This window comes from Stegostoma tigrinum, chromosome 3 (assembly GCF_030684315.1).
Source record: "Stegostoma tigrinum isolate sSteTig4 chromosome 3, sSteTig4.hap1, whole genome shotgun sequence".
NCBI lineage: Eukaryota > Metazoa > Chordata > Chondrichthyes > Orectolobiformes > Stegostomatidae > Stegostoma > Stegostoma tigrinum.
The window spans coordinates 69,082,554-69,154,642 of record NC_081356.1 but is presented as its reverse complement, the minus strand read 5'-3'; the positions used below and the strand labels follow the sequence as shown (position 1 = coordinate 69,154,642).

The 72,089-nt window shown below is 40.3% G+C and overlaps 1 protein-coding gene across 2 annotated transcripts; it reads left to right on the top strand.

Moving 5' to 3' along the window:
* The first annotated feature begins 14,852 nt into the window (after nucleotides 1–14,852).
* On the top strand, nucleotides 14,853–69,549 carry LOC125451057 (GRAM domain-containing protein 2B). Of its 2 annotated transcripts, none has more exons than XM_048527757.2 (14): nucleotides 14,853–15,261; nucleotides 30,048–30,176; nucleotides 34,649–34,730; nucleotides 41,116–41,185; nucleotides 41,881–41,984; nucleotides 42,495–42,590; nucleotides 42,736–42,807; nucleotides 47,199–47,279; nucleotides 55,672–55,777; nucleotides 57,114–57,230; nucleotides 57,637–57,730; nucleotides 59,345–59,455; nucleotides 62,501–62,594; nucleotides 68,663–69,548. In XM_048527757.2, the coding sequence occupies exons 1-14, from the start codon at nucleotides 15,170–15,172 to the stop codon at nucleotides 68,702–68,704; spliced, it is 1,290 nt and encodes a 429-aa protein (XP_048383714.1). In that variant the 5' UTR covers nucleotides 14,853–15,169; the 3' UTR covers nucleotides 68,705–69,548. The 2 variants fall into 2 exon arrangements, with proteins under 2 accessions (XP_048383714.1, XP_048383715.1); XM_048527758.2 differs by lacking the exon at nucleotides 14,853–15,261 and adding an exon at nucleotides 27,215–27,335 and having other exon boundaries at nucleotides 68,663–69,549.
* Nucleotides 69,550–72,089: the final 2,540 nt, after the last annotated feature.

Genomic DNA, 72,089 nt, shown 5'->3' with positions numbered 1-72,089 from the left:
CCTGTTATTTAAACTCTGGGGTCCATTGAGCTGGATTACCTCACTTTAGGTTTTCTGGCGATATTTAAATTGCTTCGTGGCCGAAGTTGGCTTTTTAATAACAGAATTTATATTTTGATCACATACTGTTTCAGGGCTGCTTCTATATGTGCCCGCTGGTCAGAATACATCGCAATGGACTGTATATGGGGTATAACTCTATGTGTTTATCAAGAAAGCCATCAATAAGCGCATAGAGCTAGACCCCATATATACTCCATTTTGAAGGAAAATCGAAAGTGAGGTAATCCAGCTCAACGCACTTCAGAGTTTAAATAACAGGCAGGAAAACACAACAGCACTTCATTGGTGGCCGCACTGATGATGTTACCCAGCACGCTAATGAAACGTCTGCAGAACATCAAACCTGCTCGGTGAGCCAACCACAACACCCACAAACCGAGCTACAAATCTTTTCCAAAACTTTGTGGAAGATTTGGCGATGAAAATGCTGATAAACGTTAAGGGGAGACAATCAGATCCTCTCCCATGGGAGATAATCACAGTCTGGTTGTTGCGTGGAGAGTTTTCCCCCCATTTCTGTTAACTTTCCACGCTGTCAGAATCTTAAGTTTTACAAGTTTATATGCTCTCTGCTGGCTTTTAACAGAATTCTTTTAAGGACCAACCCAGATATCAGATAAATGTCAAAGCAGAAGGATTACAATAAAAAAGAAACTTCATTTAGTTTCATGCCGGGCAAAAAACAGAAAACTCAAATCTTTCAACATTCATTAAAAATCCATAAATAGATTTTTTCTCAAGTGTTCTGTATGTTTTAACTACTGTGAAACAAAGCAACTTATGAGCCAAACAGAATGTTATCTCATTCAATCTGCAATTATGCAGCACTTTGAGCTTGGGAAACTGTCCAAAAAATGCTTGGTCAAAGCATAAATCAGAGAAAAATTGAGACAGAACTAAAAAGAGGAGAAAGGAGGTTAATACATGCTGTTATTTATTGACAACGCAGGACCCAGATGCTACATGGTTGACTCCTGTTTCTCTTTCTTCTACGGTTTGATATTTGGCGTTAAAATGTGTTTTAAAAGAGAAGCGTAACAGACGTGTAGAGACCTGGGGAGGACTGCAGAGTTTTAGACTTTGACAATGAAGATAGATAAGAAGAAGGAATGATTCCATTCTTAGCCAGGATAGCGTGTAGCTTGGAGGGGAACTTGCAGGTGATTTTGTTTCCATGTATCTGCTGCCCTTGTCCTTCTAAGTGAGCGAAGTGTTGGATTTGGAGGATGCTGTCTAAGAAGTCTTGCTGAATTGTTGAGGTGCATCTTGTAAATGGTCACTTTGTGCATCGGTGATGGAAGGAGTGAATATTAACAGTGTTAGATGGGGCACCAATTGCATTGACTTTTTCCTAGATGGAGTCAGTCTTTTTAAGTATTGATGGAACTGCACTGACCCACACAACTGGTAATTTGAAAAACAGAATGCTGCAAAATTAAACAGAGTTTAGATAGCTTAGTTTACAAAGTCAGTCATCAGGTATCACTCATGCACTGTAGTTTTCCTCTGTCTAAATAACCTGAGCTTCCATCTGTCACAGTTAAACTTGAATTGGGGGTGGAGGTGGAATTTAGGAGGCAACAGTCTTGAAGTGTGTTGGGCCAAATTAGATCTTTATCTAGGCCTGTTCACTGGTTGCATTACATGGACTCAGTTCACTGTCTCAAAAAGATGCAAGTCTGGTATGTTCATCATTTAACAAAAAAGAGAATGGTGAAATTGAATCTCAACTGGCTTTGCTTTAGTGTAATTTTTGTAACTTGCATGGACACAGTATATTTATAACTTTTTCGCTGTTTAGTTTTAAAACATACAAAAACCAAAAAAGCTGGTGGAACTCAGCAGCTGTAGCAGCATCTGTAGAGAGAGAAAAACCGAGTTCTCTTGTTTTACAAAACTAAATGCTTTGAATCCAGTATGACCCTTCACAGAACACTCACTTTTATTTATCTGAAAAAATTATTCTTTCCAAATTATTCAATTGTAAAAAAAAAGTCAAATGTGTAAAATTCTTAAAAACTGGGACGAGACTGAAAATGATGTCCTTACAGGAAATTCTCATTTATTATGTTCCCTTGAATTATATTTCACAAAGTTGATGCTTCTTTCTAAGTAAATAGAGAAATACTTAAAAAATACTATGAAACTACACTCTCAAGCTCAGTGTCCAGATAAAGAAAGACAATTTGGTGCAGGTGGGCATAAGTCACAGTCAGTTTTAAAGCAGAATGATAGAATGGGGGTTTGGTGCAAGGGGCCAGCGTAGATTAGGGTTAACAACACAGACCTCACAAATTGTCTATAATTATAGAACAACTTGCTGACTGCAAAACACAATTTTACATCATGAGTTTCAGAAACACACAACAAAAATAAATTGTGTAAAATGGCAGCACAAATTTCACAGTCTTCAAAGTCAAACAGCATTGAAGGTTGAAATATATGTTACTGCTCAACATGCTCCTGATTTCAACAAAAGGAAGTTTTTATGTCATTTGACATCAGGATAACACTTGCAATTTCTTCAAGCTGCACTGCTTGGGGATCAGAGACATTATGAAGCAAAAAAAAAAGTTAAAATCCGATGGTTAACGAGATAATTAAACCAGACGACTGGGGAAGTAGGAAATTCTGCAGACAACCCAGCGGTAACCACCATCCTTAACTCAGCCTTATGCAATAAGAATGAGATAAGTCTTCATTGCCTTATCACTTTTCAAAAAAAAATCAATTTTAAAGCAAATGTAAAGTTCAAATTCTGCTGCTTAAGAATTACATTATTAAAATTTTATAATATGATCCTTATAATATATTAATATTCGGAGTGTAGCCAAAACACATTACATTTACAGCACATAATAGATTCTTTGAGCAAGCACAGCTTTAATCCCAATACTATTAATAAATGAATTAGAGTTTTATGCCCGTGCTTAAAACTGACAGTGAAAAGTTCTTTTGACTTCATACCAGGTATTTTCTTTTACGCCACGTAATATCATGATTTTCAGCCAATGCATAGTTGCAAAATATTGACTTTCCTATATGTAAGCAGCATGCAGTGAATTGCAGTAAAATATGACAAACACAGGAAGTTATAGTTCAGTTCTTAATGTCTCCGACTGTCTTTTCTCCTAACCTTACCTCTAATGGTTGGGCCAAGGACTTGCATCAAATTGACCCACACCTACAGGCAAAATATGGCTGTAGTTTGCAAGATTGAAATCAGTTTTCACTATTTTGGAATAATTTGGCATTTAAAGTAGAATCAGCCAGATAAGGCTATGGAAAATATTTACGAAAGTGTCTTCATTTGTAGCTATCTAAGCATGTCAAGGATCAATCTTTATGGTTTTTTTGTAATGTATCAGTCTTCATCATGGTTAAAATGTTTACGACTTGATAGTGCATAGGCACACAACAAATCTTGTTCATTGGATTAATCAGACTTTAATCTCATTGTTTGGAAAAGGGAAAAAAACAGTTAAATCTAGCAATACAGGCCAGTCAATCCAACAATAGTGATGTAGAGATAGCAATTTGGCAAAATAAAGTGTTAGGGATTTTGAAAATTATGAAATTTCAAACAATATTTGACAAAGTTACATTGGCTCAGAACAATATGGAGAAATGAGAGGTAAAGGGTTGTTTTGCAGGCAGGGGCACAAGTATACATTAGTGCTCCTAAGGGATCACTACAAGAGTCAAAAGTAAAATACTGCTGACACTTCAAATTCAAAATAAGATCAGAAATGCCTTGAGAAAATCTGGCAGTATCTGTAGAAAGAGAAATAGAGTTAACATTTTGAGTACAACATGACTCTTCTTCATAACTAAAGAGGGGGGAAAGTGAAAGATTTTATAGTGTAGAAAAAGGTTGGAAGGAGCAAGAGGAACAGAGACAATGGTCAAGAAAAAGTGTCACAGCCAAAAGGCAAAGCAAGTGGTTGTAGAGCACTTTGCAGATCCAGAAAAGATGTTAACAGCAGAACACAAGTCAGTTCTGATGGGACCAAAATCAGGGCACACCGTTATGGGAAGAACCAAGATGGAGTTCAGCACGTGAAGTTGTTGATCTTACTTGAATTCAGAAGGCTGTAAGGTGCATAAGCGAAAAATGAAGTATTGTTCTTGCACCTTGCATCAGGCTTCACTGGCAGAAGTATGAGCATAGGAACAAGATGGAGTATTAAAATAGCAAGGAAATCATGGTCATGCTTACAATCAAGCGGAAGTGTTCCACAAAGTGGTCACCCTGTCTGCATGCTGTCTCCCCAGTGTAGAGGAGACCACATTATCAGCAACAAATATGGTGGACTAGACTGAAATAAGCATAAGTAAATCACTGTTCTGCTTGCTTTGAGTCCTTGGGACCGTAATCAGTGAGGAGGAAAGAAGCAAGTACACAAATGTTACAGCTCCTGAAATTGCATGGTAACAAACAGTGTAGAGGAGTAGACAAGAATTTCATGAGGTGAACATTTCTTTCAGAATGCTGGCAGGGAGCAAAAGGGAGAAGACGTGTCTGCTGGTGGCATCATGCTGGATGTGGCAGAAATGGCAGAATACATAATATCCAGTCTAGAATACCGTGTACTCCAGTTGTTTCCTCAAACTATTGATGCAGAAAGCCACCCCAAATATACTGCAGGAATATGGTATTGTTACCAATTTAGTTTTCCCAATCTACATGCAGCATAAAGCCACCCATAAATACAGATGTTCAAACTGTCTATTTATTGATTGATTACAGCCTGTCATAGTTCTAGGGTGCAGAGGAAGAGATGTGTGTAAATGTCAAGAAATAAGTTTGACATGTTTAGGGTGTGTGTGTGTGTGTGTGTGTGTGTGTGTGTGTGTGTGTGTGTGTGTGTGTGTGTGTGTGTGTGTGTGTGTGTGTGTGTATGGGTGTGTCTGTCTGTCTGTGTGTGTGTATATGGCAGTGTCATTGGAATAGATACAAAGATGGAGAAACTAGACAGAATGGATTCAGTCCTTACAGGAAGTAGGGCAAGAGAAAGTGTAGTCAAGGGTAGCTGAGAGAGTTTTGCTGGGTTTGAAAAAAAACGGATAGCCAATTTCCAAAAATGTAGAAACACCCAGGATCTATGGAAGAGAAGTGAAGACACAGAGATGGACCGTGTGAATTTGACAGAAGAGTAGAAATTGGAAGCCAGCTGGGTAATGTTTCCAGTTTGAAATGAAAGTAGAACAATGCCAATACAGCCATTGATACACTGGAGAAAGTTGGGACTGGGAACCCCCAAATTGAACTGGAACAAGGAATGTTCCATAAACTCCACAAAAAAAAACAAGCATGACAATGGCCTATACAGGGACCCATGACCGTGCCTTCGAAGGAATTGAGACACGTTAAAAGAGAAATTGCTCAATGAGAGAACAACTCAGCCCAGCAGAGGAAGGCCATGGCAGATGGGGACCATTCCAACTTCCTTTCAAAGAAGAAGGCAATGAACTCTCAGACTATTCTATGGAGCAGTGCTAGTATAGGGTGATTGGAAGTCCATTGTGAAGAGACAGATGGGGCCAGGAAACTAGAAATTATTTTAAAATCCTTTAGGATGTCAGGAGAATCATGAATTTTGGTGGGAAGAGTCTAAGCAAGGGGACAAGAAAAAAGAATCAAAATAGGAAAAAATAAGCTCAAAAGGAAGAAATACTTGCATATAAATCTTTGAAGGCAGCAGGGCAAGTAGAAAAAATACTGTTTAGAAAAATAAATTGACTCCGTGTCTTTAATAATAGAGGCAGAGAATAGGAAATTTTGCCAAACATTTATGTAACACAGGTTAGGCCTCATTTGGAATACGTTGTTAGAAAGGATGTTGAAACTATAGAGAAGGTACGGAGAGATATACTGAAATGGCAGTAGAGACAAGAGAGCTGCATTATGTTAAAACGAGTGATGGTTTAGTCAGTCAGTGCTCCCCGGAACAGAATTGGATGTGGGAGTCACAACGGGAATAGTCGCTCCAGCCAGAATGTTGATTCCTGACTCTACCTCACCTCCAACCCGGTAGCGTAGAGGCAGAACTGAGGTGCAATGGTGACTGACAAGGCTATCAGCTCATGTGTGGCAGGGTAGCTGATATAGATCATGCACAGCCACTTAAGGCTAACGAAAGCAGGATGACTAAGGTTTTTCACTTGGACTCCCAGTTCTGACAAGTGAAGAGGACCCGCTGCAGGCCAGGGTACCAGTATTTTTTCTTTTTCTTTCTATGCCTATGTGTAGGGGTCATCGCAGGCCAGCCTGTAGAGAGGTTCTCACATTTTAAGCTCAGAGTTTAAAAACATAGAACAAGGGCATTTCCATTTTGAAATGCTCTCTCCTTCTCGCTCACACACAGATATCTTTGATTACAGCTTTCTGCCGCTATCTAGCTGGAAAGCCTCCAGTTTATCCCGCAGCATTGTGACCCTGTTTGAATGGCGAATTATTGTTCTGGCCAATGAAGGGAGTTCTCTGTTAAAATAACAACAAGTGCTTGTTTCTCACTATGGCACGGGTTCAGGAGCGGGAATCAATCCTGAAATCTGTTTCTCAGCCCTGCAAGCAAAGTCCTGCCCAGGGAAAATCCTGCCCAGGGAATATAGGTTGACTCCTCAACTTAAGTAAAGGTTCAATGAGATTTCAAGTTAAAATACGCTAATCACAAACAATAACCTCAGACAAAGCCAATTACAAAAGAAATGAGCTGGACAGCTGGACAGCTGGACAGCTGGTTTGCAATGCAGACTGTTGCCAACAACATGGCCTCAGTTCCCACACCAGTTGAGATTACCACAAAGGTCTTGCATTCTCAACCTTGCTCCTCGCCTGAGGTGTAGTGACCGTCAGATTAAACTCCAGCCCTCTCGCTTTCCAGTGAGACTGCACCTCTCTGGTCCATGGACTATAGCAACGTTGGGGTGGTGGAGGTGTGGGAGTGGTCAGTTAGCTGGTTAGCAGTGCACAATTATGCCAACAGCACAAGTTCAATTCCCGCACTAGCTGAAGTGACATAGAAGTCCTACCTTCTCAACTTCCATTCCTTGCTTGAGGTGTGGTATCCGTTAGATTAAACGCACTACCAATCACATATCTCAAACAGGAGCCTATTGTCTGCTGGGACTATGTTGACTTTACCTGACCAGAAATAAGGGGTAAATTAGGAGTTAATAAGAGTAAGGAAATTAAGCTAAATTAATATTAGCAGAGAAAAGTATTGGAGAAACTCAAAGAACTAAAATACATATAACATACGTGTTATATATTATACATTTTGCACTGGTTATGATTTTCCAAAATTCTTTAGATTCCAAACTGACTGAAGTTAGCAAACATTACTTCCTCCTTTCTGAGATAGCAAACTAAATAGAGAAACAGGGAACAGTTAGCCTGACATCAATGAGAAGTGTTGGAAGCTATTAATAAGATAATCTTAACAAAACACTTACAAAAACATATCATGATTAGAACAAATCAACACAATTTTACCAAAGGGAAATTCTGTTTGATGAAGTTATTCAAGATGATTGAGGATGTAACTTTTAGGGGGAATAAAGGTACACCAGTAGATGGAGTACACTTGGATTTCTAAAAGGTATTCAAGAACTGCTACACAAAAATTTAGTACACAAGCTAATGGAGATGGTATATATTTGCATGGACAGGGATTGATTAACCAACAAGAAACAAACAGCAGGGATAATGAGATAACACGGTGTGACGCTGGATGTGAAGCACGGCGTGAAGCAGCATCAGAGAAGCGGGAAAGCTTGACGTTTCGGGTGAAGACCCTTTTTCAGAAAAATTAGCTGGGATAATAATATCTGGTATGTACTAGACAGGTGTCACATGGATCATTGCAGGCCTCAGCTACTTACAAATTAGTTTAAAATATGTAAAGTGTAGTGTAACTAAGTTTGCCGATAATACACAGCTAGCTGGAAAGGTAAGCGGTGAGTTCGATCGAGTCTGCAAAGAGATATGAACAGGTTTAATGAGTGGGAAACAAGGTGGCAGATAGAACATACTATGTGAGATTATTCACTTTGGTCATTAAAATAAAAAGCAGCTTTTTTCAAAAAGACATTACATTTACAAGTTGACATTCAGAGAAACAGAAATGTAAAGCAAGCAACTAAGAAAGCAAATGGCATGTTGAAATCCAATCCCCTATTCAGTCATTTTACATCTATAAAGAAAGACGTAATTATATTGGAGGGAGTGAAAGAAAAGCTTCACAGTAGAATGGTATATGGGATGTGGTCTCCTCGACGTTAGGGAGACAAAATGCAGACTAGGCAATGACTTTGCAGAACACCTATGTTCTGTCCTCATAAATGACCCCTAACTTTCAGTTGCCTGACATTTAAAGACACCACCATATTACCTGCCAATATTTCTATCTCAGGCCTGCTACAGTCGTCCAGCAAGGCTCAATGTAAGCTGGGAGAACCGCATTTTGTTTTCTGCTTGGGGACCCTATAGCCTTCAAGACTCAATACTGAATTCAATAATTTTAGGGCTTGAATATGTTTTTCCATGCCCCCTACACAACCCCACACACCCCTGGCCCTATCATCACACCATCTGCTTTGATGTCAGCCAGCCCATTTTCACTACTCATGGTCCCCGTTATCATTTTTTCTTTTTCCCTGGCTTAACATTATCCATCCCTTTGTTTGTCTAACTAGTGCTCTCTCTCGCTCTCTCTCTCTCTCTCTCTCTGGGATCTCTCGCCACCTTACACATCCTCCACCACTGTCTTCAGCATATATACCACCTTTTTCAAGCCACTATTAGATCTGATGAAGGGTCACTGCACCTGAACTGTTAACTCCGCTTTCTCTCCACCGATGTTGCCAGTTTCTCCCAAAATTTCTGTTTCCGTCTAGGATGAGGGGATGGTTCTACAACAGGCTGAGTAAATTGGGTTTATATTCATAGAATTTAGAAGAATGAGATGTGATCAGATTGAAACATTAAAGATAATGAAGGGGCTAAACAGGGTATATTCTAAGACATTGTTCCCTAGTCTAAGGATACAAGAAAAAGGGTACAGATTTTGGACAAATCGTCAACCACTTAGAACCAAGATGAGGAGAAACTCCTTTACTTACCTGGTTGAGAAACTTGGAATTCTCTACCCAGAAGACTGTGAATGCTCCATTATTCAATTCATTTAAGGCTTGAATGGACAGGTGTTTGCACTTTTGGAGAATAAAGTGATGAGGAAGAGAAGGTGGGAAGGTGAAATTGAAGCCAAAGATCAGTCCTAGACATACTGGCAAGTATGGCAAGTTTAACAGGCCCTTAGCAAACTATTTTGTAAATTACTGAATAGGTGTATCAACTATATTCTGAGGCTCATATTTTTAGATCATACTGTTATCTCTCCCATCTCCTATAGCTGTCGTATAATTATGAAGAGCATTTCTTCCTGTTATCAGAGTTTTGTGCAGTACCAGTCAGAGAAATGCAGACTAGGAAATAAGGTCAAAACAGAAGAAAAATGTCTTCATACACTCACTCAAAAATAAATTACTTCTGCTGGCAGAAGTGCACTTTGAAAATATTGTGATGCCTCTGTTGGTGAATGGAGCATCTTCCACTTCAGACCCTGAATATTAGCAAACATTTTAAAAATTCATTCATGCAATGTGAGCATTGCTGGTTAGGCCAGCATTTGTTGCCCATCCTTGCTTGTGCATAGGGCAGTTAAGAGTTAACCATATTGCAATGAGTTTGGAGTCACATGTAGGCCAGACCAGGTAAGGATGGCAGATTTCCTCCCCCAAAGAACATTAATGAACCAGATGTGTTTTTGTTACAATTAATGGTGATTACATGATTGCTATTAGGCCAGCTGTTCAGTCCAGAGCTTTTCATTGAGTTCAAATTTCACCATCTCCCATGGCAGAATTCTAGCTGTATGCTAAGACATTAGCCTGGGGCTCTGGTTTGTTAGTCCATTGACATAACACCACCACCACCTTTAAATGTGCAGGAAAGCTCCAATAATGTGCTGAAATATACCATTCGCATTGCTCGTGATACACTTTCCATTCCTTGTACCAGCTATCCCATAATTTCTTTATGAACATTATTAAATGCTAAACAGTAACAATACAGCAGCATATCAGCTTAGTGTGGGGCTTAAACATACAAATGTCTGATTCAGGAACAGAAACAAAGATAGACTTACTTTCCACTTATATTTCATGATCTTGGGACTCGCCGAAGCTCTTTATAGCCGATGGAGTACATTTGATACGCTGTCATTTTTGCAATGTTGGCAAGTAGCAGCTAATGTGCACATAGCCGTCCATAAATAGCAATACAAATCATCAGAGAATCTTTTGTTGTGAGATGGTTTGCGAGTTAAACATTGGTCAGGATACCAGGGACAACCCCATTGCTTTCTTCAAGGTAATATCATGAGATCTTTGACATTCTGTTGCAATAACAGACAGGTGTCAATTTAAGGTCTCCATCAAAAGGCTGCACCTTTGAAAGTGGAGCACTTCGTCAATACTACGCCAACATGCAGCCAAACTTTTATTCTGGAATCAGAGGAGTGGAGTGAGACTTTAGTTCACAATGATCTGGCTGAGAGGCGAGGATTACACAAAGCCTCACTGGAAGGGACTGGGAATGTGTCAGGTATGCTGTCGCTGTGACTCAAGGAAATACTGCTGTAATGATGTTTTTTCTAAACTGAACTGAATGCAGATATCTGCTCCAAATGCAAAGCCTTTGAAATGTAACGTCCCTCATGATAAACCTGAGATTGCAATCATGAGTCAAATCCAGGCCCACGGTATAGCACAGCTATCGTAGACACACCAACACTGGCAATAGCAATTTAATGGCAAAAATAGTCCCATTGCTGCTTCTGGATGCAGTGAAACCCATCTGAAGAAAAGAGCAATGATGCTCACTGGGGATGACCACCAAGAACAAGCACTAGTGTGCTCAGGAATATCAATTTCCCATGCAGAGGTTCTGCTATAACGTATAGTTGTGTACCCGTGCAACATCGTGTAACAGAAAAATCGCACCAATGAAATAATGAGTCCTATGGGAAAAATGGGATTGGGGCAGACAACAACAAAAAAAATCACTCAATATTTGCTCAAAAATCACTCAAAAGCCTAACACAAAGGATAACACAACTTGAATAAATGTTTAGTTCATATCTAATAGTGAAATAAAAGTAAATTTAACATGTTACCTTGAAAAAATGTCAAGTTGACTAGATGGGGACGAAGGTTGTACTGTACCTCTCACAAAAAGCACTTCACAACAAAGCCCACAAATGATCATGTGATGCTGGTGTGGAGACTCTATCGGTGCTAACATTGTTTCACAGGCTTTGTCGTGAAACAGTACAATCATGTGATGCTGACATGTGCTCCTCCACACACCAATGGAATCATGTTATAGCCAACACAAGTTGGCATTTTAAAGACAGCAGGAACTGCAGATGCTGGAGAATCTGACATAACAAGGTGTAGAGCTGGATGAACACAGCAGGCCAAGCAGCATTAGAGGAGCAGGAAAGCTGACATTTCGGGTCTGGACCCTTCTTCAGAAATGGATCTTCTGAAGAAGGGTCCGGACCCGAAACGTCAGCTTTCCTGCTTCTCTAATGTTGCTTGGCCTGCTGTGCTCATCCAGCTCTACGCCTTCTTATTTCATATTTTAGAAACAGTGTTCCCCTATTCATCAATCGCATTATCGCCAATTTGCATTGACAGAACACGCATTATAGCAGAACCAATCTGCCCCGGGTTTCACCGTCATCAAAACAGAAACCACACATCAGGAGCCACACTGTGTTCCAGCCACTAGAGGGCCCAGCAGCTCATTTTAAGCACTATAATTTAACCAATAATTCCATATGTGGCATTACAGAGAGATAGCTATTGCACATTGTGCAAAGGATATGAAGAGAGTCTGCACACACGTAGACGTGTCCACCACTTCACAATGTTTTATGCAGAGGAAGCTGTCAGCTGTTGGTTTTGTACTTTTCCAGATCGGTGGGGAGAAGAGCAAACAGCGATGGAACGAAGTCATATTTACCTTTGATTGCTTTTGAAGAAACTTCTTATTTTGTTTTGGACTTAGAATCCGTTATAGTACAGGGCAAACTTCAGTACACTGAATATTCGGCGATATTGAAGAACCTCTTTGAGCTGCATAAACGATATGACCTTCCAACTTGGCCCCAGCCTTCAATTTTATACAGATACAAACCAAACTGCACGAATGTATAGAAGATAACAAAGTGTGAAGCTGGATGAACACAGCAGGCCAAGCAGCATCTCAGGAGCACCAAAGCTGAAATTTCGGGCCTAGACTCTTCATCAGAGAGGAGGATGGGGTGAGGGTTCTGGAGTAAATAGGGAGAGAGGGGGAGGCGGACGGAAGATGGAGAGAAAACAAGCTAGGTAGAGAGGAGAGTATAGGTGGAGAGGTAGGGAGGGGATAGGTCAGTCCAGGGAAGATGGACAGGTCAAGGAGGCAGGATGAGGTGGTAGGTAGGAAATGGAGGTGCGGCATGAGGTGGGAGGAAGGGATGGGTGAGAGGAAGAACAGGTTAGGGAAGCAGAGACAGGCTGGGCTGGTTTTGGGATGCAGTGGGGGGAGGGGACAAGCTGGGCTGGTTTTGTGATGCAGTGGGGGAAGTGGGGGGGAAGAACTGGGCTGGTTTTGGGATGCAGTAGGGGAAGGGGAGATTTTGAAGCTTATGAAGTCCACGTTGATACCATTGGGCTGCAGGGTTCCCAAGCGGAATATGAGTTGCTGTTCCTGCAACCTTTGGGTGGCATCATTGTGGCACTGCAGGAGGCCCATGATGGACATGTCGTCTGAAGAATGGAAGGCGGAGTTGAAATGGTTTGCGACTGGGAGGTGCAGTTGTTTGTTGCGAAGCGAGCAGAGGTGTTCTGCAAAGCAGTCCCCAAGCCTCCGCTTGGTTTCCCCAATGTAGAGGGTGCCACACCGGGTGCAATGGATACAATATACCATATTGACAGATGTGCAGGTGAACATCTGTTTGATATGGAAGGTCATCCTGGGGCCTGGGATGGGGGTGATGGGGGATGAGGCATGAAGGTGCCGAGTGTGGTGGGGTTGGAGTGGACAAGGGAGTCGCGGAGAGAGTGGTCTCTCCAGAAGGCAGACAAGGATGGGGATGGAAAAATGTCTTGGGTGGTCGGGTCAGATTGTAGATGGCGGAAGTGTCGGAGGATGATACGTTGTATCCGGAGGTTGGTGGGGTGGTATGTGAGGACGAGGGGGATCCTCTGGGGGCGGTTGTGGCGAGGGTGAGGTGTGGGGGATGTGTTGCGGGAAATGCGGGAGACGTGGTCAAGAGCGTTCTCGACCACTGCGGGGGGAAAGTTGCGGTCCTGGAAGAATGTGGACATCTGGGATGTGCGGGAGTGGAATGCCTCATCCTGGGAGCAGATGCGGCAGAGGCAGAGGAATTGGGAATAGGGGATGGAATTTTTGCAGGAGGGTGGGTGGGAGGAGGTGTATTCTAGGTAGCTGTGGGAGTCAGTGGGCTTGAAATGGACATCAGTTTCTAGCTGGTGGCCTGAGATGGAGGCTGAGAGGTCCAGGAAGGTGAGGGATGTGTTGGAGATGGCCCAGGTGAACTTGAGGTTGGGGTGGAGGGTGTTGGTAAAGTGGATGCTTCGCATAAACAACTGCACCTCCCAGTCGCAAACCATTTCAACTCCGCCTCCCATTCTTTAGATGACATGTCCATCATGGGCCTCCTGCAGTGCCACAATGATGCCACCCGAAGGTTGCAGGAACAGCAACTCATATTCCACTTGGGAACCCTGCAGCCCAATGGTATCAACGTGGACTTCATAAGCTTCAAAATCTCCCCTTCCCCCACCGCATCCCAAAGCCAGCCCAGTTCTTCCCCCCTCCCCCCACTGCATCACAAAACCAGCCCTTTCGTTCCCTCCCCCCACTGCATCCCAAAACCAGCCCAGCCTGTCTCTGCTTCCCTAACCTGTTCTTCCTCTCACCCATCCCTTCCTCCCACCTCAAGCCGCACCTCCATTTCCTACCTACCACCTCATCACGCCTCCTGGACCTGTCCATCTTCCCTGGACTGACCTATCCCCTCCCTACCTCCCCACCTATACTCTCCTCTCCACCTATCTTCTTTTCTCTCCATCTTCGGTCCACCTCCCCCTCTCTCCCTGTTTATTCCAGTTCCCTCTCCCCATCCCCCTCTCTGATGAAGGGTCTAGGCCCGAAACGTCAGCTTTTGTGCTCCTGAGATGCTGCTTGGCCTGCTGTGTTCATCCAGCTCCACACTTTGTTATCTTGGATTCTCCAGCATCTGCAGTTCCCATTATCACTGCACAAATGTATAGCTGTTTAAAACAGTAGCAACAGCAGGGCTTAATATCCACGCACAGATAAACCCTATGCCAAATCGTAGGGGTGTCAAAACGTTCCTCTCCGTTCTACTTAATGCATCTTAGCTAAAGAGTGGAGACAGCCCTCAAAGGTTGTGAATTTGTCTGTTTCTTCACCGAGGCTCCAGCATTTTCTCCAAGTATTACCTCATACAGTGTGATCAAAATACCCGGGCACGTTGTGAAGTAATACCCTGTCTAAATAATTGACAATATGTACTTACACCATTGATAGCTGCACGAAATTGGAGGGTTGCTGTCATACACACCCTGAGTGCCTGCAGAGCTAGCAGTTTCGTTTATGATTGGTTGAAATAACAAGGAGGGGTGGATACTACACAATTGGAGGTGTTCCCTCCGGGCGATAGGTGGACTGTTCAGTAAAATCTAAAATAAAAGTTTGTACGCCTGCTTTAAGAAAGTTTGCAACCTATCTGACTAAGTTCTCCTAGTTAGATTAGCAAACAGTTTTTGTTCTCCTTTCGGCTTTCCTCAGGAAAGGCTACCCGTCCGGTGGTGCGATTTTCGAGCATACTCACGTCTGCCTGGAACAAAGAACATCCCTTCCCCCTCTTCCCTGAAGTCTGGGGGAGTGTTATACAGGGGTGAAGCCAGTTTGTAAGTCGAGTAATTCGTAAGAAAGAAGCCAATGACTGAGCAAAGCCAGAATTCTACTCCAGGGGAAGAAGTGAAGTCTACAAGATTTCTTAGTAAAAAAGACTCTAAAAACGTTTCATTTCAGTAAGTATGACGTTTTCCTCCGAAGCATTATTTTAAATTGCAATTGCTGAATATTGAGTGTTGTTTGCAAGTAAAATGTTTGAATCTTAAGCTGCTTTAGTTTAGCTTTTGTATGTTTTACCTATATGCAGACTGTTACTGCCAACTTTAGTTTCAAGTTTAGCTTACTAGGCCTCTAATGCTTGAATGCTAAGTGATTTACCTTTTACAGACAGTATTTTGCTGTCTTGTAGAACAACACATTGTTTCATCATTTGCCCAAATGAACTATTATTGAAAAGGAGTAGCAGATAATGAGTGTTATTTCACTTTTAATTTGAGTTCTGCAGGTTTGTTTACCTAGTTCCTTTTAACTCTACAATATCTAACAGCAATGTTTTGGTTAGATGAAAGCATCTGAAACAAACTATTTTAGATATAGATCTTTAGCAAGCACTTCTTGATCAGCTTTAAGAACAAGAAAATTTCAAGTTTAAGTACTTCTTCTCCAATAAAGGGAATAAACTTTGTTTTCAGTATATCAGTACAGTGCCAGGTGCTTTCAAAAATTTTCATAACTAACATAATTACTTACAGTAATGGTGCACTTAACATTGTCACCTCTGAATCCATTATTCTTCACAACAGTAGAAAGTAATTCCAATATTGCCTATTGATTTGAATCTGACCCACCACTTGGAGGCTACAATGCATCAATTGAGCTTGACATCACAAGAAATGATTGTGTGGGATGGGGGTTATGCAGAAAAGAAGACTTTGTTTGATCAGTGCACAGTTTTTCTAATCCCAAGATATCCTGAAGCACTTCCCAGTCTGTGAAATGCCATTGTAGTAAAGCTGCCAGTTGGTGGAAAGCAAAGTCCCAAGCAGCAAAATAAAATTTTATTCTATCATTGAATAGAGTAGCACAGAAGACTGTCAGCCCATTGACTAACACTATAGCTCATTTTTTAAAAAAAAACAGTTCAATTAACCTCACTTTGTTTAATTGTTGACTGAGGAATAAATATGTGCCACAACACTGGAGAGAATGTGCCTGATGCCCATCAAAATATTGATGACACCTTTCCATTTATCTGTGGAGGCAGACCAGAAGACTGTGCCTCTACCAGTGCATTAATATTCAGTGATGCATTGCTATGTCCACAAAGATTTTTGTGCTGTAATTTCTGGAGTGGACCCTGAATGCATAAACCTCTGCCTCAGTCTGTTTCCAGTAGGGTTTAGCTCAAAGTTAGGAGAGCAACCAGACAAGCTTCACTAGAGATACAATTACATCACCTGAATCAGGTCACGTTCTCTACATCCTGCTCTGTGGAAAATATAGAGACATCCTATTCCAGCTACTGGGTCACCACAACTATCTTGACTGTTGCCCAGTTGTTCAACTTCACATCAGTTATGTCTGTACCATGTTTTGCTGCAGCACCTTGAATAGGCTTGCCCCTGTCTGTTCACCCCCTGCAACCTGTGCTGGTAGCCCATTTCTGACGACTAGTCCAGCACTACTTCCAGCAGAGTATGCTGTCAGTGCTTTCAATCTTGTTTCTCCCTTTCTTTTTCTCCTTTCTCTTCCCACCCTGCCATTCTGTCACTATGCTCAAAGCATAATGCATGGTTGTCTCAATGCTCCGACATCCAAGTCAGTCTTAACCTACTTGTTCTCTCTCTCTCTCTCGCTCGTTTGTTTATCCTACCCGGTCCCAATTTAATTTTATCCATTTTCCTTTCACTAATGCCCACTTGCAGCTCCACATTCCCCACCCCCACACTCATCCAGTCATCTTCTTGAATCACTTTGGTTGTAGGGAGTTTTTAATCCAGTGATAAGAAGGGATAGTGAAATAATCCAAGTCAGGATGGTGCAAGGGTCAGAGATAAACTTGCAGTGATAGTGTTCTAATGCATCTATGGTCTTCTACTTTCTAAGTAGAGGTAGTTACGAGCTTGAAAGACAGTATAAGAGGAGCCTTGTTGAGTTACAGAACACCCAGTGCAGAAACAGACCCTTCGGTCCAATTTGGTCATGTCAACCAAGTTTTCCCAAATTAAACTAGTCCCACTTACCTGTGTTTGGCCTGTATCCACCTAAACCTCTCCTATTCACGTACTTGTTCAAATGCCTTTTAAATGTTGTTGTAATTGTGTTGGCTGCGAGCACTTGAAACCAAAAGTGCTGGGGATCATAGGGGACCAGGCAGCATCCATGGAAGGAGAGTAAGCTAATGCTTGAAGACTAGGTGACTCTTCTTCAGAGCTGAGGTGAATTGTGGATTGGACAGCGTTTAAGCAATAGTGAATTGTCCCCTCCACACTTCACCTTGAGACAATTTTAAGTAATCATCTATTGCAAGCAAAACAGAACACATCATAATCAAAACATGAAGCATTAACAGAAATAGCTGGAAAATCTCAGCATGCCTGGCATCATCTAGAGAGAGAAATCTGAGTTAACATTTCAGGTCCACTGACCCTTCTGAAACCCAAACAAATCTTTAACAAATGCTTGTGCTGTACAGAAACTCAAACTACTTTTGAACAGCTTTATATACAATGATGCTTCAGTGCAGTGAAATCTCAAGGCTCCAGTTCCTGAATTAGGATCACCGAGTTTGACTTTTTTGTTGTTGTTGAACTGAAGCTAAGTAATTGCTGCCCCTGTGTTCAGACCCTGGCTTTGTAAAATGGGAAATGCAAGAATAACAACTACTTGGATTGGTGTGACTGAGGGTAATTGATCTCTCCATGTGGATTTTGTGTTGTTGATTTATTTTCTATTGATTTAACTTTCCTGTTGGCTCCTTTTGTTCAATAATGGAAAGTAAGATGATACAAAATCTTTATAACATTGAAAGGAGGCAGTATATTTCCAGAGGGGAAAAAGTAAGAAAAAAATGCGAAAACTGTAGGAGGTGCAATATGGGAGAGAGAGAGATAATGGGAACTGCAGATGCTGGAGATTCCAAGATAATAAAATGTGGGGCTGGATGAACACAGCAGGCCAAGCAGCATCTCAGGAGCACAAAAGCTGACGTTTCGGGCCTAGACCCTTCATCAGAGAGGGGGATGGGGGGAGGGAAAAGGTGCAATATGGACCTGTTCATGTATATTGGCAAGATGCAGAGGATTTTCAACTGTGATTTCTGTTTGGATATTGTTCCTTTCACGGAATGAAAAATGACTAGTATATTAAAAATTTCTACATAGTTCGAGATTTTGACCTGCTAATGTCCTGTTGTTATCACAAAGGGTCTCACAAAAAGACTGCATATTCGATAGAAGCTTAATACACTAGTTCTATGATGTACTGTGTAAAAGATTTGGGTACAGATCCTTTGGTAGATAATCCTTTTATACAGGCCACTAAAAAATAAGAATTAGCAAACATAACCGTGTTATGGTGTTTAATAATAGCAGCAGGTTGATAGGGGTGTGGACACAGACATGGCCTTTTGGTATCACACAGACTGGATTGTTCCTGTAGAATGACGGACTTTTCAGCTGCATTTGGCAATGAGAATATGAACTCGGTAACATCCCATATGTGTAGCCACTTCCCATTTCCTTCTAGGAACAATATTTGGAAATTAAGTAACTCTCATTAGGGTCAGGAAAGTAGAATGAAAGCGCTTCGAATACAAAGATATTAAATTTGGAGCTTTGAAATAGATTTGGGAGAAGAGCGTTGAAAGTTTGAGCATTTGTTGGGGATGCTTTGTGTGTACTTAAATGCTTGAAATGGGAAATACCAAACTTTTTAAAAGATCAAGCAGTGACCTTTTTTTTAATGTTGTGTGGCTGGATTAGAGCAACGCTGGGTCTAATTTATCCCGAATCTTGTGAAATCATGACAAACAATAAAACCACTGCATAGGTCTGATGTATGAACAAAGAATTCAAAAACACTAAGTTAATCTCTCAGCTGAACTCTTGCATACACTGAGCTGTCGGCTGCCTTACTCCAAAGCCATCAGATGTCAGCTTAGTCATTTTGGAAAGATTACATGTCCATTGTTTGACCTGTTACTTGAACCCATAAGCCTCTGAACTACTTCTACTGTATCATTATCCAGCGACCCAGTTGGCAGAAGCTGTTATTTCATCCAGATAAAAAGATGTCAATAGTCCCAAAGCTGAAGTTTCAATTATTTTATTTTTGAGTTCAAACCTGTGTTTTTAATTACTTTTGACGTTTACCCATTGGTCATGCAAAGAATGGCACACCCTAAATTTTTCTTCTTTATTTGGGATGCAACTTCGAGATGCGAAACTATAAACGATCGAGCCGCCATCTCTCCATGGGCTTGATCCAGAAAGAATGATCATAAAGGTGTCAGAGTTTAAAGATTTTATTTTCAAGTTTGGCATTAATTGAAGACAGACAACTGTTAAAAATAAATCATTTTTAAGTAATGCACTGAACAGCTGACTAGAAAAATGTGTTGAGCACATTATTCAAAAATGTCTGAGGAGATGCAGAACAAGTCATAAATGGTTGATTGACACATGGAAAACACTTTGTGGGTAATTTTCTGTTGTTAATGTTGGAAAGGGATATAATCCAGGAGTCAATGGTGAGCCTGTGTTAGTTCTCCACATGCAGAAAGAGGGTCAAAACTTTGGGAAAACATTTGTCAGATTTGGGTTAATGTGGAGCAGTGTGCGGTATTGCTTTGGGAGGGGGGAAAAACAAAATTGACTGCCCTCAACATATGAATGTTTTATAGTTACAGTTAAAGAAGGACACATAATACATCATTATGAAAAGGACAATTGATAATTGCTGAGGCTTTTTAATAGCTCCTCCCAACTTCTCTGCCTTAGAAAGGCAACACATACCAAGTCTCTCTCCATCCTGAGATGGACATGTTTTCATTTTGCTTTACTGTGTTTCTTAAAACTCTGCACCTAACAATCATTGGATGTGATAAAACTACTCCCAATGGCCTGGCAAAGTGAATGGTTCACTAATAACTTGAGCCAAATGGGGATGCATAATAATGAATAGCTTTGTTAACAGCCCCATCCTCCAGATGACTAAACAAAAGTTGCTTCACGATTTGAGGGTATAGGCTACACTAGACTGGGCTGTCTTGATGCTACAGGGTGCTTCACAGGATAGAAGTTCAGGATTTGCTCCCTCTTGCTTCTCTGCCTCATCATTGAAACATTTGGACACCAAGCATGAAGCAGATTATCGGAGAAGTTGTCACCGTTTTGAATGATTGGTCAAAAACTTCTCGCAGTCTGTGATATGCTGCTTTCAGAGTGCCTTTGTAGCATTTTACTTGTCTTTCGTGAAACACTAGGCATTTGAGTTTTCAGAAACTGGGACTGGAGTGGGGGACATGAGTGTTGAAAGAGACACGTTTGTATCATCCATAACTGTGTCCAATCCACTTGTTGAATTTTGGAGAAGTTGCCTGAAGTCATGTAGAGGTGGCTTCAAGAAGGAAACTGATGCTTCTCTGGTCCATCCATTCAAAATGGCACATATTTGATGGAGCGATTGTGGAAATTTTCTCTTGTGCTCTTTGTATGTCATTGTCCAGCTCAGGTCTTATTAAAGTCTGCGAGTGTGGTGATGACTGCTGCTCTGTACAGTAGGACTATGCAGTTTCTTGTTGTCAAATGTTTGCTGTTGCTTGTAGAAGGCTGGTCTGCAACAGTTTGTTTGGTGTTGGAACTCCTCGTCAATGGTCAATTTCTGAGAAAGGTGACTGCAAAAGTATGAAATGTGTTAAACATATTCCAGAATGACTCCTTCAACATTAATGAAGGTGGAATATTTAAGTAATGTAGACTGGGTTGATGTGAGTTCTTGTCGTGAACTTTCAAGAACAGGCCGAGTCACTGTATTGAAAGTGTGAAAAACTCCAGCTCTTCAAAGATCGTTGCAGTTGTCTGAAAATTGTCCGTGTTTTATGTCTGGTTCCTTTTTACTTTTGAAACAGTTGATTTGATATTAAAGTTTTCTATCTGGGTGGTATTTGATACTCACAACAAAAGGCAGTTGATCATTGATGTGATTAACTACAGACAGTTAGTTTAGAAATAGCATGAGGGCTATCTCTCAACCTTGCTTGTTACCAGATTTTGAAGGCGTATGTTTCAGTTTCCCCACTTGACGACAAGGATCTTCTATGTAGCAGTTGTGGCATTGTGATAAAGTTTATTGGATATTTTGAACGTCCAGGGCACTAGTCAGAGCCTCAACAGTTTTAATTAATTACTTTAGCCAGATCCAATTGATGAATGAAATGAGGAATTCCTACTGCCTGGTGTCTGTCAAGGAGGAAGCTTGACTGAGTTGTTTTGGGCTAAACATTCCCTGGGCTGAGATAGTCTGGCCTTAACTAGCTCCTGGCCCCAGTTTTGGACACTTGCATGGACTGGGATGTACATGACACCTTCTGTACTGCACTTCAATATCAACAAAACTTCAAACTACAGAAGTCACCCAGTCAGTTTTAGTTGCATTATGTTTCTATTGCTATGTTCTTTACAGTAGTGGTACATATTAACTAATGAATTCTTTTTGTTGTCATCTGATTGGTATATCAAAGAGCTCTCATGGATAAAAATTGTTTCCTTTAAAAATGAAGGAATGTTGAATTAAAATTTCAACAATGTCACCTGGCCACAAACTGGGGCAAACTTTGAACTCTGGAAAGAAGATCAATTTCTGCACTGAAATTAGTTTTAATGCCAGGAAGTTGAGTCAATGCTGAGAAGTTTGTCTGCTATTTAATTCACATGTATGATATTTTTGCACTTTGGGAGATCGAGAGTTTGCCTGCCAGTTAGCTTGAAAAGAGAATAGAATTAGATTCTGGAGTACAGAGTAATATTTCAACACTTGCTTTAGAGTAACAGAAAGAAAAATGTATTTGTGATGACAACCAGCTGGAACACACTCCCTCCCACCATATCTCTGTTATTATCAGCGAATATAACACTCCATTGGAAAACAACCATTGAACAAGAACTCAAACATAGCTACTGAGTTAGTTACTGTGGTGGATGCAAGTCAACCATTAAATAACTGTGGTCTCAGGTTATGAATCTAACCCCTCAAGGATTCTTAATGACTGTTTAACTGTGTACCATATACTTGCTTGCTTTTTTATCCCCCTGTTCCTTTCAAATTCATTACCTGTGTTTTTTTAGGGTTAATTTTGTCGTAGTTATCTTTCTCACGGCTAGTAAATGACACTTCCTCTTTTGCTTACTCAAGAAAACCTGGGTAATTGGCTTCATGTTCATGAACATGTCTTAATTAAAGTATTATGGATGCTACAAAAAAATTGTTGCAACTAACTCCAAAGGGCTTTAAAAGATGAAAATTTATTTCTCCTTGCTCACCTGTTTGTAAAATGCAGCATAGCTACATATAATCATACTGTCTTGTTTAAACATGTTTGGCAATAAGCTGCTCAAAGTTCACATGAAGCACATCTGTGTTTACCTGGACTTGGCATTTGTGTATAAATTTTGGGCTTTAAAACTCATTTTAAAGTCAAATTAACCCAATCTACAAATGTTTTTTTCACCTAAAAATAGATCAAGTACCTCAACCTCCACTTCCAGGAATGGGAATGAGGCACTGTTGTCATATTGGATGTTTACTGTGCCAAGACAGTGACCTGGCCAAACTGAATACATGTTCCCAACACTTTTTTTTAAAGGAAAAACAAAGTAACAGTGTGAGCTGTAATTCGAGCACTTAACTAATACCTAAAACTAGATGTTTCTGTCACTTCAGTTAAGAGAAATCTGGATCAAAGATACATTCTCAATCCCAGTCCAACCCCCACTTGATTACAAAACAACAACAGCAATTAGCCAGTCCATTTGTGATGACCTTTAGCCATTAGTTCCGACACTGTTAGCTAATATGCTTTTACATGTCACAGAATTGCAGCTTTATTAAGGCCATTCCTGTGTTGCCATACTACAGGGAACCAGTATGACATCAGAACTTATTGCAAGCAACATTGGCAAGTTACACTCAGATTTATACTGAGAGACTAGGGAAAACCAAAAAGTGAAATAAGTTGCATGCATGTAATGCCTTTCCTGGCCATAATATGCCCCAAAATACTTGATGATCAAATAAGACCTCTTTAACCTACATTGGTAATATAGGAAAACTTGCATTCTCTAAATAACTTGCATGCTTCTACAACCAGGAAAGTGGTAAGAACTAGCTCATCTGATTTTTGCATTATTTTGACTGAATGCTGGGGAGAGATCTCCTCCCCTGCACGTTTCAAAATTTTGCATGGGAACTTTTGCCTAATAGGGCAAAATTTGGCTTTAAGTTAGTCTCTTCTCAGCACTTCGAAAATATAGTACTTGTTGCTGCATCTCCATGTCACTTTTGATTTCTGTCTTCCAAGTTTGGAGTGGGACTTGAACCCTCTCTGACTGTGAAGAGAGAGTGCTACCTTGAGTTGCAACTGACATCTATTGTGCATTTGTATTAACAAGCTGCAAAACCTTTAGCAGATAGCAATCAGATATTAGGAACACAAATGGAAAATACTGTGGATGCTGGAAATCTAAACCTAAAAACCAAAAAATGCAATTATACTTGCAAACCAGGCAGAACTGAAATGAATAGTCACATATACCTGAAAGGTTCACTCTGTTTCTCTCCTCAGATGCTACCTGACTATTTCTAGCGCTTTTTCTCTTCCTATTTATAATTCCATCTTGATACCAAATTTTAAACCTAGCCATTAGTTCTAGAAAAACTAACTTTTCTTTGTAATGTTTATAGAACATGCCAAAGAGGCCTGGCCATTCTGCTGACGTAGACACTCCACTCTCATTGAGTGTTGAGTGGATTCAAGGATGTGGATTAATTCTGTCTTATTTCACCTTTGGGAGGGTGTTGGTTTTCAGGCTGCCTACTGTTGACCTTCTTGAGAGCCGCTGACTCACAGCAGGATCCTTTCCCAGGAAATTCAGTCTGTGCTGCTTTATTCTTCAAGGGCACGGACTGTGTGGCCTTTCCAGCCTCATGCAGACACAGTAGCAGAGTTGCTGCAGCTGCTGAGGCCATGAATCGTAGAACTCGCTTCTTGAGTCTGTCATTTTTTCTTCTCTAAAGCATTCCTGAAGTCCTAACTCCTGACAAAGTCCATCAGCTCCTTGTATGAGAGATAATGGGAACTGCAGATGCTGGAGAATCCAAGATAATAAAATGCTTGGACGGCTTGTTGTCACACTTTGGCTACACTGAGTGTTCTGAGGCATTTTGATAAGTTGTTGCATAGAAGGTTCAAAGACTGAATGCTTCTTAAATGTATCCAGGTTGTGTATCAAATGTCAAAACGCACTGTGGAAAAAACAGTAGGAGCTGAGCATCAGTGGAATTGAATGTGCCTGTGGGATAATGTTGCTATTGAAAACCTTTTTGCATATTTGTTTCTTTTTGGTAGCCTTTATTTGAACTAAATTTGTTTTTACATGGGACAAAAATTCCATGAGGTGTAGTTTCTTGAAGTAACGATTTAATGGGTATATTATGTGCTAGCCAATTGACTGTTCCTGTAAGGCAATCTTCATTGCTTTTCATTCAAAATTAAATTTCTTCATTCAGAAGGTGGTAAATCTGTGCCATTCTCCGCCACAAAAGGCTGTGGAGGTCAAGTCGCTGAATGTGTTTCTAAAAATGCCTATAATTTCTAGACAGTAAAGGTGTCATGGGGTATGGGGTGAGATTATGGCATTCAGGTAGAGGATCAACCATTGTTGTATTGCATAGTAAATAGGCTTGATGTGTTTCAGCAACAAGTTTCTGCTGCCTGCAAAGACCATTTGAACAGTGTTGACCAAAGCTTGTACAACAAGAAGCTTCAGCTGAGTCTAATTAGTAATGCTTATCAGAACGATGTGCTACCCTGCATAAGAAAATTGTTGCATTAGTCAAGCCAAATGAAATCCATTTTGTTCATGCAACATTTCTTCCCAATGAGCTTATTCTCAATAGCTAAGCAGAGTTATCACCTTTTTAACATTTGTAGTTGGCTAACTCTTTTCTCTGTTTATTTGGTAGCAATAACCACGTTATGTCCTGTCTGTTTGTTGCCTGACCTGAATGGAGGGGGTGGGGTTGGAAAGTAGACCTGCTAAACTTGCATTTTTTTAATGTGAAACATAGTTATTTTTGAGTTTACCGAAAAGGAATCTTCATTATTTGTTTGCATCAATGGAAAGTGATTTTTGTATGAAGCTTTCATGACCATCTAAATCTTGTTGATCGCCACTGATCAACTTGTCCTCACAAGCAAAGCATTTTTAAAGCCAAGGAGCACTTCTGAGGTGTTGTCAGACTGTTGCTACATTTCCTGTAAACATGACTATCAGAATAATCAACTCTTTCTTTTTTTATATAAATTAACACCTGTTTTAACCACGGGATCAAGGTGTAGAGGGTTACTGGTGATCATGAGAGCAAGTGGGTTGAGGTTTGGTAAGTGCCAAAGTAAGGGAGTGGCTTCAATGTGGGAAGGGTTGGGGAGGAGAGATCTTGAGACATTTAAAAATGGAGGTCTTGGAAACAAATTTCCTAACTTGTTACAATCACACTAGGGATCAATCAAAGCACTCAGGCTCCTGTGTGAGAAGTGGTGACCTAGCTCCCCTTAGTTTTTCACCAACTTTCTCCATTGGTCACCAATGGGGTTAATTTTAGGAGGAATATTCCCTTACTGACACCATTTCTTCTAGATCCAAATTAATGTTTTTTTTAAAAGCCAATTTAAGCATTTCTTGAACTAACGTACTTTCTTCTTGTAGTTAATGATTAATAAACTAACTTTTTTGAGATTGTTTTGGGGAGAAATCTTGGAAAGGCTTGAGAACAAGTTTGTTGTACGTGAGCCCTGAATTTGTAGATGTGCGTAAGACTGAGCTGTTTACTAGCTAGCAAACAGTAAGAACTGTAGATGCTGGAGTCAGATAAGTGTGGAGCTGAAGGAACACAGCAGACCAGGCAGCATCAGAGGAACAGGAAAGTTGACGTTTTGGGTCAGGACCCTTCAGGGACCCTCCCAACCCGAAACGTCAACTTTCCTGCTCCTCTGCTGCCTGGCCTGCTGTGTTCCTCCAGCTCCACGCTGTGTTTGCTAGCTAAATTTGTTTTGCAGGGACCGATCAATCATCACATAAAATGTATCCTCTTAACAAGTTGGGTAATCTGATAGAAAACAAAGTGTTATGTTGAAGGCCTAAAACAAATAAACAAGCTGCTGGAGAAGGTCAGCAGATTTTCCAGTATCTGGAGAAATGCTGACCCTTAAGTCACTGCACTCAAACCTTAAACCCTGTTTTTCTCTCCCTGCAAGTGCTGCCAAACTTGAGTTTCTCTAGCAATTTGTTTTTGAGTGATGTGATTATTTGATAAATGCTACATGTTTGGAAATAATCTTTATAGGATTATTTCCATAACTGGCTGAGTTACAAGGGTAGTGACAGAAAACATACGGGGTGAAGAATAACAAAGAAGCAATGTTGGCTATCCATCTGAATGGATCAGATTTCTCCCCCTCCTACATGAGGCAGTGTGGTGTAGGATTAAAATCGCTCATGATTGAAGTCAAAGCAATGAGAGGTTGAGTTTTTGACTAAGTAGAATGGTTAAAATGATTCTAATTTTGATTAGATTAAATGGCGAGGAGATTTTCTTTTAGAAAAAGGTATTGCTGACATTTTGGGCATCTGATTCCAGCCAGGCTCTTGTCTTCAGAACAGCCAGGGAATTATAGTCACTTACTGTTGACTAGGGGAATGCACAAGCTGATTTTGCAGCAGCATGGAAGGGAGCGGGGACCAGATTTCAGTGTTCGCCGAATGACTGCATCTTTCAGAGCGCCACAGACGGTTTCTGGAACCTCCCCCGAAGCCAGGATGTGTGTCAGATGATATCAAGTTACAGGCTTGATCTGATGCAACAGTGCCTAGCATGTAGCAGGAAGTGAAGTAAAATTTTAAACTTGGAGCGGACTGCCTTTTATTTTTTTAAAAGGTCCCTGCATCAACGAATCTTCAATGATCGTGGGGAGGTGGGAGTTGTTTTTATTTCCGCTCCCAACATTTGGTGACGGGAAATGTGAAGGATAAGTTTGGCACAAGCGTTGCTGGAGTTTGTATGGATTAGGCCTGGAGACAGAGGTGACTCGGCGGAAATATCTCCCAACATTACACCGATATCGCCGTCTGTTCGCAGCAGGCACAAATCCAGCCAGATATCCACTAACTTTTTCTTGTTTGTGTTTAATACTAAAATCACGTGCTTTTAAAAAAACTTCTAAGCATTGCATTGTCGAATGACTTTTTTAAAAAAAAAGTTGTGGGACTGGTACCCAATTTTGAACAGCTCTGCTCACGCCTTCATGCTGCCCCATTCACCGAATAGGCAGATACTTTCGGTCATTCACAGCCTGTTCTTAAACGTTTTGTGTTGACGTGTCATGACCACTTTAAAACAAACTTTTTTTGTTTGAATGTTGAACTTTTTATTTCCAGAAGGTAAGGGGTTATAATTCTGGAGAAGTTTTGTTAGATTTCAAGTTTGTCACAAATTTTGACCTTGTACTTTTTAATTTCACCTCACTTTCCCCCCCCCCCCCCCCCCCCCCCCCCCATTTGTATTGGCACATTTCCTCTGGGCACTTGTGCAGCAGTTGTTGGAAAAACCGCATTGGCATTTGTTACTGCAATTTGAAATGCGCTGGCGATGGAGTGTCTCCCTTCAGTGGAAATTCATCTGTGGCAATTGATGTTGATTATTATGCACGTTTAATTATTGTCCTTTGTCTTTTGTCAGCTGGTTGCAATGCAAGTGAAAGGTGTTTGTGTGAAGGGGAGGAGAGAGAGCCTCATGACAGGAACAGCTATGGATTTCTTTTACCTGCCTAATACCAATTTGATCCAGTTATTGAGATGAAACTGATTAAAGTCAGCAGTCAAACTTTGACAATTTGAGATGTCCTTACTTGAATTAGCCCCTAGTAAGTGTGTTTAGACAGTGGCAAATATAATTAGGCTTTTTTGTGCTGCTGTGGTTGCCATTTACCAAAATCAAATTGGCCCACATTCTGTTTTTACATTGCAAAAGGGTCTATTCATCACAATCTTTCATAACTTATTGATTACACGTTTTAAAACTAGTGCAGTTTACTTTGGATTTATTAGAGACTTGAAGGCAGTGCATTGAAGTGGCATTGGGTTGTCTAAAGTCTTTGCGCTGCTATCTGTTTTGTCATTTAATGGTAGAAATGCATAGCTTTGCATTTATTTCAATAGGTATCCTGCATACAGTTTCTGAGAATTTATCTGGCCTTTGTCCATAATTAGAATAGCAAGCAAATTATAGGGAATTCATTTGTCAGAAACTTGAAGTCCGTGTAGCCTGTTACTGTTGCTTTATTCAAATACCACTTCTCTTAAATGTAATTATTAGTCCATCCTTTCTCCTTTTGCCAACATAGTACACAGAAAATATAGGCTGGTGTTTACAAACATGATGAAAATCAATGCAACTTCAAGGCAAGTCAATAGTCAATTTCATTTTGCATCTGGTACGATGATTAATAGCCTGGGTAAATGGATGGCTTTTTAAAAATGCATTGAGCAAAACAATACAATACAATACTAGCATTTACGAGTACATTTATGCTTTTAATTGTTTTGCACAGCCTTTCCTAATAGGAAACTCCTTGTTCAGGGATGATTATACCTAGCTTTGTTTTTAAAAGTTTGGGGCTTCTAACCTTCATGGAAACTGTAATGATTAACCTAAAAACACAATTCCTTTTTCTTGTTTACTACATAGAACATTACAGCACAGTACAGGCCCTTCGGCCCTCTGTGTTGTGCCGACCTGAAGCCCATCTAACCTACACTATTCCATCTACGTCCATATGCTTGTCCAATGATGACTTATTCATGTGATCTTCTGATCTCTATGTAGCTTGGTTGTGTAGTTTACCCACTAGCCAGTTTTTCTTAAATTATTGTTTTAAATAAACAATTGGATCAGTGAGCTCAAAATCTATGCTTTTATGTTTATTTAACTGGCAATTTGAGGGTTATGCCAGATTGGCAGCTAAAGGGGTGAGTTGCAACTTTGTCCTAAAACACACTCTGCAGTGTACATAAATTTGTACATTGACACAGTGGAACCTGGAGTAAATAAGTTGACTTCATTGAAAGAAAACAAGGTTGGGGTGTACCACTGGTGGTCTCCCCGTAACCTATTTTGGTGCTGGCAAAGGAAATTTTGGAAAGGATTTCATTCCTGATCATTATCCAGTAACTGTTGAGTGTTTCTAAATGTTAGATGCAAATTTGGAGTACAGTGGAATGTAGAAGAACTACCTAGCAACACTTGTAACATTTGACTTGCCCTGGACAACAACATAAATCCAATTTTAACCTGACTCTTGAGAGGAGGAAACCACTTTAATTGACCATAAATGCCAGTGACTGACTCTTTGCCAACTTCTCAGATTGCAATTGAAATTAAAAATTGAGCCATTAAGCAAACTTGTGTACAATACAGTAGAGATTATCACTGTTTAGGGAATCAATGAATGCCACTAAATTACAGGATAGTTGTGAGCTACAAGCTGTTTATTTAGTGAACCACCTTGATATTCACTAATACTGTTTTGTAAAAAAATTGCCACAGTAACTTGCTCAAAACTGGGTTTTCTTCATAGACTGCTTATTTCTTTTCTCCTGACTGGTCTGCAATCTGAATCTGTTTGCAGCTCAGAGCCAGAAAATGCAGGAGTGGAAGAAAAACCGAAGAAAGCTGGGAAACCACTTAATCAACAATTACAGTCTCTGAATCTGGATGCAGAAATATTTGAAACCAAGAAGAGAAACTATCTAACTAGGTGAGAGATCCACTGTTTTGTTATATCCACTGCTGACTGAAAACCACCAAGTGTGTAGAATTGATACATTGCACTGATTCTATGTGTTAATTTTCTGTAGTGATGCCCAGCATAGGGAATGTTAAACTCATGGAACTACAGTACTCTTGTACCCTGTTTCCTTCAGCTAATTGCTTAATTTTAATGGGTGAGGCTTTTATGCTATAATACTACCAATTTAAAATCAGAACTGAATATGTATCTACTTTAAGATTTATTCAGTTGGAAATTTTGAATGTTGGTTGAAACATTTGATTTCTACATATGATTCGCCGAAATTTGCGCACAGTCAGTTTTGAAGATTTGCAAGTGTAAATAACATATAGATTTTCCTCTGCTTCAAAGTAATTTGGTTATTCATGTATGCAAGTGCTCATATTTGGATTAAGAGCCAACCACCAGACCGCACGGTGTTAGTTTGTGTTTTTTTATATATGTGTGAAATAAGCAAATTTTGGGCCTTATTTTAATACATTGAAGAAGATGGTAGCTTTTTGATTTTTTTAATGGAGATTTTAATTTGGAAATTTTTAAATGTAAATTTTCATACTTGTTTTTTGTTAACGTTTCATTGCATTTGTTAGATAAGCAGAAATATAACTGTGTATTGAGGTGCACTTTGTAGTATAAAGTCTGACTGGAAGATAATCCAGACTTGATAACCATGGCTTGCTCTACATCAAAAAGCAGTCTGTTTAAATGGGGAAAGAGACTACTGGAGCAAAAATCTGCAATACAAAAGGGATTTGGGTGTTGTTATGCATGAAATATAGTATTAACATGTGGGTGCAGAAAATAATTAGGAAGGCACCTAGAGTTTTGGCCTTTATCTTGGAGGGTAGTGAATATCTGGAATTTTCTACCACAGCAAGCTGTAAAGAGGAGGTAGATTACATTTTGAAATAGAGGAGTTGAGGGTTATGATCTAGCAAGAAAGAAGAATTGAGGCCATGGGCTGATCAGCCATGATATTTAAAAATTGGCGGAGAAGGCTTTCTTATGTTTCAGATTATGCAACTGGCTATTTTATGCATTTCAATGTAGTGAAGTCGGCTGCAGTAATATCTACTCTTGCAAATTCTTCTAATTGGCTTAACTTTCTTAAGAAAAATTCTGAATTGGTATGCTGGCCTTTTTGGCTCTCAGCACAGAATCGGGTTTTGATTATTTGACTCAACAATCCAGAATATTTATGTATAATATAGTCTTCAAACCCTTTTAAGGACTGCCAGCCAACTGAGAAATAAGTTGCTCAATTCAAAGCTTCACCAGCATAAAATCACTTGAACTAAAGTGTAGTGATGTATTATTTTCTATTTCAATTAAAATTTTATACTTTTTTCAAGAGCACGAGCCATACTGTGTTGAAATAAATGTACAATTACATGGGGTTGTCAGTTTCTGTAATATGCGCATTGCATTTTATTCTCGTTCTGAGTTGAACTTTAAATATTTTGCATTGACACTTTTAACATAAAATCAAGATCTGTGTACCCTCTATCTTTTTCTCTCCTTTTAAGTGCAACTTTTCTGGGTTAATTCTGGATTTTCAGACCATTGGTGACCATGCAGTCACTGGCTCAGTAACAAATATGTCTTTTTAATTTTGAAATGTGGAAGTGATTGAATTTAGTTCTGTGCACACTAGCTTTGAAATTTGAGCACCAAGGCCCTTTTCACGTGAGAAAGTGAGCCTTCACCAACCTTCTGGCAAACTAAGGCTCTGTTCCAAATGGCTTGCTCAGCACAGCAGTTACATCTGCCAATTAAGAGCCATGGCAAGAATGTGCAGAACGTAGACCATTTTCTGTAACTTGAGCCTTTGCATAGAAAAGGCAGACAACAAAATCCATCATGCCTTCTGTGCTCCAGGCCAGTTTGACTAACTGAGGAAAAGAATATTTGAGGGCCAGGATTAGAAACCCGAGACCAAGGTTAAGGCTTATCAGGCAGCACTGATTCCTCAGCTGCTAAATGCTTCAGGGATGTGGACAGGCTGCAGCAGGTACCTAATAACACTGGAGGTACCCACCAACTGTGCCTTTTCAAGTTCTCCAAATCCAGTGGGAAGCAAGCTTCTCCCACACAAGCATCTAAGTGTCAAATGTTAATAACTCAAATCAGACATGTGATTTGCCTGCCGAACACTTGACTTGAAACAGTTATTCTGCCTGGAGCTAAGCAGACAACTCCCAAAAAGACTGCAGATACACAGTAAGGATCCACTGAAGCATACCCAAAGCGATCAAATATCCTGTCAACTAATCAGTCCCTCTTCTCTCTCAATTCAAACTGTAACATTTAGCCCTCGATTTTGGCTTTGTTTTCCTTGGGTTTTTCTTTTTGGTTTTCAGGGCCTCCTTTTTTCATTCTGTCTAATTTATTCAGGCTGTGCAATCACATAGTAACATTACTTTCTGTATTTGTGTAAAATTGTCATGAGGGTTTCCTCAAGACAGGGAAAGTAGATACTAAGCAAACAAATTTTTACTTGGAACCCACGACTAAGATACCAGATATAGATAAGATATTGAACAGACCTGGATATGGGCTGCCAGGGTTCATATTTTGGGGGACTTGGAGTTTAGGTTTGTAGCATAGCTGCACCACCTTAAAGGTGAGTTCACATAATGGTCACTTAATGACTAGTTCATGCTGCTGTCCCCTCTCTGCCTTTTGCCTTTGCCACTCCTGGAACACTGCTATCTAACAACACTGTGGGAATACCTTCGCAAGGCTCACAGCAGCTCATGGTCACCTTGTTGAGCATATTTAGGAGTGAGTGATAAGCATTGACCTTGCCAGCAGAGTTCAGATCCCATCAATGCACTTTTTTTAAATGCTCAAAGCTCCTCAAACATGTCGCTCTTAAACCAACCTTTGTGTTGATCTCCTCCAGTAGTGCTACCTCCCAGGGTTCATTAACTCCATTGCCAGTCATCGCTGACTAAGTATGTTAATATCCTCTGTGCCCTTCTGTTGCAGTATTGGGCAGACGCTTTACTGCTTTGTTTGTGATGCAGTGTTTTTTTTTAAAAAGTGAAATTTAGATATTTCCTGTTGTCCTTGCTAAATTTTTTTATGCTGCTACGCTGCTCCTCTTCTTGAAGATCCTCATCCTTTCTCTTCATGGGATTTATAGAAGCAGTCTTTTTTCTTTCATTTACTTCATCAAATTCAAATCATGCTCTTTACTGTGTTTCAGTTTAGTACTAGTCTTGCATATCCGTCATTACTCCTTTCATGTGTTCTACTGAAATGCTGAAAAAATTTCTAAGATTCATCTGTTCTTTTTCTCTTTGATCAAAGCTGTTTTGTATTCCTTGCGGTTGAGTGTTGTCCATGTTAACATTAAAATTGAGTGTTCCCAGAGGTACTGCAATTTCTCTTCCCTGTATATTGTTGGAATATTTACAAATGTGTTGCCAACAAATGTACTGCCTCTTGCGACACCCATGCATTACATTTCACAACTCTGACTCCAGGTCACTTGTAGGTTAGTTTCCTGCTTCCTATTAGATTGATTGAAGTCACCTTGAAGTTTTACGTCTTTGTGGAGCCTGTCCTTGGGTAGTTTATAGCACACACATTTTTGACTTTGAACAGATCTCAAGTTGAAGAAATATTCCAAGTAGTTAATTTGGTACTTCCCCTCAGGATCAACTTAATTTTGTCTCTTGTTGCTAATACCATGTGAAACTAAAGGAACTTTCTTTCTTTTTTTTCCCCCCCCCTCTGCTTTTCTGTTGTTTGCCTGAAATATTTGATACTTCCGCTGTGTGGTCGTTCTGTACTACCACAGGAGACTCTAGTTCAGAGATGTTAATTCTGATGTAACGTTTCTGCATTGAAAGGTTAACTCTATTCAACTTCCAGACCTGAATATTTCCTTCAATTTCTGAATTTTTAAGATTTCAGGTTTCCAGCAGGCACAGTTTTAGTAATGCTTCCAATGATAGGATGTTATTTTGACAGGGTGATTAGCTATTCATTTGTATGCTTAGTTTTATGTGAATTCACCTAAGCATGTGAAATGTACCAGTAGGTTCTTTTTAAGCCATTTGTATCTTTTTAAAATCTTGAGCTTCATTTCAGACCTATCTGAGGCAGACAAATTCATACTATTTCTCCCTGTCATTAATTCCAGCACCGTTCCCTTTTCCCTTTGCTTTGCTGTGCACAGCTTTAGTCTTGCTGTATGAAATTTGGATAATGGAAGAATATATGTCCTTATTCTAAAACTACACTTGTCTTTTTGTTGTTAAGCAGGAAGAACTGCATGCTCTCCAGTAATTAGATCCTGTTTTATCATTGTTTGCTGTAATGATTAAATTCCAATTACAAAATTGGAATGCAGCTAACTGTATATTTTTTAACCTAATTGTAATTTGTTAATTCATTTGGATATATGCTTTGAACTTTTTGTCTTCCAGATCAAAGACTTATGATACAGTGTTTTCACCCAGTCCTTCAGAATATGAAACAAAACCTGAACGGAAAAAGTCCACCTCCAACGTGAGTATTTTACTGTGCATTGCTTCTTTCACCTTTCCTTTCGGTTTTTCCAGATTATGCAATTGTGCGAATAACAACATAGCTAACTTATTTCTTACTCCTCTGCCACACCATCTGAGCTTGAGTGCCAAGTGGTCTTTGTACAGATGATCAGGTAATACTGTGCATATTAAAATAGCTGCAGTTAAGTATAGAATAGACTGAGGTGTAAACATTACATCACATTACACCTACCAATCAGAGTCACCCCTGAAGATTTGTCTTTGTGGAGCATGTCGTTAGGTAGCCTACAACACACTCTTTTTTGGACTTTGAACAGATGTTGAGATAAGGAAATGATTCCAAGTAGTTCACTTTGGTATTTTTCCTCCTTGGGATCAACTTAATTTTGTCTTTGGTTACCAATGACATGTAAAACTAAAACAACATTTCTTTCCCCTGCTTCTCTGTTGCACATCTGAAATGAGTACCAAAGTATTATTTGATATTTCCGCCACATTTTGTTTTCAGCTCTACCTTCCAGTATGTCCATCACTTAACTACAGTCAACAACAATAAATTAATTAACTGACTTGCATCATTAATAGTAGAAATACAATGCATGTCATAATTTAATTTAGGCTTGAACATAGCCATTTAAGTTCTTGTATGATTTTATTTTTGTTTTTTTAATGCATTGAAGTAAACACTTTTTTTTGTTTTCAAGACTTTAGAAATATGTAGGTAATAATTGCACGTGATAGCCTTTCTACTCAGAAACTGTCAGGTTAGCCTGGCCATATCTAAACACCTTAAAGGTTTGCATCTTAGTTTAGTTTTGTAAATAATTGCCCTCTCAGAGCAAGTTTTCAATAATTCCATGACCCTTTCTTTTTATTGATGGGCTATTTAAAAATAGAAATAATCCAGCTTGTGTGTATGATGTTATGATCCTGTTAGAGATCAATATAAATTCAAACAACCAAAGTTTATACATGAACAGAAATTATTACAAAGCAAGAATCATAAACTTAGCTGATAAAGGTTTATACCGTAAGCTCAGTTGTACTTTTTACTGGCCTTTCTGCCCAAGCGTTTCCCTTTTCTCAGATATTATGGAATCTCGGAGGTTAAATTTCTTTTTACCGTTCCTGGGACTAATCCAAAATTATGCCATGTCCCTATGGAATTCACTCTAATTCTCCTCCTATTCCAGCTTTCTCCAAGATACAAGATGTATTTGTACTCTTCCACTGGGTTTTGGTTAAGTGACCCGTCATTTCTTTTTTCCTTTTTCTTCTATAAAAACTCATGATTGTAACTAGGTGCTGAGGAGTTTACAATCATAGAGCAGTACAGCGTGGAAACAGACCCTTTGGTCCAACTCATCTATGCTGACTAGATATCCTAAATTAATCTAGCCCCATTTGCCAGCATTTGGCCCATATCCCTTTTGAACCCTTCCTATTCATATACCCAATCAAATGCCTTTTTAATTGTTGAATTATCCCAGCCTCCAACATTTTCTCTGGCAGCTTATTTGATACACCTACTACTGACTACATGAAAAAGTTGCTCCTGTGTTCCCTTCAAATCTTTTCCCCTCTTGCTTTAAACCTATTCCCTCTAGTTCTCGACTCCCCTGACCCTAGAGAAAAGACATTGACTATTCATCCTATCCATGCCCCTCAGTGATTTTGTAAACCTCAGTAAGGTCACCTCTCAGCCCCAGCTTATTCAGCCTCTCCCTATAGCTCAAACCTCCAACCCTGGCAACATCCTTTGTAAATTATTTTCTGAACCCTTTCAAGTTTCACAACATCCTTCCTGTAGCAGCGAGACCAGATTTGCACTCTGTATTCCAAAAGGGACCTAACCATTGTCCTTCACAGCCGCAACACCTTCCCAACTATGTTCAATGCACTGACCAATAAACACAAGTGTACCAAACTGCTTCACTATCTTAACTACCTGCAGCTCCACTTTCAAGGAACTATGAATCTGCACTCTGAGGTTTCCTCTGTTATTTCCAGCCATAAAAGGTTGCTGGAAAAGCTCAGTAGGCCTGGCAGCATCAGGTGAAGAAAAGAAACCAAGTTAATGTTTTGGGTGCGGTGACCCCCTCCTCAGAACTGAAGCGTTAACTCTGGATTTTTTTTTTTCTCTTCTTAGATGCTGCCAGACTTGCTGAGATTTTTCAGCAATTCTGAGGGAACCTTCTTTACATTCCATTACACCACCACTTTTGGTGCCCTCTGCAAACTTACTAACCATACTCCCCTGTTCACATCCAAATCATTTCCGTAAATGACAATGCATAGTGGTTCCAGCACCAATCCTTGTGGCATACGGCCGGTCACAGGCCTCCAATCTGAAAAGCAACCCACAGACAAGCGAGGAGCAGTTGTAATATGGCACACTGACCTCTTACATTGCGGAGTCAGACGCTAACTTTCCAACACCACCACCTATCACCCTGTTGATCATGACCCCACCCCCAAGCACCAAACCATCGTCTCCAAACCATCTATGACCTCATCACCTCAGGTGACCTCTCACCCACAGCCTCCAACCTCATTGTTCCCCAACCCCGCACGGCCCGTTTCTATCTCCTTCCCAAAATCCACAAACCTGCCTGCCCTGGTCGACCCATCGTCTCAGCCTGCTCCTGCCCCACCGAACTCATCTCCACCTATCTGGACTCCATTTTCTCCCCTTTGGTCCAGGAAGTCCCTACCTATGTCCGTGACACCACCCATGCCTTCCACCTCCTCCAGGACTTCCAATTCCCTGGCCCCCAACACCTCATTTTCACCATGGACTTCCAGTCCCTCTACACCTGCATTCCCCATGCAGATGGCCTAAAGGCCCTCCCCTTCTTCCTGTCCCACAGACCCAACCAGTCCCCCTCCACTGACACCCTCATCCGCCTAGGCGAACTCGTCCTCACCTTCAACAACTTCTCTTTCGATTCCTCCCACTTCCTACAGACAAAGGGCATGGCCGTGGGTACCTGCTTGGGCCCAAGCTATGCCTGCCTCTTTGTAGGTTATGTGGAACAGTCCCTTTTTCGCACCTACGCTGGCTCCAAACCCCACCTCTTCCTCCGTTACATTGACTGTATCGGCACCGCCTCATGCTCCCAAGAGGAGCTCAAGCAGTTCACCCACACCTTCCACCCCAACCTTAAGTTCACCTGGACCATCTCCAACACATCACTCACCTTCCTGGACCTTTCTGTCTCCATCTCGGGCAACCACCTAGAAACCAATATCCATTTCAAGCCCACCGACTCCCACAGCTGCCTGGAAAACACGTCCTCCCACCCACCTTCCTGCAAAAATTCCATCCCCTATTCCCAATTCCTTCGCCTCCGTCACATCTGTCCCAGGATGAGGCTTTCCATTCATGGGCATCCCAGATGCCCTCATTCTTCAAGGACCACAACTCCTCCCCCCTCCCCCACCCCGCCCCACCACAGTGGTCGAGAACACCCTCCACTGTGTTTCCCACACCTCATCCCTTACACCCTGCCCCTGCCAAAAAAGAATTCCCCCCCCCCCCCCCCCCCCCACGTCTTCACATACTACCCCACCAACCTCCAGATACAACGCATCATCCTACGACACTTCCACCATCTACAATGCGACCTCACCACCCAAGACATTTCTCCATCCCCACCCTTGTCTGCCTTCCGGAGACACCACTCTCTCCACGACTCCCTTGTCTGCTCCACACTCCCCTCCAACCACCACACCTGGCACTTTTCCCTGCACCTGCAGGAAGTGCTACACCTGCCCCCCCCCCCCCCCCCCCCCCCTCCAATCCCAGGGCCCATGATGACTTTCCACATCAAGCAGATGTTCACCTGCACGTCCGCCAATGTGGTATACTGCATCTGCTGTACCCGGTGTGGCATCCTCTACATTGGGGAAACCAAGCAGAGGCTTGGGGACCGCTTTGCAGAACACCTATGCTTGGTTCACAATAAACAACTGCACCTCCTAGTCGCGAACCATTTCAACACACACACACACACACACACACACCCCCCCCCAATTCCTTAGATGACATGTCCATCCTGGGCCTCTTGCAGTACCGTACCACCTGTTGGTTGCAGGGACAGCAACTGATTCTGCTTGGGAACCCTGTAGCCCAGTGGTATCAATGTGGATTTCACAAGTGTCAAAATCTCACCCCCCTCCCCCGCCACATTCCAAAACCAGCCCAGCTCGCCCCCACCTCTCTAACCTGTTCTTCCTCTCACCTATCCCCTCCTCCCACCTCAAACTGCACCTCCATTTCCTACCTACTAACCTCATCCCGCCCTCTTGACCTATCCGTCTTCCCCAGACTGACCTATCCCCACCCACGCTCTCCTCTCCACCTATCTTCTCCTCTATCCATCTTCAGTCTGCTTCCCCCTCTCTCCCTATTTATTTCAGAATTTTGTCCCCATCCACCTTTTCTGATGGAGGGTCTAGGCCCGAAACGCCAGCTTTTGTGCTCCTCAGATGCTGCTTGGCCTGCTGTGTTCATCCCGCTCCACACTTCGTTACCTCCACCACTACCCTTTGCCTTCGATCTTCAAGCTAGTTCGCTATCCTATTGGTTAGCTCTCTCTGTATTCCATGTGATCTAACCTTGCTAACCAGTCTACTATGTGGAACCTAGTTGAATGGACTTCAAGGCATATAGATCACACCCACTGTCCTGCCTCTGAATGTTGACAGTCTACAGCCTAATTGTATCTTTCCAAGCTAAGTCAGGTATAAAAACGGTGCTGAAGAAATTCAGCATGCCTGCAAGCTTCTGTGGAGAGAAAAACAGTTAACAATTTGAATCAAATGTAACTTCTTCAGAACTAAACAAATGGGAAAATTGCTTCAGAGATGGTAGGAACTGCAGATGCTGGAGAATCTGAGATAAGGCGTAGAGCTGGATGAACACAGCAGGCCAAGCAGCATCAGGGGAGCAGAAGGCTGACGTTTTGGGTTTACTGTTGCAAACGGTGGGGAAGATCATGAGGGACCATGGAAGAAGGGTGATGGAGGAGGCACCTTGCCAAGCAATTGCTGTTTTGCCTGCTTCCTTTTTGCTCCAATGCCGCAAACACATCTTTGTGGTGAAGCAACTTATACCTCCTTTTATTCTGCGCTCACAACTATTTTCCTCTGAGTTGTGGAGATGAAATGCAAATTGGGTCACCACTTTGCAGAACATCTCTGTTCAGCCCATAGGCATGTTTGCAGGTTTTTGGTTCACTTTCAGTTGCACTGTCTCGCTCCTAATTTCACCATTCCATTCCACGTCTGCAGCAAATTGCAGTAAAATCCGACACAAGTTGAACAAACAGCAGCTCGTTTTGATTAAGGCACTTTAGTAGACTTCGGTACTCAGCATTTGATTTTACAACTTCAGACCATAAGCTCTGTCCTTCACACGTGGCAGGCTTTGGGATATTCATTGGCTAAGTGTTTTACCTTCATTGCAATTGTGTAATTTTATATCTGACACAAACAATTTATTTTATTAATTGACATTTGCCCTCTTTCATAATTGTTATGTCAACCAAGGAAGTCCCCTTTTTTAACGTGCTGCTTTCACTTTCCTTTTTATCTGGGAAATACGTATGCAATTTAAATATTTTATTGAAATTAAGCTCAGTCACCTAATCTTTGCACTCTTACTTGTGAGTTTTTATAAGATAAACTTAGGTTTATTTTAATTGTAACTAACTCCAGAATTGTTTGCATTGCATTCACATGAAAATGATTGCCAACTCATTTCCATTTATCTTTATCTTCAATTCCAAATGCTAGAAGTTCGATTCTAAAGCATGTGGAAAAATGAACTACAATTGTCTACAGCCCCTCAGGATCTGAACGATTGAAAACTGGCACAAAATGCCAACTATTTGCCAATTATAGCATCCCTGCTCAAGATCTGGTACCTGAAAGCAGAGTGGAAGTTTCACTAAGCTGCACGCATTCTCTAAAATCATATGACCCCAAAATACCATGGGTTCTGGAGAATTAAAATTAGAACAAAATGTTGGACAAGCTGAAAGGTCAGGTGACATCTGTGGAGAGAGGAATAGTTGATATTTTGAGCCAATAGCCTTTCATGAGAATTGGAACAATTTTAGAGATATGCAAGAGGAGTAAATGAACAAAGGTGTCTGCTGTATGATACCAAGGCTGCCAGAGGTTAAATACCAAAACAATGAAAGATTCAAGCAAGTGACAGTGGTAACTACTTCACTACAGGAAGTGATGAGAACCAGTAATCCAGCTGGAAATTATTATAACTGATTTTTCTTTTTCACTATCAAACATTTCTCTTTACTGTGGAGGGTCAAAGAGAGATGATGGATAAGTGATTATTTACTATATTTTTTCTTTAGCCTTCCAAGACAAATGCAACCTACCACAAGCTCTTCAAACATGTTGAAAAGGATGAAATTTTAAAACAAAGTAAGTGAACAACTCACTTGTGTCTTATTGACCAGTTCCATGTCATAAATCCCTAAATGCTGTCTGATGGAGTCACTATTCAGTGCACGTACACATGTGCACTTGTTGAAGAGTGAGATATATCCCTCCCTTTATGCTAGCAAAAATTCCCAAATTGACAGTTTTCATGTCTGCCTCTTTTTGGTTGTACTGTCTTGTTTTGCAGAAGCTGGATGTTTTCTGGTATCTTTTCTTAACTGCCCATTGTGAGCCTAATTTGAGTTAATGCCCTTTAATAGTCTATTCAAATACTATGAGATTACATAAATGTAATCCTGGAGAGCCGTATTCACTCAGCTGAAGTCATTGGATAAGTCAAGAATGTCAAGGCTATCACAGCCCTTCTTTCCACCTCACTCCAAACTCACTGGCACAAACCAATTTTGGCTCTTTTTGTTTAACTCTGACTTGAAGCTATTACAGTAAAATCACCAACTGAATAGGGGAATGCTCCTGTTGATTTCCTCAACCAATCAATGCAAAACTTCATCAACTGGGTGTCAGGGCTTTGGATATAGTTGCAGCCTTTAACAAAAGGAAAGACTTCACTAACTGTATCAAATTAAAACATCTTTGACTTAAGAATGGAGGCCTGAAAAGTAACTTTCCTTGGCATTTAACAGCTAAAATACTAGCACTAATTATTCTATTTTTAGGTTTTACATGTGCTCTGCAAAAGGACATATTATACCAAGGGAAACTCTTTGTGTCTGAAAACTGGATTTGCTTTAATTCCAAAGTGTTTGGGAGAGATATTAAGGTTTGTACATTTCACTTGTTACTTTGGTGAAGGGATGGTTTTGTGAAATGGACCATTTGATATTTTTGATTTGAAATAGAAGTCTTTGTCTTGAATAGGAAATATTGTGGTTTTTTATTTGTACCTGTAATGGTGAGTGAAGATTATTTCAAGATTGGTTTAGTGTCCGGTTTATAAAGTTGCAGAAACTGTTGCATTATCGCCCATTTTAACCTGTTAAATTATAAACTATCCACTGAAACCTGTTTTACAGCAATACGCTTGCTCCCTAACCTTCTGGTATTACCATAGCTATCTGCCTTGACAATAATAATGATGACTTACCCAATTGATAAAAGGAATAATTTTGATCTGTTCCTGGTCTCGAGTCTTAGTGAGCTGGGTAGACAGATCGAAGATGGAACTTTGTGAACTTACCCTGTGTGTTTTACAGTGCTGAAATTTTACAAAAACTTTTAAATTCTCATTTGAAAATTTGTTTTCAAGTTAACTTTTTTTTTACAATTTTAGATTGCAATACCTGTCTTTTCCGTGACTCAAATTAAGAAACATAAAACTGCTTTGCTCGTACCAAATGCTCTATGTATATCAACAGAACTTGAGAAGGTGAGTATCCAGTTATGCAATGAATCCAATTACTCTGGAGATTTGGCCGTACAATGTTGAACATCTGTAGTTCAGAGGAAGCATAATTCACCATCCATTGTAGCTGAAGTTTGCTGATGCTATTTTAAACTCTGTTTTGTTGCAGTTTATGTTTGTTTCATTGCTCTCCAGGGATGCAACCTATAAGCTTCTAAAATCTGTTTGCGTACATCTGGAGGTGAGTCTTAGTAATTAAAGTGAAAATTATTAGCCAGATGGTTTTTTGAATCACAAGTGTTCTAAGAATGATAATCAGCCTCTGTTGCATTTGTATTATTTAACCTTTTTGATTCAGCCATTCTTGTGGTACGTAAAGGAGAAGACTGCCTGCCTTCCTGTGTGCCCAGGAATCCTAATATTTAGCCAGTCTGAAGGCCCTGACAGGCAGGAGTGAAGTAAAATTATTTTACTACAGAATCTGTAAGCCTGCAGGCTTTGATAATTGTTTGAAATGTGTTTTGTTTTTTTAAATATCTTCAACTTCCTTTTCTTTTCCTGCTGGTTTTGTTTTTGTGATTTGGTTTTGACTATGAAATAGGTTGAGGCTTTTGGCTCCATGAGCTTTATGAATTATAGTACACTTCCCAACTGGGCAACTGGCACATAATAGATTACCCCTGACAACATTTTAGAATTTCTAAGAAGGATAGAAAGGATTGGAACCTTGCTGAAGCCAGTGTCTGACTTGAGTTCTGCCCACCACGTTCCCCTTCTCCCCATGGACACATCAGTTAAACAGTCTTTTTGCTCCACACTTCCTACTTGCAGGTCATGTGTGTGCATATCTACAAAAGTTAATTGGGGTGGTAGACTGCGTGCTAGTCTTGACCTCTTAAAAGAGACAGTGCTGGCCATTATTGGGATGTTGGTTGCTGAGATTGTAGCTGATTGAGAAGGTGAAATGAGCACCTACTCATGCTCTTTGTCCTTCCAAATCACACCCACCTTATTCCACATTTTCTTTCTGATTTATGAGCATGCAGGTGGTTTAAGCGTGCACCTTCTCCCCCCCCCACCCCCCCCCCACCCCCCCACCCCTTGCGCTTCCCTCAAGACAGCACAACCTTCCATCTGTGCCCTCCTTGTAAGATACCTAAGGAACACAACTTAATCTAGTAGTGGACAAACATTAAGAAGACAGTGATAAAACTCACACACTGGCAATTTCAGTCACTCGACTTTGACATGCTCAGCCACCAGCTCAGGTACCAGTGCTATGTGCAATTTAAGAGATAGGATATGGGCAGTCCCTGTAGGTTGTGAGACATTGAGCACAACTGTACTTCAGCCAGGGTGTGGCAATGGCATTGCAAGAATCTGTGGAATTTGGAAGCAAAGAACTCCTATGGTAACCAAACAAGGAATGCTGATGGGGGTCTGCAGAATGAAATGCTGGTGCACTGGGAAGCCTACTAGAAAGCATTCAATTCAGAGCCTGAAGCAGTCAGCACCAATTTGGACTATGGTTTACATTAAGCTCAACCCCCTTTCCAAAAATGGAAGTATTGGCCAGTTCTGTGAATCCATCTGTGACCAGAAGCATGTTCCACCAGAAGTCTGAGCACTGCTGTAGAAGCTAATGTCATGGAAAAATGATATCGTAAACCACTTTGGTGCCCTGCAATCTTCGACTGCTGTTATCTTGGCTATGGATTCCCGTGTTCAAAGGGTATCGTGGACTGTCATAATAGTCTAGCAACTTGGCCTTTTAACAGTTTATTGGCTTCTTCTGAGGCACTGGTGTAGGAGTGTGGCAGTGTCTCCACAGAGTGTGAATTTGTTGTCCTGTCTTGGTATGATGATATTCAATTCTGCCATGTTGGCCAATGTTTCTTGGTCAGCTCAGTGTGTTTCCACCTGCACTAAGATGCACTCCACACATGGCTATTTTAGGTCCACAGCTCTTGAGACCATCCTTTTTAAAGTCATCTGCATGTTCTTCCACTTTCAAGTCAGCAGCTATACTATAGTTAGTGGAGTGTGTGGGAATGTTAGAGCAGATGAAGAAGGTACATAGAAGACCAGGGTAAGTGAGTACACACTTTTGTATGCAATATGGATTAATTCATTATACATTGGATTTGAAATTTTTGTTTTGGTTTTTTCGTTTCCAAATTGTGACCAGCAGATGCCTTGTTAATAGCTTCCTCTTCCTCTTTTAATGTATTATGTCTGCTGAATGGAGGCAATTATTTATATCATCTCTGTGTGAAGAGCTCATTCAAACAGCTTGGCTAGACGGAGGTTATACGGGTTACCTACTCTCTCGCTCCTCTTCCTTCTCTCTTTTCCAAGTTGCCCTTCAAATATCAGAAGCATCGGTTGGTCCTGCATGATGCTGAGGCTGTACAGCAGACCACACCAGAGCTCGACACCCTGCAAACTGCAGGCCTCCTCTAATGCACTGTACATGTTGGAAGCACTTCTTCATGCTGAAAGAAGACCTAATAATCACCTGACTTAGCACACTTTTTTAGTATGGGAACACAGCTTTTGTTTAGTTGGGGCTATTCAACAGTTTCACCCACAGTCAGTGAATAACTCATCTAGTAACCAATCTTTGTGTGCTGATGTTATCATTTGCTTGTTTTGCAAGCAGTTGTTGACACTGCACACCAATGTCACCAAAATGACATCCAGCCTACCTCACCCCAAAAGTGTCCATTGGCTTTGGATGCAATTTTGATTCTCTCTAACACCATTCGTACCAACACAGCACTGACTCCTGTCCATCCAACCTTTACACTGGCAGTCTAAACCAGGAACTATTTATTGTATGTTGTAACATAATTGGAAAATTTTGTTCAATTATAGAGGTCCATAACTTTTGTAAAAGATTGAAATTTATCAGAAGAAACATGCAAGATTTCAAGTTTTAAGACAGTTATGGTAGCAAACATTTGATTTAAACACTATATATCAGTGACTATCTTACCCATGAAAGTTGGGGGTGGGGGAGAACTCTCCATTTAACCTTTGTGCAGTGTCAACGACTGCTTGCAAAACAAGCAAATGATAACATCAGCACACAAAGGTTGGCTACTAGACTAGTTATTCACTTGACTGGTTGAAACTGTTGGAGAGCCCCAAATAATTGAAATCTGTGTTACCATACTAAAAAGTAACCCAAAATCCTGTTTCAAGGTTGTGCTTTACTCTTTCCTCTTAAGTGGACAGCACATTCTCAGGAACCAATCCAAAAATATTACTGGCTTCCAATGGCTTGCTACTGTCATCTTTTTCCAGTTGCACAACATGAGCCCCTAACTGCCCACCATGGTGAGAGGCACCCAGGCGTTTCCAACATGTGGCTCAAGCTCAACAAATCTTTCAGCTTCATTTACATCCTCACACCTGTGGTTTCCTCAATAGGCACAAGAGCCCCCAGCCACAGTCAGCATGATACATGAGGGCTTGCTGCCTCAATCACCCTGATGATCACAAATTGTTGTCACAAATTGTTGTAGACTTATCTGCTTAAATGTTCAGGAAATCTTAAATGCAGCTTTGTCACAATGGCTTTCTCTAAGTTATCCTCTTTTGTTAAGCCTTTCCCAACCCAATGATATTGAGTTACATGAGCCCCTGTGTCAAAGTAGAAATGCTGATTTGCCATCCTGCAATTAATTTTACTATTTAAAGTAAAGCTGTTTATGAAACCTGACATTGCTGACACTTCTACAAGCCCTGTGCTAACAGCATACTTGGATGTCACAGATGATATTGTTGATATCCTGCACGTTCCTCCTAGTAAAGCAAACTGTGTCCCCTCGCCCCATTTTAAGGTTTGACAACTCCACCCCAGCTTGTTGGCAGAATTCAGTGAGTCACTTGACTTTGTTAGTTATCCAATTTATTTTAATCGAGAGAGGTAATCCCAAAGCACAATCTTTTAAACTCCCATTGCAACTCTTTTAAACTTCTTGCTTTCTTTTCATAAATACTAAGTGGTGTGAGAAGTAAAAAAGAATTAAGAAAAGTGTAATGTTCTTTTACATTTTATTTGATCTCTGTCAAAACTGAATTCTAAAGTGGTTAGACTATACTTGTAAAATTTAAATTTTCAGAGCCTGTGGTATGGTTTGGGAGTATTGGCTTATCAAGTAATTCAAAACTTGCTCATAAATGGACAAACCCTAACTTACTTTCTTTGGTGTGCTCAATGGGTAAGTGCATTATCGCACCCTCTTGAATGCCAAGTCTCTCTGCTGCACACTGGCAAAACAATAGTTAATGTAGGAGCAGCGGGTATGGGAAGTTGAGCCCAACTAACTTACATAAATTGTAGGAACTGATGGCCTCTTTTGTTATCAATGTTTCTAACAATATGTAACATATTAGATAAATTGTGTTCCTCTTTGCAGTTACATTAGACTTGCACCATGAAGGGAAAGGGTATGGGTACTTTCACTACTTTGGTACCCTGGAATAAACAAACTTCCAGCAATGCATTCTTCTATCTAGCTTGAGACCAGTTTCATCTATAAATAGCTAGCCCTGGAATAGTGTTGAAAAAGTTCTACAGTGAATCCCAAATTCTGACCTTCAGTGTAACATTTGTTTAACTAGGACAGAACTGATGATATCAGTCCAAATCCGTCCTCTCTCGAAAATAGTTTCAGAGCTGAGCGTCCAACATCTTTGCCTCTGGTAAGTAGAGACTGATGTCACCTTTTTTCTTTTCTTTTTAAAGACCTTCAATCCTTTAGTAACATAATAAAATACATGTTGAAGTTTAACAGTGCTCATAAGGGACTGGTCACCTAGTTATATTGAGATACACGCTTAATTCTCTGTATCCTTTTTAAGTGTTAGTTCACTTTCAGTAGGGTAGCTACCAGGTGAGGCAGGGATTCCCAAGGATGGGTCAGAATTCCGCATGAGGCCACAAACTGAAATTTTGGGGTCGTGAGCTCCAAGTCAGCAATGGCTGATGATCAGGGAAGATTCTCTTTCTTAAAGCACTTCAAACGCTACTGTATAGAGTTGTACAGGACAGAAACAGACCTTCAGCCCAACTCATCAATGCTGACCAGGTATTCTAAGTTAGTCTATTCCCACTTGCCAATATTTGAGCCCAAACCCCTCTAATTCCTTCCTGTTTGTGGACCTGCCCAGATAGCTTTTAAATGTTGTGATTTATACCAGCTTCCCCCCCCGCCACTTCCTTGGGCAGCTCATTCCATATGTGCACTAATCTCTGTGGAAAATGTTGCCCCTTTTTTTAGATCGCATATATCTTCCCCTGTGATCTTTAAACCTATGCTGTCTTGCTTTGGACTCCCCTACCCTGGGGCAAAGACCTTTTGCTATTCACCCTATCCCATGCTCCTCATGATTTTATAAACTTCTATATGGTCACCCCTCAGCCTTCAATGCTCCAGGGAAAATGGCTCCAGCCTAATCACCCTCCCCCTATAGCTCAGCGCTTCAATGTGGGCAGCATCCTTGTAAATCCTTTCAAGTTTAATAGCATCTTTCCCACAGGAGGGAGACCTGAATTGAAGACAATATTCCACAAGTGGCCTAACCAATGTCCTGTACAGCTGTAACATGACCTCCCAACACCAGTAACATGTGAACATCAAACTTGCCTGCAATCCATTGTGTATGGTAGTTGTTTAAAACTATATCCATTTGACTTCCTATGTTAAGTTCTCAAAGTGTTGCAGCCTGTACAGATAATGCCAGGAGCATTGGATTTGTCATTTTCGTGTGGCTTTGTAGCTGTCCCTGAGAACCTACATTCAAAACAAAATATTTGGCTCCATTTGCTATCAGGAGAAAAATTCACTATTGTCTTAACTTTGCACCAAGCGCAGGAGTAATGACATGAGTTACATTTTTTAAAGTCCTGTACCACACCTGAGCAAAATGATTGCAGGAATATCCATAGCTGGAAAGAAGTAGCCACTTGTGCCTTATGTCACGGAATTCTTCTCCTCCCCCCCACCCCCCCCCCACCCCCCCAACCCAGTGCACCACCTTCTAAAGACCACCCTTTGAATAGAAACCTAAGGGCACAAATTACACAAGTCTCTAGTTCCACTGTATTGTGTAGCAGGATCAGAAGAGTTATTTTTTTCAAACATAGGCTGACACTGACAAAAAGGACTGTTTGTTTATGTAACTTTCAGATGCATTCAAGTTAATCTATACAGATTTGAAATGAGCTTTTTGTTCCTTTATGGTAATGTTAATGCTTGTGAAAGTCCTTTTTTTGAGCAAGAGATGGGGTGACAGCCTAGTGAGATTAATGCTGGACAGTTAATCTAGAGACCCAGGTAATGTTTTGGGGTCGTGGATTCAAACGTCTCATGTCCGATGGTGGAATTGAAATTCAGTTTTTCTAAAACAAAATTTGGGTCTAATGATGACCGTGAATCCATTGTTTGTCAGAAAAATCCATCTGGTTTACTAATGTCCATTTTAAGGAAGGAAACTGCTCTCCTCATGTGGTCTGGCCTACATGTGACTCCAGATCCCCAGCAATGTAATTGACTCTTAACTGCCCTCTGGGCAATTGTGGATGGGAATAAATGCTGGCCTCGGCAGTGACACCCACATGTGAATGAATTTTAAAGTGAAAAATGTTAAAGCAAAATATTGCAGGTACTAGAAACTTTGAAAGTGGGTGATAGCTAACCAATTATATATTATGTTTTCAAAAGTCAACTGAAGTGACATTTGTTAATGGGAGACATCTTTTGGCAGATATGGCAGCTGTTGCTATGGAAAATATAATCAGCACAAAGAAAAGTTTTTAATATTACTGGAATAACTTGGATAAGGAAAATCCCAGCTTAAACTTCTTTTTAGTGTGGTGCCGTCTACTCCTAACAAATTTCTTTTTGATTCATTTCATTTTTTTTAAGGATTCATCCAGTGATTTTTTTTTTTAATTTGGCAAAACTGAATTGGGAGTGTTCTTTTAAGGAGAAGCAAATTCAGACAATCTTAAAATAAGAGGAGGTGATGGTGGTGTTTTGCTCTGGTTACAATAAATTTTGAATTTTGAGCTGCACCCTTTGTCTATTTTAAGGGAGTGTAGCACCATAAACACTTACTAACTTTCAACATTTCTCAGATTGTTGCAGTGACTAAGTGAAACCAAACACGTTACATTATTGAAAACATGGAAGAGAACACCAAGTCTGTAGTTTCTTTAGTCAGGACTCTTAACTTTAGGCTTGAAAGCTGAGATTTGAAATGACTGAGAATTGATGTGTAGAAACATTTTTCCGAGGAAAATGAGGGTTATCTGCACTGTCAAGATAGTACAAGTGAGCAGAACATCTACGCAAACTTTATGGGCTATCATGTCTGCTGAGAATAACATGAGAAAATCTCAGATTGTACTGAGAACTAAATGTGTTATGGCGAAGTGGTGGCAATGAATTGGTTCCCCTCTTTTTCAACCTGCCTGGTTGTTTGCAGAAAAGCCTTGTTTGTGTGTGTGCGTGAAGAACGTTTCTCCAATTAAAATGGTTTTGAGTTGTTTGAACTGTAGGCAATAAGGAGTCAATCAAAGGTTAGCTTGAGCTAATGCTGAAGGAAAAGATAATGAGGACACTGCATTAAGTATGCAGGTTTACACACTGTCCGGTATAAAACAATATATAGTTTAGTCATTTTGGTGTTATTGAGGTGGAAAGAGTTCATTTGATGTTTGGAACAATCGGTAGTAGAGAAAATTGCAGTTACCTTTTTAAGTTCTTTGTTTCCTGGAGTTTCAGTGTTGTCACTGGCATTTAATCTTGAAAGGTAAAGAGAGAACATGAAAGAGACAGTCTTCTACAGCCTATTTCAGCTCAAAAAAAATGCATTCTCTCTGCTTCTGGCATCGAGAGAACGTCTTCTTGAAATATCAATTTATTTTGTATCATATCTGTAGGCGATGTTTCAATGCCAACATGTGAAGAGGCTTGGTGGTAGAAATAAGAAGCAGAAGTTTTTTAATTCCTCCCAGGGTGAGATTCCTGGTTTTAGTGGCTCTGGATTATGTTAATTTCAGTACAGCCTTTTTTGTTGTTTTTTTGTTTTTATTAATTCACATCAGTTTTGAGACTCTTGGCCATCTTGTGTGGGTCAAGTGATCATTTCACAATGGTGTTTTTGGTCACTTTTTTGATAAAGAAAGTTTCAGTCTGTAAAAGTTCCAGGTTCTAAATACAATAATAGAATTCCAGGTTAGAAATCCATACTTTAATATTATTGTGATAAATTGATCTGGTGCAAAAGAACCAGAACTGAATGACCATTTCCTCGCCTTTTTTTCCCCCCTCCTTTTTTTTATTCATTTGTGTACATTGGCAGTGAGTAGTTGACGAAAATGAGTACCATCTAGAAAAGTCTGTCTTTTGTCCAAACTTTTAAAATTGAACGTTAAGCAAAACAAATAATTGTGCTGTCCAGTGGAAAAAGTTCCCTGTGCTGATAAATAAGTTGTTTTGCTATGAGAATATATTAGTGACGAGCACAGGCTGAAACTGCTGTTCAACTGGAGATAAGTGTTTCTTCAAACTACCATAAATGGCATACACCATGGGTGAAAGCTTTAATGACAGATATTCCTCGTCAGACGGAATAAATTCTAACTGACTCCATGCATACTTGACCCAACAAATCCTTATCTAGTAACTTTAGATAGATGTAAACATTTACTTGAAATCCATAGATGGTCAAAAACTCCATATCCTGGCTGAATTCTCATTTAATAAACAAATATTAAGAATGCGGTTACTTTGCTAGTCTGTATAATGAGAATCTGCAACCTTAGTGTGCCTATAAACTATTGCAGTTCCAAATCCAAACAGGCTAGATTTTGCTCGTCTGTTTTCACGGGACATGTATTAATTTGTAATAGTATAAAATGGATCTGGTCTATTCCTACCTATTTGCTGCGAATTGATTTTTAAAGTAATAGTGTCACTGCCCTGCTCCACCTCTTGCATAAATGCTTCCAAAGATTTTTCTTTTCAGTTATGCTCGAGTAGTGATTCCAAGGGCAGAGAAGAAACTAATTGATATATAGCCATAGGATTAATTTAACATTCACCAACAAAAGGCAGATCAAATGATTTTGTTTTCTCCCATGTTAACACCTCTGCCACAGTCTTTCTTAAATGCTTTCTATTCTCTCGCAACACATTTATGCAATCTCTGGAAACTGCTTCAAAACTGGGATGATGGGTCACGTTTTAAATTTGTATAAAAAGCCCATGTTAAGAACAGAAATGGCTGAGAAATCTCAGCAGGTCTGGCAGCATCTGTGGAGAGAAATCAGAGTTAACATTTTGGATTTGGTGACCCTTCCTCAGAACTGATGGTAGCAAGGAGAATGTCAGTTTATGTGCAGAATATAGGGTAGGGTGAGGGGGTGTCAGGAGTAAACAAATAGGTGGGGTAAAGTCCAAAGTGGGAGAAGAACAGTTGGACAGACAAAGGGGTGAATAACAATCTGGCTAGGAGGCTGAATGGTTATTAGTAGGGACTGTTAGTGGCTATCAATGTGTTGTGCGTAATAGACTGTGATAACAAGGCCTTGTGTGTTGCGGTAGGGGCAAGACCATGGGAGAGTTTAAGCCTTGCAGTTATTGAACTCCGTATTGAGTTCAGAATGCCGCAGGGTCCCCATGTGAAAAATGAAATGTTGTTCTTCCAGCTTGTACTGAGCTTCACTAGAGCATTGGAGCACTGCAGCAGGCCCAAGATATTGGCCAGGGAACAGGGTGGTGTGTTAAAATGGCCTGCAGCTGGGAGCTCAGTCATTTTTCCAGGCATAACAGATGTTCTGTGAAGTGTTCTCCCAATCTACGCTTCATTTCCCCAATGTAGAAGAGACCACATTGAGCAGCGAATGCGGTAGATTAGTTTGTGGGAAGTGCGGGTAAAGTGCTGCTTCACATGGAAGGTATGTTTTGAGGCCCTTGGATACTGAGATGGAGGACATAAATGGGCAAGTGTTACACCTTTGGTTGCAGGGGAAGGTGCCGTGTGGCTGTAGGGGATGGTGGTGGGAATGAACAAAGTGGACCAGGGTGTGTCTCGGATGGAACGGTCCCTGCAAAATGCTGACCAGGGAGGGGAATATGTTTAGTGGTGGCATCTTGCTAGAGGTAGCAGAAATGGTGGCTGCTAATCCTCTAGAAGCGGATGCTGGTGGGATGGTTGGTAGGAACAAGGGGAACTGTATTGCTGTTGTGGGAGGGGAGAAATGGGGTGAGGACAGACATTCAGGAGATGGCTCAGACCAGTTTGATGACCCTGTCAATAACAGCATTGGGGAATCCTCCATTGAGGAAGAAGGTGGACATTTGAGGCCCCCTTGTTAAAGTTGGTATCATTGGAACAGATGTGATGGTAACAGAGGAACTGGGAGAATGGGATAGCCTTTACACAATGTAGGCTGTGAGAATGCATCATCAAGGTAACCGTGGGAGTCGGTGGGTTTATGGTGGATATTGGTAGCCAGTCTGTCCCCAGAAGTGGAAACAGATTTCAAGGAACAGAGGAGTTGGAGGTAGTCCAGGTGAAAGTGAGGGCTGGGTGGAAATTGGAAGTGAAATCAATAAACTCCCTCAATTCTGGATGAGAGAGGGAACAGCACCGATGATACAATCAATATTTTGGAGGAGGAGTTGTGGGTAGGGGCCAGAACAGGACCGGAACAAGGAATGTTCCACATCCGCCACAGAGACGGGCATAACTGCGGTCCATTCGGCTGCCCATGGCTACCTCTGACCAGAAGAAAATGAGAGGAGTTAAGAGTTGTTCAGGGCGAGGACACTTTAGGCCTTTGTTCCAGAAAGAAGTGGAGAGCCCTGAGACCATCCTGGTGGGGAATGGGCAACCATATCCATGGGGGGGAAAATGGAGGTACCTGGAGCCCAGCAACTGGAAACACCACAAATTGGCATAGTGTCAGAAATCCCAGATGTAAGTGGCCAGGGACTAGACCAGGAGAAAAAAGACTGAGTCAGGGTAGAAGGAGATGAGATCTGCAGGGCAAGAGCAGACTGAAACACTGGGTCGGACTGGGCAGCCCTGTCTGTAAATTTGTAAAAACCTTGACCCACTTCCTGGCCTGGGAAAGTCCATGGCAAATGCAGGGCTGAATAGTAGTACAGATTCATCTCCACAGTGCCACCTCCAATACATCCCAACTGCAGCCTACTTGGATTGCAAGCCCGTTTTTATCTAAGTGTCTGTGGACACTAATTTCAGCCAGTAAATTGGAGTCGGGGCGGACTTGAATCATAGCCGTAGTAGAGTCTAGTTTGCAATGATCTATTTAGAGTCCGCAGGAGCTTGAGGCAACAGAACTCATGACCTAAGCTATAGCAATTCCCCCATTAAAAGATCAGAGCGGCAGGTTCTGGAGCCAAGTGGAGAGGGCAGGCTATACTAGAACTGGTATTGTAAATCAAGACCGGATTAATTAACGATCTCATTTTTGCAGACGGTATAATATAATTGATTTCGTGTTCAGTTTGACTGAGAGAAGGGTCGATCCAAGGCCAGGACCTTAACTTCTTCATTGTCCTATTTGAAGGCAAATCTGTCTAAAGTAAACTGAAAAATTCAAGTTGATTTGTCGGCTACTAATGATATAGTAGACGTTTTGACATGACCCAAAAATTGGGAGTGAAGTGAATAGTGAGAATACCATTGGACTAACCAAGTGGGCAGAAAATTGGCAAACAAAATTCCACCTGATTTTTAAGTATGAGAGTGCACTTGTATGCTAGGCATTACACTGGATGGCAGGGTACTGCGATATACTGAAGATCTGAGGGAATCTTGATTTGCACATCCAGATTTTGCCACTACCTTCTGGAGAGGTGGACATTGCTCGAGACCTATGAGATACTTGCTTTTGCTGGCTGAGGCATAGAAAACAAACTGAAGTAAGTTATGCTGGTTATGTCACAACTGGAATATGGCATGCAGTCTGGTCACAATTGCGCTAGAGAGAGTACATGCTGGAAAATTTTTCATTCTCCATATTGGCAGGAAGAATTTTAGAAAAAATTCTATATGGTGAGTTTGCAGAGCTAGGAGATGCAGCAGGATCTGGCAGTCTTGATGCATAAATTTACAAAAGGTACAGCAATTAATTGGGAACACTGATAGAACATTATCATTCATTGCATAAATTCTGTGTCACAGGGGCCCTGACCAGAGTGTTGGAGATGTTTATTTAAGGAAGATGTAATGCATTGGAACTATTTCAGTAACGATTTATTAGACTAAAACCTGAAATGGAGTGAATAGCCTTACATGGAAGGGTTGGACAAACTAGGCTTATACTCATGAGTTTAGAAAGTAAGAGGTGACATAATTAAAACAGATGATCTTGACAAGATGAATGTGGAAAGGATGTTTACAGTTGTGGGAGAATGTAGAACCAGAAGTCATTCATTAAAAACGAGGGATTTCCCATTTTCAGAGATGAAGGCAGATGTTTTATTTGCGGGTTGAGAGTCTTTGGTAGAAGCAGAGACCTTGAATACTTCTAAGGCAGGGTAGATGAATCCTTAAGGTGGTGGAAAGATATGCTGGTGGGGTAGATGTAGTGAGAGTTCCATGATTCTGTTCCACCATTCGATATGTTTACAGTTCAAAGGGCTGAATGGCTTACTCTCTTGTTCCTAATTGGTATATTTGTATATAAAAGCAGGTGATTGCTTCAGCAAATTAGTGTATGGAGGATAGTTTGTATTCCAATTGTGTATAATCCATCCCAGTCACTTGCAACAGTGGGATCTTGAGACATGATTGAAAGGAGATCTACCAAACCATCCCATTCTGGTTGGAATAGTCATGTCACTAATGTGCAGTTGGTTTCTAAGTACTCAGTGATGAAATGGGTGGTAAATTATGAGAAGTTGGTTGCTAATTTGAAAATGCAACGTAGCTATTCAAAGCATTTCCTTGTGTCGCATTTTCTTTTATATATTGACTGATTTATATAGATGTGTGTATGTGATCAACCAGCAGACTGTGTATAAATTTTGTCCTTCTTTAAACCAAACAATAGGATTTCAATATGGAAGATTTGTCTGATCTTGCGGTGTGTCGAAGACGAGAGTTGGAGCAATCTAGTAGCTCTGGATCCCAAACTCCAGAGTCTGAAAATTCTCAAGGTTGGTTGGCCTATTAATTTGTAGACAAGCAATGTTATTTCAAATTTTAATGATCCATTCATATTTTTTAGATATGTCTGGATTTCATTTTAACAAGGTCAGTCATGACCTTGAGTGACAGATTGCTGTCTAGAATTCAAAATGTCTTTTACTTTTCTAAATCATTTGTAGGATTTTGTTCATCACCTGGATAAAGTCAAATTGGTTATTCTAATTCTAGTTAGAATCTTGAGTTAGCCACCTGCCCCAGTGAAATTGCCTGAAATAGTTTTGAAACTCTTTGACTCAAAAATGCCATGAGTGACGATGCTGTCATTTTGAGGTTATGTCCTGGGTTTATTTGCTGTTGTTTTTATTTGGAAGAGGTTGTAAGGCAAAGGTACAGAGCTGTCTAAGAAAATTTTGAAAAGTTGAGACCTTGAGGTTTTTTAAAGTTGCTACAATGGAAACAGCCTGGGTGCAACCAGCTGTCTCAACCAGGCTTTCTATTATGTTTTTTAAACATATAGTTTTAGGTTTAATTTTAAGTAGAAGACTTTTGGAGTCTCAAAAGATTTGGAGGCTTCAGTGAATGTCTGTCTCCTAGCTGCGACTTTCTCTGAATTTTCTTAATGTTTGTTTTCTCCTCCTGGGTTGGAGAACTGTGTGTGAGAATCTGTCTGAATTTGTCTTTTTGCTAAGGGGTGCGTTTATGGGAATTTTGTGTGTTGGATCATTTAATTAGTAATAAGTACTGATCTGTTACTTGGTCAAGGTTTTTCCCAATAGCAGTTGTTCCATTTTCCTCTCTCCATTTGTTTGCATTTTAACTGTCGTGTTTTAATAAATTGTGTTTCGCTTGATGTGGAGTAGATTGACCAGTTGCACTGCGTCTGGAACACAGCACTTCACGTCTACCTTTTTAAAATAAGAAAGTTAAGGTCTTGACTACCTTGAGATACTGAGGGAGTCTGGTCTGGTCCATAACACATGAAACAACACAGAGCACTAGACTGATTTCGGAGCATATGCATTATTTTAAAAAACTTACAAAGAGCTGGAAAGTATGAATCTTGTCATTAAATGTCTATTACAATTAAGAGTTTGTAATTGCTTAAACTTCAGGTACTTGGAATTGGACAGAGTGTAGTAGTTACCAAAAAAGTGAGTGTGCAAAATGTTAAATAACTTGGCTAGTAAGGCTTTGAGTTAACACCTGAGGGTGTTACCCTAATGCTTCACTGCAACACTATCAGTCTTGTTAAAAATGTCACTCTCTGAGCTATTAAGTTGAGCGTGCAGATTAATGTTATTCTACTTTCAAACATGTTGCAATAATTAACTTTGTCATTAACAGAGTTTAGCACGGCCCAGGCATTATTGAAAATTACAAAGAATGATGATATTCCAGTGCTTGCTGATGTTCACGTAAAAGAAGTACTGGAGGTAAAAAGAAGAACCTGTCATGACAATGGTAAGTAACAGTACTGGTATCTGGTTGCAATATACAAATTCTTAGCCAAAAATAATTTTAAAGCACTGCAATAATTCAATGTTCTTGAATACTGCGAAGTTTATTTTTCTTTAATGTTTTGGAGGTTTTTTAGCAGCTAAGAGCAAAGCCCATTGAGAGTATTTATTTGGAATTTTACTATTGCTCCTTCATAATTGCTTCGATTCAAAGAAACCACTAGCTGCCCCAACATTTTGGGAATGGGTGGAATAAGAAGCTTTTTTCATTACTGAAATGTTGACTGTAACAACTTTTACAGAAGGAAAATAATTAGTAACTTTTTTCCTCTGATCTGCTTGCCTCTGCATAGGCTTGTGGTTTTTATACTTTTGAAAGAAAGTACTATTCTGATACTTTACACTTGCAGGACATTCCTTGGTCTGGGGCTTATTACACAGCGTGAAATCTAATGGTATCCAATATCTTTCTGTGAATACATTACTGGTGCTCTATCTGATTATGTGAGTATATATTGAATTACTTAAGGACTAAAATTTTAGAGCTGGTCATGATAGACAAATTTGATATAATTTGCACATATTGTCATATTAATCATTCTAGTACCTTTTTATCCCCAAGAAGGTAAACCTATCTAGTGAAATTTATTGTTGGCCTGAGACCTTAGTTGAGAGAAATTTTCAGAAAAAGAACTTAATCAGCATTACTGGCAATAGACTGGGTTCTACAACGAATGTCCTCCATCCTAGGAATTTTATGACAACTAAATGAATCAATTATAACTACACACAAAGCTGAAACAACCTGCATAAGTTAACCAATCTAACTTGGAATCCTAAATTAACAATTCTAAGACTTTGTGGTTTCTTGAGTAATTGGGTGTGAAACTATGATGTTTTTGTAATGAGTGCTATGTTACAGAGTATATGGTCAATCGAAGATGATTATAACATGCAGGAGGAAGTACCTTTTTGTCTCTATATTTATGTAAGATAGAGTTGTTGTCTTCCTCTGTGTAGTCAAAACATGACCTGAGCTGCCTTGTTGGCCATCACATTCTGCCTTAAAGAAATTTGCCATAGTTCTAAAAAATAATGTTTTTGTCAATTGATTGCTGTCGTGTAAGGTGGGATTTTTGATGCATCATGATGATCCCTTCTCAAAAAGATGAGTTGCGCAGTGAATGACCCAACAGGCATAAGGTGATTTGCATCTCCAAATGGTCTGCATGCCAGTGAAGAGCTTGCTCCTGACAACTTTAGGTTCTCTCGCACCCCTTTTTAATTGTGCTTTAAACATGACACCTGAGTTACTGGGCCTTGTGACTTCCTTCACAATCAGATGTACTGGATATCCTATTTGGCTCTTTATAATGTGGATTTCACCCCAACCTCAACTGCTAAATATTTTTGTCTTTGTATTGCCTGCAAGGGATCTGCTGTGTCTGGCCACTTATTCTAGACTCTAGGAGCAATGATCCTCTGTACTGAGCTATTCTAACTAAAAATCCTAATCTGAAAGCTCACGAAGGTGACTAGTGTGTGAGTAGTGGTAACTTCACACTTGTGTAGCCTTTCTGAAACTGGGGTTAAAGTTCAGTGAAGGAAGTTAGTGTTATGTCAGGTCTCTGGATGTTTGCTATTGCTGACATTGTGGTCAGCATTGTGTATGGGAGCTCCTGAGGAAGTAGCTGTTTTCCTTAGTCAACCTCTAGAGGAAGAATATCTGTTATTTTCTTTCCACTTTGGAGAGGGAACCACTTGCAAGAATGAACATAACGTGACAATTATGTTGCAGTTGGGTTTTCAATCTTTGCTTCATACTAAAGGAAGGATAATACTCAATGGAAACAACCTTTTCGATTGAAACATAGCGGTGAAGTGTAGTCTCAAAACAAAAGTTGGCTCTGTTAAAAATACTGAGCAAAGTGTAAAATATATTTCAGAAGTTGCATTAAAATGTAATTAAACGTTGGATCTAATTACTATTGAGAACTTCTTTTTGTAAATGTACCGAATTTATTACATGTTTGAAACTGTAACCGGTCACAGTTTTTGTGGAAATTGCCTTGTAGCAAGAAACAGAAACTGCTTCCTAAAGAACCATTTATTTTACAGAGTCATTGTGCTAGTTCTATCGTCCTTCTATATGGGCTTAAAAATAATTGCTTTGGAGCAGCGCCTAGCCTCTTTGGGAGCATTGCCAGAATACCATATGCATCACAAGGAGTAAGTCATCTCATTTGGTTGGCTAAGCAGTTTATTTGCTGTGATTTTTGTAATTGAGCTTTTAAATGGTTAAACTGCAGTGACTTTAAGCATGACTAAAGTCTGGTGAGCTGTTTTGTCTGTTCGTCACCTCCCATATTTTAATCGTAAGCCTCACTGCTTAATGTAAGAATTGGTGAGAGTGATTATTTCCAGCACCTTGTTTTTCAATGCCTTAATTACAGAAGACCTCAAGGTGACCCACCCTCAAATACAGCTGGCAAATTTTTCTGTTTAGAATCCATTTTGAAATGTGCATTCTTAAAAACTTAATGAGCCAAACGGCTGTATTTCAGACTTTTGCCATCAGCCGTGAGCTAAAATATGGTGTTACCTTGTCAGGTATGCCACCTGGAATTGAGCTGTACATTCATTAACTGCCTGTGCTGAGTTGGTCAGTCTCTGCAAGGTTACTGCACAGCCTTGTAATTGTATTCATGGGAAATGGAGCAGGTTGCGTCTATGGGAAAGTTCCAGCTTGTGACCTGGCCTCCCACTGGAACAGTCTGCTTGGTGAGATACTAGTGTGAAACTACTGATGCTGAGGAATCATTCATAAACAGAAGCTTCTGTGCTGGGAAGGAAACCAATCTAAGAAACATCACACAATTGATTTCAATAAAGGCATTTAGTCAAAAATCTAGCAAACGTGTTCTTGGCCACATGCCTGTCACAGATGAAAATTTGTTCATCTGACACTGCAATTCATTTGACAGTTTATAATCTTGTGCACTGACGAGTCACCCTGTCCTTTTTAAATCTGTAGTTAGCCACATTCCTCCCAATCTCTACCCATCTGCAGCTGCCCATCCTCCTGTGCTTTCCATTTTTGAATACAGGCCTTAATTTGCTCCTAAATTCCCACTGCCTCAGACCCCTGTGGTTTCAGTAATCTAGATCCCATTCTTTGAAATTCCCTCTTTTCACACCCTTCCTCAATTCCAGAAATTGTCTTCTTATAATCCATCTCTTTAACTTAACATTTTGGTCACTTGTGGATAGCTTGGAATGTTTTCCTAAATGTATAGTGATGGAAATCACTCCGGACAGTGTAGAAGATTCCAGGAATATCCCAAGACAGGCTGGTACCAGTAAATGGAGAAGAACATGGCAAAAAGAGGCTATCTGTTGGGTCTGACCAATGACTAATTATGATTAGTTTCCTTTATTCTCTTCCTTGCTCTTTCCTGCATGCCACGTGCTTAGGAGACCCTACCCCCCTCAAATCTGCTCAATACTAACCGTTGCTTTGTGACCAGCCTGTTCCTTCTCCCTCCACCAAAAGGAGTCTGCTCTCTCCACAGCACCACTCCAGACTTTATTACACATTCCAACTTAACATTAAACCTCTGTGTCCCCAGACTGAGACTCATTTCTGAATCTCTGACCATTTTGTTCTGCACTACTTCAGGATTCCTCCCTAGCAAATGCTAGTTTTCCAAATCTGATGTGTCTCAATTTATGGATCTTTGGTTGTTTCTCCTGTTAGCAAATTCAGAGTCTTTTTTAAACCTCCCCTGGCTTGTGTACTTGACATTCCTTGAGTTGTTTTTCTTGTTCCACAATCTCAAACACCCACCCCTTGTCTGAACTGCCAGTGTTTATAAAATCTGATCCACGCAAAGAATGCCACAGGAATTTTGTTTGCAATTTCTGAAACCTTGAACTATTGCGATTGGATGGAAATAAAGGCAAAACAAAGCAACTTGCAGTATGGCAGGTTTGAAAATGCAGAGTTTCTATTTAAATTTCTTTTTTTAATAATGAGAGTCATGGCACATTTTCATTCATAGGTTAACTTGAAATGGCCATATTTCTATAACATTATAAGCTTATCATTGGAGAAGGTATTTTCTCATTCTCAATGTTGTTTGATCTAAAACACTTGCATCAAATAAGGTGCATGTATTGTATGCCCTTATGACTCTTCAGCAGAATTACCTAAACTGATACAGGACACTTCCATCAAACCACATTGGCAAAATTTTGTAAAGCTTGGATTTCATCAGGATCAACAACTTCTGTTTCAATAACCAGACGAATCTGTTACATTGACTACGTATTATATCCTTGCTGAATAAATATGTGAACTTGAGGGGTGAGTAGGTGTAGATTATTCAGATCTTTTGAAGCCAGTTGTATAATTTGATAAGAAAACGATTGATCAGATTTTGACCTTGCCTGTCCACGCCCTGTAAAATTTGACTCCCTCATTAGTCAAGACTCTATCTAACACAGCATTTTAAAATACCCTCCCTCCACTGCTCACTGTGGAAGAGAATTCCAGATACCTGACCTTGTAGTGGGTGAGGCGGAATCTTTGTCTTCATCTTAAACAAGACCCCTCTTACTTTCCGATTGGACATGCACAATAACTTTTATGGTTCGTGAATTGGGTCTGTCAGGTTAAATCATATGATGCTTTTCTATTATTTTTTTGACAAAGTAGGCAAGATACATATTTTCCCACATGGTAATCTGTTTGCCCACACACTCTCTTTGCAGATCCCTTGTATCCTGTTCACCCAAATTTCCTAACTTTTATGATCATCAAATTTTAGCAACCATACTTTCGATCCCCTTTATCCAAGTTGTTGATGTTAATGTAGCTTATTTAAGAAGTTGAGGCTCAGCACTGCTTGTGGTGTTGTGTCAAATGACCACCACATCAACAGGTTTGCATCTATCACCATTTCTTCCCCAAGGGATTTCAACATGCTTTCCCTTTCTCAAACTATGTTGCTGCTACCTGCTTGCATTAAGGTTTAATAATATCCTGCTGTAAAATTCATAATAGCATCTAACATTTTCCTAGGACAGTTGTCATGCTGTATGGTTTGTAGTTTCCTGCTTTATTTCCCCTCTATTTTCAGGTTATTTTGTTATCTGTAGCTCTGAATTAATAGAATGAATATAAGCTCTTCTCAGATTTTGAGCTTTTGACCTTCAGTTCTGTTTGCTTTTTATTTGTTAATTCAATGATTAATTTCTTCTGGTTTTATACAGCTCTTTTGCTCATCGTGACATGGGATTACAGTTCCACGTGAATACAGATCTCATCTACGATGAATTGTCAGAAAATCTTGCAAAATTGGAAAAGGTGATTTTGGAATTTATTCAAAACCTATAAATAATGCCATACAGTAACAATGTACATTGTGAGAATTCTCATTAGAGTTGGTGGTTTTAACCTCTCCATAATTCTGAGTGTTAAGATTTTGGAAAAATAATAATTTGGCTGATCAGTTAGTTAGTTAGATTCTGCACAAGAGATGTGAGCACATGCAATGAATACAATCAGAATAGAAGTAAGATGATGTGAAAGCTTAGTGAGTGTACAATGCGGATAGTTGGACAAAATTGGTTAGGGTTCCAATTTCTGGTAAATAGATATTGGACACAATAGAAAGTAGATTTCAACCTTACTGTAAATATAATACTGACATTGGTTAAATGAAATGCTTAATTGGAGATGCTTATTGTAATATCCCAACTCAGTACCTATGTCAGAAATGCTTTTTGAAGAGAGCAAGAAAAGAAGCCTATGGTAGGTGGAAACATGTATACATCAGTGAACTGTAAATGAGTTACTTATTTGCCTACTCAAAATATTCATTTGTCTTTTTCTTTTCTAACTATCTTTTCGAAGAGTTGACTTACTTTGGCTTTCATAAAAATTGACCTGATTTTAGCAACGAACTGTGTCTCTATCCAATACTTGTAGGAGGTGATTTGCACAATTTGCAATCTCATTATGGACCAATGTTCATGGAAAGCGTATCTCTGGGAAAATAATGCTAGCTGAGAAAAGAGTAAGAGTAAGAGTGAGTTGTCTGCCAATATACTTATTAACCTGACAGCGGTTGTAAGAAAATGCTGCAGCCTTTCATTAGGGATGTGTTGCTGCTTTAATTGCAGCTCACAAACAGCAAGTTGCACTTAAAGGACTGTGACCGCTGTTGCTGAATGTGCAGAGCTTGTATTTTAAAGTTAAATTTAACAAATTGGAGTGTATATCACATGTCAAAATTGCCACCACCTGCTGAACAAGTGTAGATGGCCAACTACGCATGTGCAGATGGCACCAGTGATTCTTGGCATTCACAACTTTTGCCTAGGCTCTGAAACAACAAGATTGTTGCAACTTGCAACAAATCACAGGGGGAACGTCCCTGTTTGTTCTCAAAGCTACCATGTATCTCAGACAGAACTGCTAGAAAATAATCCGTGTTTTGTCCTATGTTAATTTTCAATCAAAATCACTTCACTTCAAATTAATTAAGCCAAATACTGTACATGCTGATGGTTAATACTTGTCCTTTTGCTATCTGTCAAACCAAAAGTACATTGTAGATATTTCACTTGACATCTTTTTGCACATGTGCAATTTGTGCCACCTAGTGGTAGCTTTTAAATAATTCCCAGACTCAGTAAATCTGGTATGAGCAAAACTTGCCAGACTCGTAGGTTAAATTGAAATGGTCATATCTTTACATTTTATTTGCCTTTATCCTGGGAAAAGGTGGATAGAAAATTATGAATCGAGGTGGCACAGTCTGGGAAGGGAAACATGTTTGTCAACTCCGAGGTTTTTAAGGATACAACTATCTGGTAGATAACAGAAGTGGATATAGTGTACTCGTATTTTCAAGACATGTTCACAAATATGCCATAAGATTATTGCACAGGATTAGCATTCGTGAGATTGGGATAATACATTAGTCACATTTATTTTGAGAAGCTTTTGCTGGTAGTGGTGTTGGTGGCAGTGTGCTCCTGGCAAGGGGTTTATTTGTTGGCCAGTCACTGCCCTTGAGAGGGCGGTAGTTTGCCTGCTTCTCAAACCACTGCATATCTCTCCAGCCAAAAGTAGGTACACCCACAGCTGTTAAGAAGGGAATTCCAAGACTGTGACCTAGTGACAGAGGAACAGTGATATATTTGCAAGTCAAGATGGTGTGTGGCTTCAAGGGGAGCTTGAAGATGAGTGTTCCTTGGATCTACCTTCCTTGAACTTCTAGGAAGCAGAGATTGCAGGTGTGAAAGTTGCTTTGAATGAGTCTTGGTGAGACGTAAGGCTAACATGTAGGTAGAATCTCCTTCCACTGGCTGGTTTGTAGCAGGAGTAGACAGACTTTGGATATCAGGAGGTGCATTACTTGCCACTTGTCTCTGACCAGCTACTTTTAGTCATGGTATTTATATGGCACATCCAGTATGGTTCACTTTCTGTCAGTGGTTAACCAATGAAGAAATGAGATTTTCCAAGTTGGTGAAAATTGTCAGATTTTCCACCCAAGGATTTAACAGCGAAATGAAGTCTCGCCAGTGAGCGCTAACCTGCCAATGTGTATCTCATAGTTACAGAATCTCAACCTTTTTCTCCCCCATGCAATTTTCTGTTCTTGTACATGAGTGAGAGAAGCCCAATTTCTGAAATGAAAGTGAATGCAGGCACCTGGCACTGCTTACTCCACCAGGCCCCCATTCTGGGCCTGAGATGCTGGGCCATGCTCCATGAGCTGTGCCCACCTGTACACCAAATCCACTGAAGTTGGTGTTGAACATGCTTCAGTCTCACCACATCGAGGCACATCTCTGCACTTATGATATAGTTCACCACTTTAAGCTTTACAGCTCACCAGCACTTTGATTACAATACTGCCCCAGGTTGCCTTATGTACAGGGACCATCCCTCGCTTCATGCATTGGAGCGGGCTGTGTCTCTGGGCTCTTCAGTTTGTTTTAACGCTCACTCGTTTTTGCATCTACTTGGTCACAGCTCCTCCACCTTGCTTTTTCAGTTTTTACTTGCAGGACTTCTGTCTTGTCACTTTTGCACAGTCAAAAACCCAGACTGCCTGCCAGTGGGGATAAGTCAAGGATATGTGACTGTATGGCACCATGCTATAATCACCTCACAGCTACACCTTGTGCTGGCAGTTTACGTGGCAGACAGGCTGGGTGTGCTTCAGCCAAATGCCATGTCTCAAATTCTTAGGGGAAACAGTCCTCAGTCAATTCTAAGAGGACTGTCAGTCAGGGAACACTGACACACATAGATTTCAGTTCAGGTGCTTAGATGTGGTCTATTGGCTGCTTCTCCAGTATTTCCTCCAGTGGTTGACTTGTGCTGCATTTTAGAAGAAGATCTACTATGTCAAAAGTCGATATGTAAGAATTCCATGAACAACCTCGTTAAAGTCTGTCTCCTGCTGGCTGGAGAAAACCACTAAATTGTGTGGGTTGTGAATGCTGACTACTCACCTTACTAGTGACAATTTTTGATACTCCCAGTGTGTAAGCTTGTTGGAACTGTGTCCAATGGATGGAGCTACTGTAATGGTTCTCATCACTGGACAACAAAGGTGTGGAAACAACTGGGGAGAAAGAAATAAGGAACAAACCTAGAACCAGCAACAGCCTCAGCAGCTAGCAAAGTGGCCTCCACATTGGGAAGTTGCATCAGAGGTTCTTCTCGGGATGCAGAGGAAGTACCGGAGACCCTAGAGTCTACTGTCCTCAATGCTTTTGCCTTTTCCTTCAGATTTACAGGACACAGTGCGCACTGAGTGTCTCAAGGCACCATTTCAGAATGGTCATCAGCTGAAGCAGAAATTGTGACTTGAAGGAATGGTAACCATCATCTTGCAGTAGCCTTTAATGGCCAGCATCCTGCCCCACCACCGTTCAGGCCACTATACATTATAACCTGTTGCCTTGAGAGCACAGTTTCGTAACACAGCTGACTTCTTGATTGAAAAAATGCTCCTTTCCATCAATGCTCATGTCATCTGAGGTCATTGGTACCACATCCTGGAAGTTTGCACCGCACCCTGGAAGCTGCCATGATGCATGGTGCCTGTATCATTAAGAATGTGTTTTGCATCACTTCAAAAGGCTGAACACCATGCAGGAATGGCTACTGGGGTTACCTCTTTAAAAACTATATCATGCTGATTTTTTAACACCAACCTCCTCCTGGTCTTTCGTGGAGCAGATGACTAATTCCTGTGAAAGGGAGTTAGGGCGACCTCCTCAGTGCTTTCCCAGAGTGTGTCACATAATCTTCACTGCACCATATGAAACTGGAGCAGACAAAGGAATGCAATGGAGAATGAAGAGCTGGGAGAGCAGCAACAGTCTTCCAAGAAGAAAGTTGAGCAGGAGGAGCTGTCATCTTCTATCTGATTATGATGTAGTGTTGGGTACCACAAGCCAGGCACTACATAATTGATACCTAGTTCCCATAGATCTCAGTGAGGTTTGTAGAGACTGGATTTTGTTTTATTTCTGTATTTTTGATTGTGGACTGAAATGGGAAACTGGCCACTGTCTTTTTAAAGCAAAAACAGATTGTGGAAGGGATTATGCTATTTTTACAATGAGTTTCTGAAACTCGCTTTCTTAGTTATGTCTTTGTTCTAGCAGTGGAGAAGGTGTTGTAGATGGGCTGGCATGGGGGGGGTGGGGGGGGTGGTGTGGGGGGAGGTGAGCAAAGTGAGATTTTTGCCAGCAACAAGTAACTGGTTGGTTGATTTGTGGATAATGAAGGCTTTCAGCCTGACCAACTGTCATCTGGCTTTTGGGAAACTGAGCAGCTTGTGGGTGTGATTGATACTGGCAGGAGCCTTTGGGCAACTGCAAGGGCAGGTGGTGCAGCTAGCTTTCCAGTGAAGTACCTAAACTGGCGTCCTTCAGGCTTTTATCTTCCCTCACCATTTGCTACAAATCTATGGCCACTAACCAGTAACAAGTAGATAACTTTGCTATTAATGTACCAATCACCTGTGCCTCCTGTAAACAGGTGAAAAAGGATCTGGAAAAGAAATTTAAAGAATAGCTAGTCCTGGCTAGCAAAAGGTTCATCTCGGCAAACCCTGCAGATTGGCGCTCTTGAACTGCTTTCCCAGTTTATCTTTCTCTTTCATCCATAACTCCTCTGTTTTTAGCTATTTACTTTATCAGAGTATTGTAAGGATCTTGGACTTATAGCTAGTATTGTTTATATGGCAATAGTTTGTGGTTCATTGGCATCCATTTATTTCTACTAAAAAGTAATTCTAGTCAGTGACAGAAACCTGGTTCATATTTGCCGCTAACCTGAGTCAATCAGCCAGATAAGAAGGGAATTTTGTGTTCTTTGATTAAAGTCTTTAACTTCGGCAACTCTGTGGGATAGCTTAATGTTTAGCATTCTACCGCAGTGAGACCTGACCACTGAAGTGATAATGAATTGAATTTGCTGTTTGTCAGAAGGTAGGCAGCCCCTGTTCACTCCAAGAAGCGGGCAAAGCCTTTATTTCTTCTGTTTTTTTTGGTTTTTCTTTGCTTTTTCTGTTTACTAAAGACCAACGGTCAAGTGTTTCTAAACTTTCCAACGTCTGCTCCATAGTCAACAATGACAAGATGTCATTGCTATGCTGGGCATTAGGGGAAGAGTGGCAGCCCTTTAAGATGGAGTTCTAACATGGGATGACACATAAGAGGTAGCTTCATTCTGGCAGCTACAGTGGCAGTGACAACTTTCCATCAAACTTCCTGAAATTGCCTGAGCTTATTGCGTCTAACAATTTAGCCCATTGTTTTGTAACAAATATATAGTTTTTGTTTTAAATACAACAAATTTAGAACTTTTGAGAGGGAGAGGAAACCTGGAGCAAAAGTTGTCGAGGTCGAAGGAGTTTCTGGTGAGTAGGGCCAGTGAACTGCAATCTGTGCCACAAGACATGGAGGAGGGAAGGAGATGCTGCATCTCCCAGAGGCTGCAAATTTAACAGAGCACACCACACCTTGGCAAGGTTGAAGAGACAAATTAGGTTTTGGGCATAGATAAGAATTTGCAAATGTGGATAGGAATTTTAAATTCAATGCCTTTTTGCATTTGATCTTTGCAAATTGCAGATATCTGTCACCCATTACTCATACTGTATTTCTCTGTTAATAATGAGTGCTGATCTCCATAAACACGTACCTCTACAAAATATTTAAAACCAAAGGAAAATTGATATGATGGAAACAAACTAAATGGATCACTTTTTGGAATTCAGCTTGTATACTTGCTGCTTTTTGTTTGTAAAGACCTTTTTTGAGAAGTAATTTTTTTTAAATGTGCTAGAATTTCCCTCTGCATGTGAATTTCTCAAAATCTTTACGTTGAATTTTCAGATCCAGAAAAATCTACAAAAGCTTCTAGAAGGAAATGAATGAGGCGCTCTACTTCGCGATCGTCAGTATGTTTTGTTCTCACCAAGGTCATACATCTCTGGAATGTAATGTGAACTCTGCAGGACAGGGTGCAGGATTGTTTAAGTTTCAATCGTGTGTTTCTCAGAATTCTGCACAGTCTTATTTCTAAGGAAATATGCAAATAATAAAGTATCTGTGCAATAATGACCAAAAATGCTTTATCTAACAATTTAATATTACACTTGTTTTTGGAAAATGAGATTTGTAGTGGTTATATAGATGAAATCAATTTTTGAAAAGTGGTCTAATCATTTGATTCTAAAGCACTCCATAATCTAAAAGCTATTAGAATATTTTGTGTAAAACATATGTTGACCATGTGTATGATCTCCTTGCCCAATAGTCTGATTATTATAAAATAGTTACGCTGTCTGGAATGTGGGGTTTTTAACTTTTTTTGGTATCTTAGCACAGTCATAGGCAAAATCTGGCAAAGGTGATCAAGCAACTTGCAGATTTTCCTTCTAGGCAACAAAATTAGGTAAACACAGTCCTCCCCAACAAATTTTTATCTTTGCACCATGGCCAGATATTGCTTTACCCAAAAGCTAAAGATGAAAGTTTGCCCCACTGGCCAACAAAGGGGCTGCATTCATGACTCTAGAAGGACTATATGCTCATGTGAGTGAATTTATAACTGCTTTGTGATCTGATACAATTTATATAAAATGCAATTGTATTCTTTTAAACCATTTCTATGAAATGATTTCTCACTTGAAATTCTGTAAATAAAATTCTCATGCTAAAAGAATTTGTACTATTTCTAGAGGTAACTTGGCAAAAACTATTTAATGTGGTTCATATTTAAACCATACTGATTCTGCTCTAGTAACTATACTTAAATGGTACTAAATATTAAAATATAATTTTTTCTTATCTACATCACCTATTTGTGGGATCTGAAAAAATACTTGCCACTTTTATTTCGCCCATTTCTTGTAGCAAGACATCTTAATTTGTATATAATTACTAGTTTTTTAATGTAGAAATGAGAATTGGAAAAAACCCTTCAAAGTAAAATGTTTGAACATTGACATACCTCTGTTTCAAAAAGAAAGTACCTCCAGGAATTTGCCGTACTTAGTGCAGGCTGTTCCCAGGGATACTCTCAGCATCAACTGCACCAGGAGAACGCTTGATGCTTTTGGTCTGCCTGAAACTTCTGTGAACCACCTCAATTTGCAGAGTTGTTCTGTACAAAATATTGCAGATTAGCACATTCAACAGTCAAAGATTACATGCTGAGTGATGTGCTAGAATTTGAGGTAACCATTGCAGAGGTGCAAGGTTGCTGTCTCAAGTCTTTTGGCCACAGTTTACTGAGGGGCTGGAAATTGTAATTCCCCCCCCCCCCCCCCCCGGTGCTGTCGACCTTGTGGGGGGGGAAATGTACTTTATGCTCTAAGTCAAAAGTATCAAAGGTATTCTGGTACCTTGGTGATCATGTTATGTCAGGAAATTCCTTGATTACACTTGCTGCAGTTTGCCATTTGAATTATTTTTGGCTGTATGTGTGATATGAAATGTATTTGCTAAATGAGGACTATTGAGGTTAAATTTGCAAATCTGCAGTATTCAGATTTTTGTTTTCTTTTGCTTAACCACAAAATTTATAAAGCTTTTTTCTTTTAAATGGAGGGAAAAGAAAGTCAGCATCTGCTAGAGGAGCAAGAAGGTAAGAACTTGAAGACAGGCAGTCAGAAACAGCTAAATTCATTGAAGCTGATTTGTAGTGGAACAAAATCCAAATCCAAGGAAAGGAAGCTCATTTTGAGGCTGTGATAGGCTGTTATTGTCTTTTCTATTAAAATTTGGCATAACTTTACTGCCAATTTGCACATTGAGTTTTAATTTGTGTAGCTTTCTATGTATGTATTAATGATTGCAGGACAGGCGATGTCAACACTGCACCATGTGGGAGCCCCTTTTATCACCCAGTGATCCATGTTAGCAGTATTTTGAAGATGAGTAGCTTCAGCTTTAGTGTTTTGAGGTGGAGGCTGAACTACATACTCATCAGGAATGGGGAAAATTGCTTGGATTCTTTGTCAGGAAACAGTCACCCCACTTCGGATAAGGTCATCCTATCTGGGTCAGTAGTCTAGGACAGTGTGATGCAACTGAGTGACACAGGTATGGGGACCCAGAGGGCAAGACTGTCAGCCTCTGCGATAGATAGGTTTGAGGTTCTCTCAGCTTGTTTGGATGAAAGCAGGGGCTACAGGGGCTGAGCTAACTGACCATGGCTCTGTGGTACAGGAAGCCATTCAAGTTGTTTGGGGGGGTGGGGGTGTGCAGGTGGTCAGGCATCAAGCAATGTAGCAGGCAATAGTATTTTGAAAGGCATTTACACAGTTCACTGCAACCACCCAGTGCCAGGGTTTAGTACATCTGCTCAGGGCTGAAAAGGAACTTGTAGTGGCACAGGGAGGACCTGGTGAGCCATGTAGGTTTCAATGGCATGGGTAGAAAGTTGGCCGGGGAGGGTGCGAAGGTTCTGCTTAGAAGGTATGAGGAGCTAGGCACCAAATTTTAAGTAGAATTGAACATGGTTCAGGTAATCCAGCAAATTAGTAATTGTTCTTTTTAAAATGTAGCTCAAAGACTGGTGCAAGAGAAGTAGGTGCCAGTTTCTGGGCTGCTAGCACCTGTACTAAGAGGTTGAACTATTGGGATGAGCTACACCTGAACCTTTGCTGGGGCCAGTGTTCTTGGGAACTGCATAACTAATCACTTGGAGAGGATTTTGAGCTAAATACTGGTGGCAAGAGATCAAATGTGAATAGTCGTGGTATATCAAACAGTGTATAGAAGGAGAGAGGAAATCAGAAATATGGAAAATGAAGCTCAAAGGGCAGGAAGGGACAGGAAAAATAGGAATCTACCAGCAATCAAAATGAAATGTTACCACTTTTAAAGAATAATCTGAAAGCCCTCTGTATTATAAGGTAAACAAATTGATAGGTATAGAAGTAAAATCTGATGGCCATTGCAATGATGTAGCTGAGGCATGACAAGGACTGGCTCCTAAATATTGAGCTATATATGAAATTCAAAAGCATTATCTTTCTACTTGTGGTTAGCTTACTAATCAAATATAATAGTAAATAAGAAAAAAGTAGTACAGTATTTGTCTTCACCATACAAAACAAAAATCCAGTAATAGCTGTAAATCAGGAAATGAAAGGGAAAGAGCAAACAAATTAGTGCGGTAGGCTGACACATCTCTGGGTCCAGATGGACTTTATTTTGTGCTGTTTTAAAAGAGATTACTAGTAAGGTAGTAGATGCTTTGGTTATAATTTTCCAAAATTGCCTCCAATTCAGGAAAGGTTCCATTTTGAAC

What these genes read in the sequence shown, in the direction of transcription:
- LOC125451057 (XM_048527757.2), top strand. Translation starts at nt 15,170, where the DNA reads ATGACTGAGCAAAGCCAGAATTCTACTCCAGGGGAAGAAGTGAAGTCT. An exon ending in TGTTTGGGAGAGATATTAAG is followed by an intron (nt 41,985 to 42,494) that starts GTTTGTACATTT and finishes TTACAATTTTAG; the next exon opens with ATTGCAATACCTGTCTTTTC. An exon ending in CTGTTTGCGTACATCTGGAG is followed by an intron (nt 42,808 to 47,198) that starts GTGAGTCTTAGT and finishes TTGTTTAACTAG; the next exon opens with GACAGAACTGATGATATCAG.